Raw genomic sequence first — 60948 nt, 5'->3', positions numbered from 1 at the left:
AAGGTGACATGCTGTGCCACTGCCTTGTCTTTCAGAGCAGCATTGGTAAGAGGAACTGCTTGCTGGTATATTGCTCAATTTACACGTTATTTCTTCTCTCAGTCTCAGCACAATGATGAGGTCTGGTTCCCCGATAGTGGCAATCTTGAGAAATGAAAATAAGCTTTTTTTTCCCTGTAGTGTGGTAAGATTTGCCATCCCTCTAGGTAAGGGGGCACAAGGCCTCGAACCTCTCGTGTCTTTCCCCCCTGCACCATCCTCCCCGGGCATTAGCACAGGTGGGTGCGGGTGAGAAGAAATGGGGCAGAACAGGGGTGCGATGAAAGAGCTGGCAGAGAACAGGACTGCTCCTTCTGTCAACTGTCCACTGGTGCCAATTTAGTTCAGGATGAAAATACCAGCTTCTTCCTACCCTGGAATAAATTTCATCTCCAGAGATGAATAACATGCAAATCTCTTGCACTGTTGTTAGGACATAAACCGTTACATGTCTGTCCTCTGGCTGCATTCAGTCGGGTTTGCGGTGAGAGCACTGCACCTCGCAGGCATGCAAGCTGTACAATGCTGTAGAAGGAGCCGAGTGCCTTTGCCAGGTGCCCTTCTGGAAGGAAGGGAAGGATAGAGGCTGGAGCCCACCTGTCAGCGAGGGTTTGACAGTTCTGACTGCTTGAGGAGAACCAAGCGCCTTTTCCTTAGCTGAAATACAAGCTCAGCTGGTTTTGGTTGGGTTAAATTTAACTTTCTTCATAGCAGCCAGGATGGTGTAACGTTCTGCATTTGTTACCAAACCAGTTGATAACACACCCGTGTTTCAGCTGTTATGCAGTCTTTAGGCTTTCTCCATTTCTCCCAGCAAGGAGGACAGCAGCATGCAACAGGCAGGGGGGGAAAGCAGCCGGGACAGCTTACCCAGACTGACCAAAGGGGTATTCCCTACTGGGTAGCGGAGTGCTCAGCAGTAAAAACTGGGACATTGCAGGGGGTGGGAGGGAATTAGCCAGGGCTGCTGTATCCTGGGGTTTGGCCGGGCATCGTTTGACTGCTGGTGAGTGACTGCTTTTTGCAACGCTCGTTTTTCTTTGTTTCCTCTTTTACTTATTAAACTGTCTTTATCACATCCCAAGTTTTATCACTCTTACCCTTTCAATTCTCTTTCTCACCCGGCTAAGGTGAAGTACGCAAGGGGCCATGTGGTGCTTTGTTGCCTGCTGGTTAAGCCACAATGGTCCTTTTTTGGCACCTAAACAGGGACTCAGAGGGTTTGAGATAATGCCAGATTTGACCACAGTGTGTTAGATGGAACTTATTATATGTTTGACAGTTACTGGTCACAATGTTGACTTTTTTGTTCTCAACATTGTTTTATTTGTTCTCTTATCTGATCCATGCCATGCACCTTTTTTTTTTGTTGTTGTTGTTGTACATCACATTTGAGAGCTTTTTAAAGGTTTTTTTTTGCCTTTTTTTTTTTGGGGTGGGGTGGGGTGGGGGTGGAGTTGCTGTACTGTGTAGCACTTGGCTGTGTTTTGCCTGGGAGAACTATGAAAAAAGCACTGGCCTTGAGCCTGGGCTGGTATTTGGGCCCTCCCTTGCTGCTCTCCCTGTACTTTGGGAACCATCTCATGGCAACACTTAACAATAACATTTTTTCCCTTTTCTCCACCAAAAGCAAATCTGTGGAGAAAACAAAGGATGGCATCTCCCCCTTCTTCTCCTGTGGGACATACCGTACAATAACCCTTCACTATCTTGACCATCCTTGGGTAACCAAAACGATCCTATTGGTATGTCTCAAGAATCTGTGTCCAGATTTTCCTAAGATTAACCAACTATTTAGGGGTATCACACAGGGGTATGTCCTGAGTCAGAATAGCTACAGTTGGCAAGGTGTGGGGGGGAATATGGGCAGAGGTGTCTCGAATGTTTCTCGCCTCTGATGCTCTGGGACGTCACCCCCAAACACACGCAGAGTCCTGATGGAGTCGTAGAATGAGACATAGCTGCTCTGGCCCTGCTCCTGTGCCCAGGAGCTTGTGCGGTCCCTTGAGGCTGCCTAGGGGATGTGGCAGGAGCATGGACATGACTTGCACAGGGGTGGTGATGGGACTGGTGTCCAAGTGGCCCAGAGGATGTCAGCAGCCAGCTGCTTTGTGCAGGGGCTGTGAGGCCGCTGGTGCCCGAGTGCCTGTCAGGCAGGAGCAAGCACACGGCTCGTGCAGGAGGCTGTGGTTTCACTTGTGAGCCTACATTTAACGCTAACCTCATCCCTAACCTTAAGCCTAACCCTAACCCTAAGCCTAAACCTAACTCTAAACACAACCCTCACCCTAAACCTAATGCTGATGCCAAACCTAACCATAACCCCCAAGCCCTAACCCTACTGCTGGCCCCTAGCCCCTAACCCTAATCTTAGTGTTGTCACAACACTGGTGTTGTCACCTGAGGCGAGCAGCCTCTGGGGATGGGGCAGGCAGGTGGCTCGTGCAGGTTGTCCTGACATCCCTTGGTGCTGTGGAGCTGACAGGGCAGCAGCAACCACGGGTGCTTGTGGTTCCACTCGTGGCTGCCTACCTGATAGGGCAGCGCGTTCCTCATGAGGTAGGGCAGTGCCTACCTCACGAGCAGTGCATTTGCTGCTGACCTGTCACATCCTTTGCCAACAGCGACAGCACAAGCACCTGCACGATCTCTGCTGCCCAATCTGCTCAGCCACGAGTGGCATCACAAGGCCCCATGCAGAATGGGCTTGCTGCTGCCCGGTGTGCTACTACTCAGGCACGTAGGGCATCGCAAGCACTTCCAGCGATGTCCCTGCTCCCAGCCCTTCAGCTACGTAGGGATCAATGACCTAAGAACCACCCACCTTCATGTCCATTCTCCTGCCCCGTCAGCTGCACGGCAAGAAGCATGGGGTCATGGCTAGGGTTAGAGTTAGGGCTTAGTGGTAGGGTGAGGGTTTTGGTTAGTGTCTGTCTTCAAGTCAGGGTTTTGGGCATCAAGTAGGGATAGGGTTCAGGATCAGTGTTAGGGTTAGAGTAAGGGGTAGGTTTAGGGTTAGGCTTAGGGTGTTACACTTACAGTTAGGCTTAGGACTAGAGGCTAGCGTTGCATTTAAAATTCCCATTAGGGTTGGGGTTAGGAATAGGTTTAGGATTAGAATTAGGCATAAAGTTAGGGTTATAACGTAGTGCTAGGGTTATCTTTAGGATTAAGTATAGGCTTTGAGTTTAGGGTTATGGTGAGGTTTAGGGTTAGGCTTAGAGTTAGAGTTGTGGTTTGGTTTAGGATTAGCCAAGTGCAGCAGCCTGAAGCTACAGTCGGAGCAGTGAACCTGGTCCCTGTGCAGCAGTGGGTTTCAGTCGCCATCCCACAACAGTGTGCCCACCCTAGATTTGTTTCCATGCTGTGGCGAGGGTTTCTGAAGTCTGTTGATCCCCTGGCCTTCACTGCTCTGCTGTGTGTGAGGGCCACTCATCTGCACAGATATCGGGGCTGGAAAAGCTGCTGTGCATGAGTATCGACGAGGTCCAACAGCACTTTGTGGCTGGGTGCTGGGCTGCTGAGTGATGGGTGCTGATCCTCCCTCCTCCTGCCCGGGCACCGGATGCACTGCGGTGCATGAGGGTCACCAAGTCCCCCCCGTGTGCTGGGAATGGTTGTGCTGTTGTATGCAAAGGTTTCCAAATTCCACTAATGCAACAGATGGACAAATTCCCCTGATGGACAGAGTACACTGCTGTATGTGAGTATCCACGACTCCTGCCGGTAGCTGGAGAATCGGTTTCCTGCTACGCACAAGGGTTCTCATGACTTGCGGGCACCCAGGGGCTGAGCACACAGCTGGGTGTGAGGGATGCTGAGCCCTGCCACTGCACCACACCTGGGCTCACCAGCATGGGCGAGGGTTTCCAAGCTCTGCTGATGCACCAGCATTTGCTGCTCTGCTGTGTGCGAGGGTCAGCGAGGCCCATCGGTGTGTTGGGTCCGGGCAAACTGCTTCGCACAAGTGTTCGTGAGCCTTGATGGCAGCTGGAGCATCGACACCCTGTGGTGGGCTCCTGCCCATCTTCGTTTACTCGGACCTGGCCACAGTACTTTGTGTGAGGGATGCTGAGCCCTGCTGGTGCCGATGTAAGACTGGGTAGGCTGCTGTGTGCAGGGGTTGCCAAGTCCCTCCAGAGCTCCTGGAAAAACTGTGCTTGCCGAGAGCGAGGGTTTGAGACAACCCATTGCAGGGGCTGGGATAAGGGGCAATAGGCACAAGTTGCAAGATGAAAATTACAACTTGATTGAAGAAATATGCTTTTTTGTTGTTTCTTTGTTTGTTTTCCACGAGTGTGGTCAAATGCTGGAAGAAGGACCCAGACAGGTGAAGGGATTTCCACCCCTGGAGATAATACTCAACAGGCAAGGCTCTGAGCAAGCTGTTCTTAACCGGACCTGCTCTGATCGTGAGTTTGGAGTAGACTTGTGTTGTTCTCTAGTCTATGTAATTTTGTGGGTTTATGATTTCATAAACCAGTATCTTGGGAACTGCTGCATTGGTGGAGCAACGACTATTGATGAGATGAGGAATGGAGAAATAAAAAGGAAAGAAATTCCTTCACAGACGTCTATGGCAACTGGTCATTATGGTAATAATAGCAGAAACCTGCATACACCTGCTGAACTTTGATCATGTGAGTTTAGGTTGAAATGTGAGAAAGGACAGACAAATAGTAATAAAAATAATTAAATATAAAACCTGAAGCCTGTCAGCACACAATATATGATTGAGTAAATCTCTTGGAAATATGTTACATGTAGATACCTGGCCTCAGTGTTTCATGCTAAACTATCAACATCTGAGCTACAGAAGCAGAAAAGTTAAAGCAGTGCTTATGCTTGGGACTGTCAGCCTTCTCATACTGATCAGCCGTCTCAAGATTTTCTTCCTATGTTTATTTCATTACTTCCCTTGGTTATGAGACCTGACGTGGGCATTTTTTGCTGCTAAAGACGGGGCAAGCCGTTGCCCTGCCAGCACATTTTTAATGCATGCAAAAGTGTAAAAACAAGCAGCTTTTATTAGTATTTGCTTTCCAACTTTGAGTTAAGCTCTGTTCTCTGATATATTTTCAGTCGAGGAGGAGCGTTTCCCTTTATGCTGTCTACTCGGAAATAGCTGCTTACAGTCTCCTCGCCACTTCCCAGGGAATTAAGAGCAAATGTCCCGCAAATGAGGGGATAAGGTGCCCTCCCGTGGCTACACGAGAGATAGGTAGGCCAAAAAAAAAAATAAAAGCCAAGTTTGTCAAAAAGAGCTTACTCCTTATAGCCATTGCTTGTTCCTTCATCCTCTCAGCTCTTCCTAAAACTTGCAAAAAAAAAAAAAAAAAGGAGCTCATTCTAAAGCCTCTGTGCGCCCTTCAGCCTGCCTGGTGCTGCAACACACCACACGTGCAACACACGTGTAACACACCTCGACGTTGCTGCAGCTTGTGGGCTGCTGCTGTGAGCCTTCAGGTTCACAGCAGGACCGACGGTGGGACGAGAGCCAGCAGGAGGCCTGGAAACCCCTGGGGCCTCCATCAGCCAAATCCTCCTGGAGCCTCACCCCCAGAGGTGCACGTAGACTCCTGGCTCCCAAGCCTCCGAAGCTGCCCGTCAGCTAGGCTGGCTCGGTAACTCCACTGATCACACACTGGCTGCTGGCACATGGCCCCCAGTCCCAATCCAGCTGCTGGCACGGAGACCCCCATTCACACACATGCACACAGAATAAAAGGCTCCTGACACAGGAAAAGTAGTAGAGATGGAATTTAATGAGAAGACGAGACAGACCGTGCTGATCAGGGCACGGCACATACTGACTGGTAATCTGTTTACATATCTTTTTTTTTTTTTTTTTTCTTTCCCCAGGTTTATTCCTCCCCAAACCCCATTGATCCCCACTTTTCTCCACCTTTAGTTCCTCCCCTAAACATCCAATAGTAAGTTTAGTGAGATCCTGAAAGTCTCTTCCCTTGCATCCCATAATGTGCCCCATATGCCTAGACCCAGAGAGAGGAGAGGGCAGGGGAGGAGCTGGGGAGAGAAAGGGAATGAGAGGGAAAGGAGCAGGGGGAGAAACTCTCATTGACTCATCCTGACAGGTTTCACATCTGAAGCTCTCCTGGGCAGCCCTGGCAGTAGCAGGGCCTGGATATTATTCTGGTTTTCCCACTTGTTACTGTTCCTCTGTGCGATGTTGTGTGTGTGAAGACAAGCTTTTTAAACTTAAACTAACACTCTACTATTTCAGGGGTCACACATCCAGAAAAACGCATTAGGAATATGAATGTAGCATTTGCATTTCACTTCTCTCCAAATAAAAACTTTGTTCCTGAAATGTTGAAATTTGAAACAAGGATCTGCCTTTTGAGCTAGCTGTATGCCTGCGTTCTCCATCTCCCTGTAGCAAAGTGCTTTTGGCTATGTCAGGAATGTACACACAATTTTCTTGGTGCTACAGGCAAATATTAAAATAAATTTGCATCCAACAGTAACTCTCTCTCTTATGAGGTAGTCATTAGCTCATTCTCTTTACCAAGCCACTTGTCATGGGGTGCATACAATAAAGCACCATCTGTTAGAGTCACAGTATATTCATCCTACATTGTTATAAAACCAATCTCCCACACTGTTGTGCTCAGCCTTCCATTTTTACTATATTTGGTGCAAAATGCTATGATGTTGAGTCAAATATGTGAAAAAAATAAATATAAATGCATACCTTATTGCAGGGCCTGAGTGGGACTGCCAGTCATTGCACCTTGACTGTGACTTGTGGATGCATTCTTCCAAATAAGCATGTTTGGAGAATAAAGTCAGCTCAATATCTGGTCACATGCAGAGTCTCTGGGAGAGGAAGGAACGCAGCCTGAAGGGTGTGGTAGACACTGAGAGTTTCGTCAAAATATTATCTGAAAGTCAAGGTCATAATCAATGGCAGTCTTGGCTGCGGTGACCATGAAATGGTGGAGGTCAGAATCCTGTGGGCAGGGAGGAAGGTGAAAAGCAAGCACACAGCTCTGGGCTTCAGGGGAGCAGATTTTGGTGTTTTCAAGGATCTGCTTGGAAGCGCCCCAAGGGATAGGGTTCTGGAGGTAAGAGGGGCCCAACAGAGCTGGTTACAAGAAAGCTGCTTAATATGGAAGGATCACTTACTCCAAGGTCTAGAGCGATGCCTCCCAGCAAAGAGAAGTCAGCCAAAATTGCCAGGAGGCCTGCAGCAGATGAACAAGAAGCACCTGGTAAAACTCAAACACAAAAGGGAAGCCTACAAAGGGTGGAAGCAAGGACAAGTAACCTGGATGGAACACAAAAACATTGTCCGAGCATCCAGGGATGAAATCAGGAAAGCTAAAGCTCAGATGGAATTGAATCTGGCCAGGGATGTCAAAGACAAGAAGAAGGGCTTCCATGAGTACACTGGTGATAAAAGGAAGACTAGGGAAAATGTGGGCCCACTGCTGAACAAATGGAGTTACACAGGATGGAAAAGGCTGGAGACCAAATACCTGCTTTGTCTCAGTCTTTTCCAGCAGGGCTGGCCCTCAGGAGTCCTAGCTCCCAGAGACCAGGGGAGAAAGCTGGAGCAAGGAGGATGTGCCCTTGGCAGAAGAGGACCAAGTCAGGGAATACTTCAGCAAATTGGACATAGAAAAATCCATGTGGCCTGATGGGATGGCAAGGAGGAGAGGGAACTAAAGGCTGATCAGCCTCACCTCGATCCCTGCAGAAGGGATGGAGCAGCATATCCTGAAAACCATTTCTAGGAACATGAAGAGCCAGAAAACCATCAGCAGTAATCGGTATGTGTTCACCAAGGAGAAGTCACGCTTGATCAACTTGATAAGCTCCTACAATGAAAAGACCAGCCTGATGGATGAGGGGAGAGCAGTGGATATTGCTTTCCTGGACCTCAGGATGGCCTTTGATAGTGGCTCCCATAGGATTCTCGTAGGGAAGCTGCTGCCATATGGGCTGGATGGGCAGACGGTGAGGTGCGTTAAAAACTGTCTGGGTCCAGAGGGTGGTGATCAGTGGTGCAAAGTCGAGTTGGAGGGCCGTGGCAGATGGCACTGAGAGGCCACCCTTGATAATCCTTGATCAATCGGGGCAACTGGGAGGAGTGCCCAAAGCGTGGAGGAAAGCAAATGTCACTGCTGTCTTCAAAGAAAGGCAAGCAGGAGGGCAAAGTGGTGAAAAGTCTAGTTGGAGGCGAAGTAGCTAGAGGGTTACCCCATGGCTCTATACCGTGCCCAGTCCTGTTTAACGTCTTCATTAACGATCTGGACGGTGGGGCAGAGTTTGCAGATGACACAGAACCGGGGGGAGCAGCGGATACACCAGGAGGTGGTGCTGCCATCCAGAGGGACCTGGGCAGGCTGGAGAAATGGGCCGCAGGAACCTCCTGAAGTTCAACCAGGAGAAGCTCAAGGACCTGCATCTGGGAACAACCCCAGCACCGGGACATGCTGGGACGCATCCCAGTGGACGCATCCCAGTGTGTCCCAGTGGACGGCAGCTTGGCAGGGAAGGACCTGGTGGGCCTGAAGGGTGCACGGAGGACGGAGCCGGGCCCGGTTCAGCAGTGCCCGGTGCCAGGACAAGGGGCGACGGGACAAACCGGAGCCCGGGCAGTCCCAGCCGAGCACCGGGGAGCCCTCCCGTGCTGCGCGGGTGTCGCAGCCCTGGCACAGGCTGCCCAGAGGGGCCGTGGAGCCTTCTCCTTGGAGAGCTTCTGCAGCCACCTGGGCACGGGCCTGGGCACCCCGCGGCAGGTGGCCCTGCTGGGGCCAGGACGAGATGGAGCCGGGGCGTCCCCAGCCCCTCCGCGCTGGGGCCGTGACGGGGCGGCCGTGACGGGGCGGCGGTGAAGTCAGACCGTGCCGCGGCACTGTAACGAGGGGCTGCTACGTGATGCCGTGCCGTGTGCGGTGACGTTACGGTGGTGTGACGTGGTGCTGCGGTGCGGCCCCGTGACGTGGCTGTGACGTGTGGCTGTGACGTGTGCTGTGACGTGTGGCTGTGACGTGTGGCCGCCCCGTCCCGCCCCGTCCCGCCCGGCCGCCTGAGGGAGCGCGGCCCCGCCTCCCGCTGCCGCTTCCGGGCGCCATGGCGGTGCTGGCGGCCAACCCCAACAACCCCGTGGTCTTCTTCGATGTCACCATCGGCGGGCAGGTGGCGCCGGGCGGCGGCGGCGGCGGGCCTGGGGGCAGGGAAAGGGGCTCGGCGGGGCGCCGTGGGGGCATCGCGGGGCTTGTTAGGGCTCGGCGGGGCTCGGTGGGGGCTTCAGGCCCGCAGCAGGGCGCTGAGCTGGCTGCTCTCGCGCTCTCTCTCTGCAGGAGGTCGGCCGCATGAAGATCGAGCTGTTCGCCGACGTCGTGCCCAAAACCGCGGAGAACTTCAGGTGAGGAGCGGCCGGCGGTCCTGCAGGCTCAGCACGGGGCTGCCGGCCTGGAGCCGGGTTCCAGAGGCTTCGCGGTGCAGGGGTGTTGTGGTGGGAGCGACGGCTTGCCAGAGCCGCTGCACCCGCTTCGGTTCTCCGCCTGTTCCCACAGAGCTGCCCGTGACCATGCAGCATCCTAACCCCCGGTGGAGCCTGTCTGGCTTGAAGGTGAAGGGCTCTGGTCCCTCCCTGCTCCCTGTGTGGAGCTGCTGATACGCTCACTGTGTTTACAAAAGAGAGCGCCTTAACATCGTGGCAAAACCTCCTTGCCACCCCATTCTCTGTCGTTGACTGCAGGATGTACCACGTGGACTGCCCAGTGTCAGAGAAGCGAATATGCCCTGTCCCCTGTGAAACATGCTGCCCTGCTCCACATTCCCTGCCTCTTACAACCTCAGTGTTAAATACCTGAATTTCAATATCTCTGCAAAGCTCTGTTTAGATATGGAAGCGATGAGCAGTTACTGATGATTCCTGTTTCACTGGGGAATATCGCCAGTGTAATCAGAAAAATCCCGCACAACATTCAGTGTGTGTTTGGTGAATGCAGCCCTTTGTGTCCTCAGGATTCAAAAGTTGTTCATGCTCTGCTCTTCTGTATTTTTTTCTTTTCCAGGCAGTTTTGTACAGGTGAATTCAGGTATGTGGGTTTTATTCTTTTAAGTAGCATACTCAGAAAAACAGGGCTGGGTGATGAGAAAGAAGGCCCACTGGGAAGCTTTCTTTACTCTACTGCTATAAAATGAAAGATTTACAGAAATCTGCTGTGATGAAAGTGACTAGCTTGGCTGGTCACAGAGATGGTGCAATTTCCCCTTTGGGCATGACTTTGGTCATACTCCAGTTGCTCTAAAAATACATTGTCTGCAAATCCCACCTGTATGTGCTGCAAATTACAATGGTATCCTGTTAAGATTTTGAGATGGATGTCATAAGCAACCATGTCATTTAATGTGCAGAGCCGATTCAGGGTTTCCCTTGGTCTCTGATAGCATCAGTGCACGTTAGGACCCAGCAGGCACTGCCGGAGGTGGGTTGGCGGGTTGTATATCAAGGGAGTTCCTAATGTACAGGACAACCCTTCAGGACTCTAAACGCCTGGAAGGGTTTCGTGTTGGGATACCCAGTAAGTTGTAACAATTTTCCTTTTTATTTCCTTGCAGGAAAGATGGCGTTCCTATAGGTTATAAAGGAAGCACTTTCCACAGGTACTTCTGCTTTTGCTTAGAAATTTAAATAGAAGTATGAGTTAGGTGTGATTTTTAGACCTGTCCCAAGGGCATTATTGGTCTAGGAGGCATTTGTAGGTGGTCATGGCTAATACTGTTCCTCTGTCGCCTCCGCTGTCTCTATCCTCTGGGGGATTTGGGGGCGCTGTCAAATGGGTGCCGCGGGTCACTACAGAGGGTTTCTCCATTCCTGGTCTTCCAGCTCAGAGATCATTTCCTTGTATCTGTTACATATCTCTATCTGTTGTTGAACAGCAATGGTCCCTGTGGTGGGTTGACATTGGCTGGCTGCTGGGTGCCCACCAAGCTGCTCTCCCCCTCCTCAGCAAGATGGTGGGGAGAAAATGCAATAAAACAGCTCCCAATTGAGATAAGGACAGTGAGGTGGCTCACAATTAACGTCATGGGCAAAACAGACTTGGCTTGGGGAAGATTAATTTTTTTTTTTGCCGATTAAGATCGAAGTACAATAGTGAGAACTAAAAGCAAACTAAAAACACTTTCTCCCCACCCTTCTTCCCTGGTTCAACTTCAGTCTCTGTTCTACTTCCTCCTAAGCGGTGCAAGGAACAGGGAATGGGGGGTTGTGGTCAGTGGAGCACTTTGTGCTGCTCCTCCACAGTCACTCTCTGCCCTGACTCCAGTGTGGGGTCCCTCCCACACTATGCCGTCCTTCCCAAACTGATCCTGTGGGGGCTGCTCACAGGCAGCAGCTCTTCAAGAACTGCTCCAGTGTGGGTCCCCCACAGGCAGCAGCACCCCCCACATCCCCCTGCTCCACCGGGGGCTCCTCCACGGGCTGCAGCGTGGAGATCTGCTCCGTGTGGGACCCGTGGGCTGCAGGGGGACAGCCTGCTCCACCAGGGGCCTCTACACAGGCGAACTTGTGCTGCGTGCCTGGAGCACCTCCTGCCCTCCTGCACTGACCTTGGTGTCTGCAGCATTCCTTCTCTCACGTTTTCTGACTCTTCTCTCACAGGTGCCAATTAGTGTCTTTTATTTTCTTAAATCTGTTATTATGGAAGCACAAACAGCATTGCTCGTTGGGTTGGCTTTGACAAGTGACAAATCCCTTTTGGAGCCGTCTGGAACTGGCTTTATATGACATGGGGGGCAGCTTCCAGTCTCTTTTCACCAGGAGCTACCACCCCTGCACACCCGTCCCATTCCTCCAATACAGACCCAAATTACCTGATACCAACCAGTAATTAATATTCACTGTTGGTCATAGACTGTAACATTCATAGACCCTGATGACTTACTCTGTGTTGTAAGATGTAACTTCTTTTTATTGCATATTAAGCTGCTTGAGGCATTTTTCTAGTAAGTATCATTTTACTTTTCTAGGGTAATAAAGGATTTCATGATCCAAGGAGGTGACTTTGTAAACGTATGTATTGCTGTGTTGCTTTTGTATTTTTCCTGCATGGTGCATATGCAACTCTTTTCCAGGGTCCATGCTGATTCGTGGTGTCTCTGGCTCTGTTTTGAGGCATCCGGTAGTAACTGGAGGCTTCCTCACAGCATTGCTACCAACTTACTGCAACAGATAGTAATGTACTTGAAAACAACTCTGGAGTCTTGGGTGAAAATATCTTCTCCTTCCCCATAATATTTCTTCTGTAAAATGGAATGGCAATATAGCTAGAGGCTTTTTAAACTTGCAGAGATCTTTTTTTTTTTTTTTTTTTATCCTGCTGTCCTCCTTTCTCCTGTCTGCCCAGGAAGAGACCCTGTGGATTTCCAATGTCTTTGTGAAGAGAAGACCCTAGTACAGGAACAGAGTGTCTAATGCAAGAGAGAGTTAAAATCAAACCTAACTTTTTTGCTAGTGAATTGTCTAAAAATAGCAGAGAGTATTTGTGCCTGCAGTGTTACCATGGGGGAAAAGCAGGGTGTTTGGGCGAGGCTGTAAGACCACTGAGTCTTCACTGTCCTAGGACCCAGTAGAGTTATTTCATTTCTGGAACTATTTGAGATCTGAAGGGTGTGGTAAAAGAAAGTTGTGTTTTTTTTTTTTTTTTTTTTAATGCAAAACGTGGCTGTGTGAAAGTCACGGAGAGAACTAACTGTACAGGGGCAGCTTAGCCACACCAGGTGTTTAGGCAGTCCCCAGTTGTGATGCTGCAGGAAAACGAGCAAGGACTAGGCAGGCACATCAAAAGGTGTGGAGCTGTGCCTCTTATATTATTAGCACTCATTTTCCTATTAAGTCTGGCCTAATAAAGAAAGTATATGTTAGGTAGAAAGGCAATAAAGGGGGACAGACTGCAGCAAGCCAGAATAAATGGGGCTGAAGCAAACAGAATATCAATGCAGAAAGGGAAATTATGGTCAGAATAGTAAATTTAACTGACCACGCCAGAGGTATCTGGTTGTGTTGCTTTTACAGCTTTCTCTGGAGGGTTCCTCACTGCACCTTTTTAAGGCCATTTTACTGAAGAGTCTCTGGTGGCACTGTACAGGAATTTCTCTGTAGGGCTGGACCAGAAGTCAGGGTGGCCTTTCAGTGATCCCACAAGCTATATCTCTTACATGAGTCGTCTGTCAGGCTTGTGCAAAGTCATAACCTCATGAGCAGTCAAAGCTTGCAATCTGCAGCAGTTACAGGCCATGCTGCTTTGATTTATAAATGTGTTGACTGAGAGCAAGCGCTTGTAGTAAGTACAAGATGTCTCAGCTTGGTAGAAAGTACAGCAAAAATTAGAAGCTCTGTACTTCAGAAACTGTCCTTGCTTGTGACTTTGCAGACAGTAGCTGCTAAAAACTGAACAGAGGGGGCACTTCCCTGTTTTCAGCAGAGTCACAGAAAATAAGGTGAAATAAGCGTGACATCAGCCAATATCTTCCACACAACCACTTCTGCTTTCCTTGTCCTACCAGCCAATACTTCCTCCCCTCCCTTTTCCCTGGAGCGCCTGTTAAGACCAGGTGGTTCCATACCAAGCAATCTGTAACTTCTATTGCACTGAGACGCTTGGACTTAATCCTTACATCTCTTTGGGCTTCTGCCAGCATATTGATGACAAATGATGTACTGTGTAGTTAGAAACCAGTCACTGTTTCTCTTCAGAAATGAAACATCTGAACGTGTTCATCACTGTTGTATAGAAATGCCAGTGCAGCATCCATTTTGGGCTGAGTTTAACACTGCTTTTGCTTGGTTATTTGAAATTTGTGCTACAGAACAAATGCTGTAGCTGACTAATCCCCTCTCTGATGCAGGGAGATGGCACTGGAGTAGCCAGTATATATAGGGGTCCTTTTGCAGACGAAAACTTCAAGCTGAAACACTCTGCTCCTGGTCTGCTTTCTATGGTAAGTATAAAATTGAGATTAAAAAGCTTTTGTTACTTTCTCTCTGTCCTGTTCCTAAATGTATAAAATGTTTGACAGACAGCGGAAATCTCCACCATTGGATATAAGGTCTGAAAGACCAGCTTTGTAAGTACCAGTCAGGTTACTCATGGGTTAATGTGTCGAGTAACACCGAAGTCCTGATGCTGCAGCATCCTTTTTCCTTACCTGTTGGAGTTCAGGGGCAGGCTTTGTTTGATCAGCTTTCAGAGTAGCTTGATTATTGACGTTTTTGAACAGTGGCAAGTGGTGTTTTTTTTCTTCCCTGATACTTTTATTAAACACTGACCTTAGCAAGGATGAAACAGAGAGATTTGGGAGTTTCAAAGCCATAGCAGTGTTACCATGGTATCTTTCAGAACATTGGCTTCCTGTTCAACACTGTAGGAAAACTGCAAGCGTTGCATGTTGTCTGGTAGGAACAATACACTGTTTTTTGGGAATAGAAAGCAAGTGGGGCCAAAACCAAATGTTCCTGTCTACAACTGCTTTTCCCCTCACTCTTTTAGCTGTCTTCTCCTTAAAACTACTTGCTTTGGACATTTACCGTTTGGATTTGATGTTCACCCCGTTCAAAATACGGTCCAAAAAGATCTGTCATGACACAGCTAAGCAAGCAGTGTACCACAGTATGTGAGAAGGGATGCCATGCTGGTATTGCCAGCTTTGTGTTAAAAGAGCATGGCTCTGGAGTTTTTCTGCTTGGCCAAACCAAGGTCCATCTCAGCCAAAGGGATTAGCCTTAGATTGGCACTAAGGAAAAGATCCAGTGTGACCATGTCCTGTGTAGTCCTGCAGGTGTGGGACTTGCACAATTCACTCGTCAGCACAAAAACATGCCTTAGTGTCTCCCGACTGGCAAAAGAGCTGTGGAAAAATTGAGATGGACTTGAGTGTTGCAGAGATGTTTTCTTAGGAGAGACCAAATGCTCTGGGTGTTGCATTCAGCTCTGAATTGCTCAGTGCATCACATCATTCCTGTGAACCCTGTGCTAGCATGATCATTAGCTTTCTGATCCTGACCATCAGAACAGACACCTTTTTTATTCTTAGGCAAACTTCCAAATAGCAGAAATCAGCTTCTTTTTTTCTGTCCTGGTTTCTTGGCTTTCAGTTTTCCCCAGGATAATACTGCAGCCAGTAAGTACTCATCACCAAAAAGTTCAGCCTTTTTTCAGGAACATGCTCTGGAGCCCAGGTTTCAGCACAGTCTTGTGCTGAAGGTGCCTTTGTAGAATTATCATAAAAAGAAGTTGACGTGGCTCTTGCACACATTGGCAGGACTGACTTGGTAGTACACTGTGTCCAAGCACAGGGTGCTCTCCTGCAAATAAATGTCTTGTTTTCATTGGTTTGTATAGCAATAAACTTAAAAAAAAAATAAAAAATAAAAAAACTAGGCTAGTTCTTAAGCAACAGCTCTTTCTTATATGAGATGTCTCTGCCTTCAGCTTTGGGAAGTCCTAATTTTGTATTTTGACATTCTCAACCCCCAGGCAAACAGCGGTCCAAGTACTAACGGCTGTCAGTTTTTCATTACGTGCTCCAAATGTGACTGGTTGGATGGGAAACACGTTGTGTTCGGTGAGTATCTGTCACGCAGGCCTGGTGTACTGGCTCGTGGACGCGCTCCATGGCACGGCTGCTGAAATGAACAGCCGTGGACTGCTTGTTCCTTCCCCATCACTTGTGGCAGCAGAGGTATTTGTGCAGCCAGATACTGAGATGGACCACTAGTGAAATGAAACATTTTTTCACAGCTCTAATCCAGATCAGTTCTTTGATCAGCATATTATGTTACTACGTAAGTCCTCATGCCAGCGCAGATGGGACAGATGGGTGAAGGGATACCTTTCTTCTCCACTGTCAGAGAGTGGAACTGGCATCCAAGTGGAGCTTTGAGCTGAGTTTATAGAACAGATGTGGTTTTGGAGAGTTACATTTCCATGTACTGCCTCTTGAGCTGTAGGGTTTCAAGGCCAGATGTTAAGCTCTTGTCCTGTTTACTACTTCCTCTAATTCTCGAGTAACTCTTGAAATCATTCTCTGCCATTTTTGCATCGTTACACATACTGTGTTGACGGAGTTGGTATACGTGCTGATGGTGGTACAGCTCATGCTGTATTTTACCACAACTGGTGGAGGTAAGTCTCAAAACCTAGTTTTCTACACATGCCACCTGTGTGAGGGGAAAACACGCATAATGTGTTCTGAATGTGGCAAATGTTTTAAGAGGGATTGTTTCTTTTATCGGTTTAGAGATCAGTAGCAAACCCTGAAGTGCCCAATTACTATATGCTGCATGGTGCTTTTCAGAGGGAAAAAAAAATCATGTACATGTTGGGGAGGGCAGCAAAGGTGAAAACAGGCCATACTGAAGTGGATCCATTTTCTCATTCTAGGTAAAATCGTTGATGGGCTGTTGGTAATGAGAAAAATTGAAGTAAGTTGAATTTGCCTTTATTCTCTGTGAATGTCTGTGTTGGAAAGTCACGTGGGAGAGCAACAAGGGTTATTCTGTTCTCTCCTGCTGTCTGTTTAACGGATACCAGGGAATACCAGTGATGGTAACTGGTGTTACTGGTTGTCATCATTAATAAGATGATGGGAAACTGTTGTGACAAAGTCTGTCATTTAGATTGCCTTTAGAAATGCTGTGATCCTGTGGTTGCTGGTTAGCCTTTGAGCGGGGATTTTATTCTTGTGGCTGTATTTGCAGTGCTTTGCATTTGTGCAGGAAGCTGAACTGAAAAGCTGTTCCATCAGCAACTCAGACAAGAGAGTAAAGCAGATCACTTCTGTGCCATTGCCTAGGATTGTTCAGTGGATGCTAAATCATCAGTTCTGCTGATCTGTGATCAGCATATGTAATAAGAAAAGTTAAATCTTCCGATGGGCTTTCAGGAGCTGTAGATAAATATGTTCAGACGTGGTGGTTACCCTGTATGGAATGCACCACGACTGGGTATCATGGCAGGATGCTGAGTGGACTTAACAAACAGTGTGTTATACGATACATCTGGCAGTGACTTCATGGTACGCTCCTGCTTTGGGTGGGGAACTGTGTGCAAGGGCCATCAGAGAATCCAAAAAGTGGGGCAAACACAGAGCTGCCAGCTGTTAGGTATTGAGAAAAGGTCCCATGCAAGGAACTACGCAGCATGATACGGTTGCTAGCCCTTTGTTGCTAGCTGTCTTCACTAAAAGCACCTTCGTGAGCACTGATGGAAGAAGGGTTGTGGTCTGTGCTGTAGGATGTACATCACTGCAGGGAGTGGGAAACTAAAGGAATTAACTAAGAAGTTCATGAAAGAGCAGCCAAGTCCAGGAGAACAGGTTGTTCAGAATGGGGGATGCCTTGTGACTATCTGTTGTTTGGATTCTCCTTCTGTACAAATATCAATTTACTTTGCTTGCTGCAGCTCTAATTGGTAACTTTAAAGATATATAAACCAGAGCAGCCCCAAGTGATATCTTCTCTGTTGTATCTCACGAGGAGCTCCCCAGTTTTTGCTCTCTTACTTCCTTTCCGTTCAAAGGATCAGGGTCTGGTCTGGATGCCAAACCGTGGTGTACAGAGAATGTTCACTGGATTGTTCATTGCCAAGATGCGTGAAGGTGCTTATATGTTGCTCAGAGCTCTGTCTAAGTTTCCATGTTCCTGGTGTTGCACAGATGCCTCTTAGCCAGTCCTCAATTACCTGTCACTCACTGGGTTTGTTGTTTTCATAAGGTGTAACATTCTATGTTTGTTCCCAGAATGTGCCTACAGGTCCAAATAACAAACCCAAGCTGCCAGTTGTGATCTCCCAGTGTGGGGAAATGTAAAGCAAAGAAACAGAAATGTGGTAAGTCTGTCTTCTGAGGTACCCACTGCAATTGAACCGTGGGCTGCCATGCTTCTTAATTTTCTCTTGGCTTGTTTTCACGTTCATCTGAGTCTGCATAAAGTTGGCTCATCTCGCTGATACTGAAACCACCAGAAAACACATCTGAAATAGATTTTTTACTCTAATAGAATTCTCTAACAGAATTTTTACCAGCTCAACTCCCTGAAGCTGTTTCCCTTCAAGCTACATAAAGACCAAAGGCAGCATTAGAGGGACAGGATCTTGTGGCTGCAGTCTGAGGGAAGATGGGGTCATGGCAGCCCTGCTTTGGGTGGGGTTAGACTGCCTTGGAGCCTCAGCTTTAGAAACCAGTGGATGAAAAGAGACCTGCAACAGGAATCCAGCTGGTATTACCCAGGCAATCTGCAGGGATTAGGGGGTTCACTTTGACCTGCAGTTTGGTGAACTCTCCTAATACCACAGAAAGTAGAGTGTCCATATTTGGTGCAAGCAAAGATCAAGAAAAGAAGTGCTGGGGGAAGAGAGGACTTGAGCCTACTTGCTCACTACAGCCATAGGACAGTCACCACTGGAGGGCCAAGGAATTATCATGTTGCATCGCCTTACCTTAATTCAGGAAGATACCACTGTCATTACAAAGGGAGATGTTTCCAGCATTTTCTGTGACCCAGGCTTAATTTTGGTTAAATCAATAGGTACAAGACTGAGCTCAGTACAGTATTCTGTTTGCATTTGTTTGCCCACTTCACAGTTAAAAAAAACCCACTACCACCAACAAACACACACACACACAAAAAAAACCCTAAAAATAAAAAAACACATGAGCATTTAAGCAAGTCTGACCAGATTTCAATGTGTCAGGCTGCAGCTTGTCAAAAATCTGCTGCATTAGCCTTTTGGTTGCGGATTTTTCAAATTTCAGCAGGCAGGCGCTGACAAAAGTAACTCCGCACAATTTTTGACTTTTCGTTAAACGATTGCCAAAGATGTCTGGAGTTACCCGTGAGGACGCATCCCTGCTACTGTGGTTAAGTCTTTCAGATCTTTCAGAAGCTGCAGTGCTTCAGCTATTTCTCCTATTTGATGAAGTGACGATAGGGAATGTAATCATTCTTTCATTTTCCTGGTACTTCTGGTGGCATTTATAGGCTTTTGAAGGTAGGGACAACCTTGTTAAGTAGGCTTTCTTGCAGATGAAGAAACCTGTGCTCATGGGTGGGATCCTTAGACCCAGACCCGTTGATCATTTTTCTTTGGAGCCTTTGTACATGATCTGTGGTCAACATCCAGCTTGAGACTGGAAGGTCTTCATTTCTGGGTATGCGGCTGGTGCCACCTTGCTTACTTCCTAGCCAGGTCTTGGGAGCTGCCTTTGCGCACGCTGCTGCCTGTCAGCTGCCTCTGGACAAGAATGGGGTTTGTCTCCCCCAACTTCAGACAGCTAAATCAGTTATTTGTCAAGATCCTTTGAAATGAGCCCGGTGAAACAAACACCGCTGTTAACTGTAAGTGGACTGGAATGGAGACCCAGGAAAACTCCCTGGTTCCCTAGGTCTTGTAGGCAGGTTTGGCATGAGCTGGTGCATGCAGCAGGTAGCGCTCGCTTCAGTGCCACCGCGTGGTACCCAGTGACACTGTGCAGTCCTGCTGCTGTTGTAGGACATTACAGATGGCCATCAAGCATTCCTCATGGAAGGGGACTCTTTACTGGGGAGCGTAGCGATGGGACAAGAAGTAACGGCTTTAAACTACAAGAGGGTAGATTTAGATTAGCTATAAGGAAGAAATCCTCTCTGGGGGTGGTGAGGCACTGGAACAGGCTGCCTGGAGAAACTGTGGATGCCCCATCCCTGGAAGTGTTCAAGGCCAGGTTGGATGGGGCTTGGAGCAACCTAGTCTGGTGGGAAGTGTCCCAGCCCTCCCTGCCCATGGCAGGGGGTTGGAACTAGATGGTCTTTAAGGTCCCTTTCAACCCAAACTATTCTGTGGTTCTATGATTTGGACCTGTTTGTTCTCCTTTGTTTCAGTGCTCCTTCACTGGTGGTTAGGAGGCCTTTGCCGGCTCCATGCAGTTCCAGCTCCAGCCACTTCCCCCACTGTCCTTGTCCTCTTCACAGGCCAGACCTGCGCTCTTGACATTCTCCTGAAGTTATTTAATAATTGGCATCTATATTTTTTTAACACATTGAAATGTAAATAAAGGATTGTGGTAAATACCCACGTAGTGGACATCAGTTAACATGCTTGGGAATGGATTCTTTGGGTGAGAAGGGTCACCGGGTTTTTACTGTCTGTGTCTGCAGTGTGCGTTGCCCTTAGCTGGTCCAGTAGGGAACACCTTCTGTGCATGGTATTGAGAGGCATTGCTGCTGGAAAGAAGGGGTGAAAGGAACATGGCAGAGCTGTGCTACACCAGCTCTTTTCCTTGGCAGGTAAATAAGGCTGCCTGGCAGAGAGGTTCTTGGCATCTCGGGAATCTCTAGAACCTTTTTCCGTGCAGCTTTATTGAAGCACAGGAGATTGGTACAGCACAAAGGCTTTATCAGCGTGAGTTTGCTGGGCTCCGAGGTGAGTTATGCTGTAAACCCTCCCCTGGCACATCCCAGTGCTAGGGCTAGGCCATCGGGCTGCTTTGTGCCACAGGTGTTACAGGAATTTACCTGGGTGTTACGAGGATGTTACGGAAGGCCTTTGGGCTGGGAAGCAGAGAATGATTGTGCTGGAGGAGTAAAAATCAGGGCTCCTTTTTCTGCATGGTTGCAAAGAACACCGTCAAGGCTGCAGGTCTGTGGAAAAACTGCCAGTCTCAGAGTGGGTTTGCAAACTCACCTGCTGGAGGACTTGAGAGCACCCCTCATGGGGGCTGGGCTTCAAGGTGAGTTTTCTTGTGCAGCAGATTAAATATAAAAGAGGTTGGACAAAGTCTGTTCGGTCACGTGCAATTGCTTCATCCCATCCTGATACGCCCCGTGGCTCCTTGGGCGGCAAGAATGTTTTATGATCTTTGCCTATGGTGTGCTGTGTGGGGCTGTCTCAGGGAGGCACGGTCTGTGCAGGTAGCTTGGGCATTACTTGGTGCTGGAGAGCAAATGCTGATGTATTGGAGGAGAGATCCTGCAGGCAAGCTCTGGTGTCCTCTTTTATTTAACAGCTGTTTAAAATCTGTAAGGCAGGCTCTGGCAGTCAGGCCTTCCATGTCGCTATTCCTGCGGTTGCGCAGCTGCTGAGGACAGTCGCACTCGCTTCTTCGCAGCCCAAATCTTTTCTTGTAGCTGCAATATGTCAGGTGGTGAAGAAACAGAGCGTACCTTTCCTCTCCAGGCCCAGAAACTGCATGGGGCTCTCGTAGGAGATGAGGGTTGAGAATTCCTCCTATGGAGGAGAAAACTGGGCCCAAATAACAGCTGTGAGGTAGAGGCGACCAAAAAAATATCAGGTGTTCCTGCTCTGGAAATGTGTTCAGATGTCCTTTCCCTGTGGGGTTAGGCATGAGCTTAACTCCAGGTGGCTCAGGGGAGCGCTGTCTGCCTGCTGCAGTGCTGAGGTTCATGGTCTGGCTGTGGGTACCCAAATTCACTGTGCTTTTTCACCAGGGAACCTATTTCTAGGTCCAGGCTGAGGAGCACTTTCTCAGCCTGATGTATTTGTATCACTGTGATCAGCCAGTCTTTCTTCCTGCATAGCAGGGGCCCCACAGGTTCCCCAAATTAATTTCTAACAGTGGTAAATCCATTGTAACCTCTTGGAAGTTGAATGGTGAATTAGATCCCTGGTTACATTCGTCTCCCTTGGACACTGAACGTGTTGAGTTTCAGCTTTCCAACCTTTGCTGTTCCTTACTTGCTGGCTGAAAGTTCTCTCAACTACCGCATTTTTGGGTTTAATTCCCTGGGATGAAGTCACCCTTCAGTCATGTGTGAAGCAAATCCTGGAATCTGCTGTAGAGCAGATGATTGTTACTCTCTCCAAGCTCCAGCATCTTCCTCCAAGTGTGGACGTTCCTACTGGAGGTGGTACTTCAGTCTGCCTCTGGACACCTGAGGAGCACGTTAGCCTTTAGACCCTGCAGGTACCCTCCTCAAAAGACTCTCATGCCCTGCTCACTAGCCATCCGTGGCCCACACGTTCTGTAGGTGTGTGACCTGTAAATCCTTACTGGCATCATCACAGATTTGAAGATTTCTTGCCAAGTACTGATAAAACTGATAAATTGCTTTGACCCTCTATTTAATCTGACCCTATATGCCGTTATATTTTATGTCAATTTTCTCTATTTATTGAATGCCATTCAGGTTTGATGCCACTCTAGTTTCTTGATAAAGGTTGTGATACGGATGCAGACCCCCTGCAGGACTGTGTCGCTGGATTAAGCTCTTTCCTTCAGTGGCTGAGTTGGGGATCTTTTTCCATAAGATACCAAGTCAGCTTGACAAGACCTATGTCTGTAAACCCACAGGCAACTGTTGTTGGTTGGCAACAGTTATACGACTTGTTTTGGGTTGTCCATTAATCAAGCCCTGCGTTTTGTCAGGGATTTCCATCAGGTCTCTAATTATTTTGGTCACGGCATCACGTGCTCTCTCCCCCTCTTTGTCCGTAGATTGCCTGCCTTGCAGGGCTGGGCACCAGACAGCCTGAATCAGCAGAAGCAGTCAGCCTCCAAGAGAGCCGAGCAGTCTGTCAGACCCCAAGCAGATGTGTTTCGGACCGCGTAGGCTCTTTGCTAGAGCCTGGGGAGGTGAGGGGCACGGGGCTGAGCTGGGATGTACCTGCCGCTTGGCAACACAGCTCACCTGGAAGCTTCTCCATCCAGGATGAGCAGCGAGGCACCATCTCTTCCCACCCTGTGACTAAGCGCTGCCTTGGCAGGGCCCCGTCCGAGCCCTCATCCGGTCGGGACTCAGCGGTAATTGGTAAGGGTGCTGAAGGGCCGGCCCCAAGGGGACGCTTAGCACGCTGGTGGCAAAGATGGTGCAGCGACGGGCCCCCCAGAGACCTTGGCTCTGTTCTCGGTGGTTGCTGGTGACCTTTCCCTCCTCTAACGTGGAAGGAATCACGTGGCCAAGGGCAGGGCTGTCAGTCTGCGGCCAACAACTACAGTTTGCGTACATGAGGAAAACAACGTGGTGCGCAAGAACGTTTGTTTCCCTTGGACCTTGTAGAAAATCCAGCTGAGGTTTCTCTGAGCCGCTGTAAAGCGAAGCTGTAGGAGATGGAGGCAAAGAGGGGAGGAAAGGTGGTCACTGGAGAAAGGGCTCCCTCACAAGAAGGAACCCAGCACGGATGCTTTCCCCGCTGCCCCGGTGGGGAGAAGGGCTCAGGGGAAGGCGTTCCTGGGGCCAGCCCCATGCCTCCACACCCCGGCACTGCAGGGAAGTGTCACTGCAGGGAAGGACGGGATGCTCAGGAGAAGGCTAATTAAAGGCAAGACTTTTAAGAGACCTCTGACCCGGGGCTACAGCCTGGCTCTTAAATAGCTCAATTAGGAGACATTTATGTTGACTAACTGCCCAGAGAGGTGTAACCAGAGGAGTTCCTCGGGGAGCCGCAGGAACACGAGCAGATGGAGCCCGTGAGGCATCGCCCTGCCCGCCTGCAGCGCGGAGGTGAGGGCAGCCGCCAGCCAGGCCCCAAACCGGGGCGTGGGGGCCAACGAGCACCTGGCCCCAGGCTCAGGACCCGGGCTCAGGACCCTCTGAGGCACCTCGGCCGCCAGCCGCGGAGCGGTGCTGCGTCGGGCTGTTTCTCAGGTTGGTTATCGTGGTTCAACTGCGTGTAGCCGCGCACTGAGCGGGCTTCGTACCGGCTCCAGAGCCACTATTGGCCCCTCCTCATTAACAGCCGCAGCTTGCTCCCGTTTCCCTGGTTTTTTCCCCAAACGGGAGCTGTGAGCCCGGGGGGAAGCCTGGCGTGGAAAGGGCCCGGAGGCAGCCCCGAGGCCATCCCGGGGCTCACCGTCCCCGGGCTGGCTGCGGGCCGGGCCCCGGGCACAGGCGTTCCCCGCGCCCCCCTCCCGGGGCCGTTCCCGGTTCCCCACCGGGCCCTGGCCGCGGGCGCGTGCTCGGGGCGCTCCCGGCCGCGTGGCCGCGCGCGCGCTACCCCCGCCAGGTCCGCAGGGGCGGGGGCCAATCAGGGCGCGGGGGCGGAGCCTGCGGGTGGGCGGGGAAGGCAGAGGAGCCCGGCCGCCGCCGCCTGAGCGGCCAATGGGCGCGCGTGCCGTTGAGGAAAGGCAGGTGCTGCCGCTAACGGGCGTGCGGCGAGGGGGCTGCCGCCGGGACGAGAAGGGCCAATGGGGTCGGCGCGCCGCCTGACGGGCAGCCCGCTCGGCCAATGGCGGGGCGCGCGGGCGGGGCGCGCGGGGTGGCTAGCCGGTGCGGGCCGCCATTGTGGCCAGTTCGATCGGTATCGGGAGCGGAGAGCGGAGCTCAGCGAGCCCGGAGCAGGGAGCAGCCCCCCCACGGCCGGCCTCAGTCACCATCACACCGCGGGAGGCGGCGCAAACAGCCAGTCACCACCACCGCCCGCACCGAACAGCCGCCGCCATGAGCAGCGAGGCCGAGACCCAGCCGCCCGCCGCCCCCGTCCCCGCGGCGGCCCCTGCCGCCGCCCCCGCCGACTCCAAGCCCAACGGCGGCACCGGGAACGGGGGCAGCGGCCTGGCCTCGGCGGCGCCTCCCGCCGGCGGGGACAAGAAGGTCATCGGTGAGGGACGGAGGGGGCCGCGGTGGCGGGGAGGGGAACGGGAGGGGAGGGCCTCGGCGGTGCGCGCGCCCCCCACCCCCCCCCCCGCGGGGCCGCGCGCGCGTCTCCTCAGAGCGCCGCGCGCCCCCCTCCCCTCCGCCCCCCCCCCCCCCCCCCCTCGCGGCCGTTGGGCGCGCGCGCGCCGCCGGGCCCCGCGTGTCGGCGGGTGGGGGCGGGGCGGCGCGGCGCAAAATGTCCGCCACGCGGGGCCTTTGTGTGCGCCGCCCCGCCACGTGCCGCGCCTGACGCCCCGCAACCTCCCCCCACCCCCCTTTTCTCTTTTGTCGCTGCCTTTCCAGCAACGAAGGTTTTGGGAACAGTGAAATGGTTCAACGTACGGAACGGTTACGGCTTCATCAACAGGTGAGCGCGGCCCCGGGGCCTGCCCCGGGGCCTTCCCCGGGCTCCTCGGGGCGGGGGGGGAGTGGGAGGGGGTGGGAGGCCGGCTGCCGTCAGGAGCCGGGGGGGGGGCGGGTAGCTGGAGGGGCCTGGAAGCGTGCTGTCCTCGGCGAGCTGCGACCGTACGGGGAAACGTGCAAAGTTCAGGCCGCCTCTCCATCGCGAGGCTTGAGTGCACGGACAGGCCTCGAGAAACAAATGGCCCGGAGGTTCTGAAACGCCCGGGAGGTGCTGAAACGCCCAGGAGGTTCCCTTTCTGCCAGTAGGCGATTTAAAGAACAAACCTGAACGCTTATGGGTTTGTGCGCAGACTTCGGGTTAGCGTAGCAGTGAAGCTGCTGAGTGGCGCAGGAGTTCTGGAATTGCTCTGCCAGGCCCTTCTGGAAAGAAATGGAAATCCTGTCAGCCGGTGGTGGAGTGCCATCGGGTGGGTTATTTGCAGAGGCTGTGTTTGTAGGAGCTGTTCCCCCCCCTTAAGCACCTCTGGAGGAATGCATCTACCAGAAATGGGGAAAGACATAGGATAATTGTATTTCCTGCTGGAGGTTATTTTTGTCTCTTCTACGGCAGCATAAGGCTTTTTGGATCAGGAAAGTGTTGAGTGTAAGTTGAACAAGTGTGTTAAAGTCTGAAACAAGCTGAAGAAAGATGTATTGCAGCTGGGTGGCTTCAAACCCACTGTAACAGAATTTGACAGAAGGCTTGGGAACCCTTCTCTAGGAAAGCAAGTGTAGATACTGGTGTTGTTACTTAGGTTTGTTCTAAAGATTGCCTTTTTATCTACCTGGTACCTTCTGGCCCTGTCTTCTGGCCTGGTACCTGCTGAGCTCCTTAGCTGATTTTGTGTGTGGCTTCAAAGGTTTGGCTGGCTGAACCTGTCCAGTTCCCCGTGTAGCGTTTGAACGTTTGGTGCTGAATAGCTGTCTGCATTGTTAGCTTCAGCGTCTCTTGCTCTTCTTGTAAGTGCCTATAAAGTTACAGGCCACAAACTCTACCTCTAGGGAAGGCTTTTCTCGGCTCCGCTCAGTAGTGGAAACGCTTAGTTATGTGAGTCAAGCACGGAAGCAACAGCAGCTAGTTAAGACATCTGAATGGCTTCCCCGCTCATATTGTTTTGGCAGCTGTTTAATCCCCGAGGTTGCCATTTTTAATGAGAAACCCAGCATGATCTCATGTTATCAGGAGATTAGAGCTGCAGCCTGAGAACTGAACTGGAGGACATTTCCACAGCTCTGGAATATCTCCCGCTACAAGGGAAATTGCGAGAGCTTCTGCTCTTGCTTGTCTTTGCTTCGGTCGGGTATGCTTGCAGCTAAAACCAGCTTTGCAACTAAAATTCAGCTTTCTAGGTGCCTGTGAGCTTCAAGTATTTACTGTGTTATTTTAATGTTAAAGTGCATTTCTTTCCTGAAATAGTAGTTTAAATTCTATCTGTCAATGGTTTCTCCCAGTTGTCAAAGTAATAAATGAATATGCAGGCCACCGACTCGGTCCTGTTAACTAATTGGAACTGCACGTTGATGGCTGGCTTTGTATTTACAGCTTTGCTACATTTTCATACAGAGTTGGTCTGCTTGTCTAAGTGTTCTTTTAATGCAGTTAAAGATATTGATGGGAATATCATCTAGTACTAAGATGAGCTAACCAGGTCATTAGGGCTTCAGAACGGGGGTCTGCTGTGCCATTTCGTATTTTGGTTGAGAATGTGATAGCTGCTGTTATTCCTGCGCCATCTGAGTGGCAGTACGCTTACTGCTTCTAGATGTGGTTGCTGGAAAATGCCATCTTAGTATGGGAATCATGCACTGGGCTTTGAAATTAACCAGTAAACTTTCTCACTAATCAGGTATACACCATGAACTACTTGTGCGTACCTGAGTCATTCATGTATCTAAAACTTCAATATACTCTCAAATGAAACAGCCATTGAAAAAGGAAGGACCCTAGTGACAAACATCTGATGTGGCTGCCAAAAATCTAAGTTGGGCAAGAGTATAGAGCATCCACACTTGAAGAGCATAGGTGGTGAGCGCTTCTTGACGCTGCATTTCAGCTGAGAGTGCAGAAGGATAGCAAGTGTCTTTACTGAAACCTATCACTGGCTTTCCTGAAGGTTTTCAGCTATTGGTGCATCTCTTAAGAGATCTTGCATGGTGAACAAGCAAGTGTTTAGGCTCTGGCTTTCGAGGGCTTCTGGATGCTGCATCACGGGGGCTGGAGATAAGCTGCCTCCTGATGATCACGCTTGCTCTTCTGTAGTCCTTTCCGTTGTCTTTACTACAGTAAACTCGGAGGCCTGTAGTATTTTCAGGTATCAGCTGTGTGAGGAAACAGGGTGACTTTTAGTGGTGCTGTCCGGCAGAATAGCCAAAGCTTGGATTGAGTTTTGGAAAAGTCACGGTTGTCATTATCACGTTTTAAAGCCAATGGTGAGGAGTAACTGCCTTTATCTTATTTAAAAAAAAAAATAAAAATCAGTTATGAGCGCACTTTAACGCAAGCTTACTTTGCTGTGTCTTTAACCAGTCATTCTAGGAAATAAAAGGCACTTTGCTGTTGATTCATGAGTCTGTGGAATGACTTGAAACTAACACCACAGCGAGGTTCGGTTGGTGTGATGTGACCTTGAATGTGGGGCTCTGAGCTTGTTATGAGTGGTGGAAATGGTGAGTAGAGCTCTCAAACCATTGTGGAGGCCGTTTCAGCTGTGCCGCTTAATTGCAGAACAGAAACTTTCCTGACTTCACTTGGTGCTGATTGTGGTTGCCCGGCCTTGCTCAGCATGGCAGTTGTGGAAGCTATGGCGTGAGCACCATGAAAGATGCTTTTGGATTCTTGTTCAGGTTAGAGGTACAGATTCGTGCTGTTTTCTGTTTCTTGTGAGTAGAGAAGCCCAAGGCTGGCTCTCTCTGCGTTCACAAGTGGGACTTGAATAACCCCACTGCCTTTCTTCAGAGGAGTGCTGATCAGTTAATGCTGTTGCTCCGTAGCTGAAGGAAGCAGCACGGCTGAGAGGAGGTAACTGAAGTGGTCGCAGGTGGTTGTCAGCAGGAAGCCAGCGTGATGGGGCGCGCACAGGGTGCTTGCCTTGCTTCGCAGCAGGAATGTGTCCTGTGCCCTGGTCAGCAGCTGTCCTCACAAGGTCGCTGCAGCTCGCTGTTGCAGCCTGTAGGAAATGTGACTGGTGAAGCAAGACTCGGGTGGTTTTCATAGCCTGCGATGGCACATCTCCCACACGGTGTTACCAGAAATGATGGACCGGTCACTGTCAGGTGTTTTTCTTCTTCAAGCCTCTCTACTGGTGGGAGAGCAAGGATGGAGAGAGGAGAAACGCTTTCATGAGAGTCTTACAGGACTTCGGTGCGTACTCTAAACCTTGCATAGGCTACCTGATAAAATCTTTCCTTTAAGCAGTAAGCTAATAAGGGAACAGTTAAGAGCAGGTTGAAGAGTAGTGCTGATGCTGGAAGCTACTTGTCTTGACTGTTTGCTGTTTTGATCCCACTCCTAAACAACTGCGTTTTAAAACTGGGCCAACTCACTGCACTTCACATCTGAATTTCAATTTCATCTTGTCTTACAGGAATGACACCAAGGAAGATGTGTTTGTCCATCAGGTAAGATTTTCTGGAAACTGAAAAACATGTTATCTGTCTGAGACTTGCTCTGCACAACCTTACTTAAGTGGAACTGAGGGGGTGAAAGCACCTCAAGTTTCCAAGAACTGTTACTTGAACACAAGCGACTGTTTCTCAGGGATGGGATGCAAGTAGAGCTCGCTCATGGCTGGAGATTTTGCATATCCACATGCATCCATCATCAGGACTTTAGATACATAGGGTGGAGTAGGCTGATGCTATGTAGCGATGGAAACTATAGTACCCCAACTTGGGAATAGCTATCTGAAGTCCATTTAAGTTGTCTTGCGGGTTTACAGCATATAGAAATAAGGCTAAAAGAAAAACGTGCGGCAGGGAGAAAAAATGAATTGGGCTGTAATAGGAATGAACCAGTGAAGGTGTTTTTTTTTTTTCTGGCAAAACTTCTATGGATTTTTTTTACTCCAGGCTTTCAATGAAAGTTTATAAACATTTTAGTAGATGCGTTTTCAGTCAGACGTACCCATTTAAATATAATCTGTGGGTAGCACAAAGTGAGACTGCGATGCCTCTGTGGTTTATTTCATAGAGCAGATAGGCCTTCACTGAGTCTGTTGTGTCTGACTTGTAAGTCAGTGTGACCAGCTCAGTGTTTTTAAACATAATAAAACTGTGGAGGCATTTATTAATAAAACATTATTCTGTAATGGGCAGTGGAGAAAGTCTGAGAGACTCAACTGGTTTTCTGTGGACAGAGACAGGAATATATACCCTGAAGGAAAGCAAAGCGGTTGGACTTCATTACCTTGACTTACTGTCAGATTTCTGGGCTTGTCATGTAACTACTGTCGGTTTCTAACAGCACAGTTTGGCAGTGGCTTGTTTTAATGTAGCAGTTTTGGGGCTTAATCTGAAATAAATGATCATGTTCTAGGCTGTGTATGCTCCTTCCCATCCTCGTCACTAAGCTAGTTTCTCATGAAGGTGTGTTACACTCTGCTACTGTTGTAGTAAGGTTTCTCATCTCTCCCTAAAATCACTATATGCTGAAACTTCTGGACACGTTTTTCTGTAGATTTTGTTCCATTTAGGGAACAAGTCCAGCTGAATTCTATTGCTGGCATTTATTTGTAAAGTTGTTTCACTTGTCTTACTGTTCAGTTCAAGGATTGTCAAGTAGAATATGGCTGAGAATAGTGCACACAGAGCACTGTCACCTGTCAAAAAACGTAACCACTGCTGAACAACATAGAAAACTCAGCATTTTCTAGTAGTGTCATTTAACATGCAGACACTTAGACAAAAAGTTTTCTAGTATTGACACTGTGGAAAGTGTAATGATTGGTGTATAACATTCAGCTAGAGTAGATTTGCAGTTAACTGGTAAATAAAACACTGTGGCCGAAGTAAGAGTATCGGAAGCCTTGGAGAAGGAAGTCTCTTGATTTCTGGTTATTGATGTGTTTACGTAGTTTGGGACAGCCTCATTTGAATGTAGGCTGCTGCATATTCTTGTGGGAAGTAGAGGGATGGAAACCTGATTACATGATTGGAAAACCCAAAGCAAGCTTTTTGTATTGGTGTGCATATTTCATGGGAATGTACAGACACCATGGGGTGCTTAGTGATAAAATTCTGGTTCAGTTTGCATTGGTTTTGTGGTTTCTGTGTATCTCTTCAAACTGCTTTTTCAACTTCTCAACTAGCAGACAGCATATTGTCAGATATTTCTAGACAATAGTAGAGCTTCAGATAGGCCAAAATCGTAGTAAAACGTAAATTTGGCTTTGAGTTTTCACTGTGGTTTAATTCCTTGTTCAGGAGGATGTCATCTTAAGGAATAAATACAAGTCTTCAGACATGCTAAGTAGTATTTTAATGCTGTGCCTGTAAATGTAATTCTGCAATATTATGTTGTTAGACTGCCATAAAGAAGAATAACCCCAGGAAGTACCTCCGCAGCGTAGGAGATGGAGAGACTGTGGAGTTTGATGTGGTTGAAGGAGAAAAGGTAAACACATCTCGGGTGTTAGAGTATGCACAGAAAACTTGGTCTGCAGGCTTTGGTGTGGTGTCTGTGGTTTGAGTCGATGCCTGATGACATCCAGGGAGATGAATGGGGTTTCATTGCTTTACAAATGTGGATGTAAATTGTTGCTCAGTACTACATTATACTATGCTATAACTGATCTGGTGCTCACTGCTTACCTAACGCTCTCCCTGCTCTGTAGGGTGCGGAGGCAGCTAATGTTACAGGCCCTGGTGGAGTTCCAGTGCAAGGCAGTAAATACGCAGCAGACCGTAACCATTACAGACGATATCCACGTCGCAGGGGTCCTCCACGCAACTACCAGCAAAACTACCAGAACAGTGAGAGTGGGGAAAAGAACGAAGGAGCAGAGAACATCCCGGAAGGCCAAGCCCAACAACGTCGCCCCTACCGCAGGCGGCGGTACCCACCTTACTACATGCGTAGGCCCTACGGGCGTCGACCACAATATTCCAACCCTCCCGTGCAGGGAGAGATAGTGGAGGTAATGTTTGCGTAGAGCGTGGTGCTGTGCTGACTTGATTTCTTTGGAGCATGGCGATGGGGTGCAGCTCTTTGCCATTGTTTGTGGATGCTCAAGATCTGTTCCATAAGGCTTTAGCAGTAAGATAAAATGCTTGAGCAGATAGTAATATGCTGGAGGTCTTAGTCAATACTCTTGAAAAGCAGTGTGTTCATATTTGTGTTAACTTTCTGTATAATTAACTGGAAAAAGAATAAATTCTACATAGTACTAGGACCACTGTCCACCTTATTGTATGCTTCAGACTTCAGCCATCAGCCCGCCTGGCTTACAGCAGGCTCTCCATGGTTTGTCTAGTTGTGGTGGTAATGTTTTTGCATGTGGCTAAGATGGTTTGTTGCCTAATGTCTTCCAGGGTGCTGACAACCAGGGTGCAGGAGAACAAGGCAGACCAGTCAGGCAGAACATGTATCGAGGTTACAGACCACGATTTCGCAGGTATGCTGCAGATCAACTCTTTTTCTTTTACCTTGAGCTTTAGCAACACGGACAGAACATCGCGATGGTCAGATGCTGCATTGTTAAAGCCTAGCTTGACTTTCAGGGGTCCTCCTCGTCAAAGACAGCCTAGAGAGGATGGAAATGAGGAAGATAAAGAGAACCAAGGGGATGAGACCCAAAGTCAGCAGCCACCTCAACGTCGGTACCGTCGTAACTTCAACTACAGACGCAGACGCCCAGAGAACCCTAAACCACAAGATGGCAAAGAGACGAAGACAGCCGAACCACCAGCTGAGAACACGTCCGCTCCCGAGGCCGAGCAGGGCGGGGCTGAGTAAATACCGGCTTACCATCTCTACCATCATCCGGGTGCGTGCCTGGATGTTCTTGAGGATATGATCTGATGGTTGACCTTTTTCTTTGGACACTTTCCTCTTAATTTTTGCCTTAAGAGATTTGAACTATTTTTGCTAATGTGTATTGTAAGAGAGCTAGCCACACTTAGCAGTGCACTTACCAAGTTTTGCAGAACTGAGCTGTGAGATTTTCCTGTCCAAATGCTGGTTAATTGGGAGGACTCAGCAGGCTCTAATTTTCACTGCTGGAATCATTGCCTAGAGTACTGCTAATCTTAAAATCTTGGCTATAGTCGGTAACTCAGGCTTACGACAGTCTTCATTCACTCAGAAGTAGTAGTTCAAGTGATGCTGGTATAGTGAGCTGAAAGTATCCTGCTAGGAGAAACAGGTATGCAGAGATACTAGGATTTAGTTGAGTCTGTAAGCATGTTTGGCTTTTGCTGCTGTGTCCCAAAGGGGATTTGAATGGCATTAAGACCTCTAGGAATTCATTTCTAATAAGCTGATGTAGAATTTGCAGGAATAACTTGGTAGTGGCTTTTTATCTGAACAAAAATGCTGGCAGCAGTGGTTCTTAAGCAGCTCTGTTGCATCTGTGGTTGACGTTGCATTCAGCTGGAGGCCTCACTTTCCTAGACTGAAGTACTGGTGTGGCTTGTTGTTAAGGTCAATATTAAAAACGTTGCCTTCATTGCAAAGTAAGCGAGTTGTGATTTGATGCTAGCTTGGTGCTGTCTTCTGATAGATTCGCTTGCTAATTTGGGAATTTTCATTGCCAGAACAGTTTGTTACTTGTTCTATCTTCTGCTTTGTTTCTGGCACCTTCCCTGTCTGTTCTTCCTCTTCTGTATTTCCTCTCTTAAGCAGAGTTCATATCCCACTCCTGTTGTTTCACTCATTGCTCTTCTGCCTTCGAAGGCCAGCATTCAGACTTATTTAGATCCTGGTGAGAATGTTAATGAATGGTTACATTAATGGGAAGAATAGGGAATGCAGGAGTTAGGCAGGAGCAGTAGTTTGGTGTCATTAGTAGCTACAGACCTCTCCAACTATGAGGTCTTAGGGACTCTTACTTCAAGGGCTAGGATGCTGCTGAATTTGTTGTGCAGCAAGACTTGAAGAGGTATCAAGTCAGTTATTTGCACAACAATAAGTGTGCCTGATGTGAACCTTTGTATTATTCTGCTGTTAATCTTAATGGTTGAGACAAGCTGGATGAACTCCTTAACTAGCAGGCTTCAAAGAAAGAAATAACACAACATTTTATTTTGCTTTTTCTATCTATTTGGTAGTATTGAGGAATATAAATTGTGATTTCTGGTGCATAGTGAAGCTGTTCTACCTCTGTTAGGCACAGGTAGAGACTTGCTGTTCAGCCATTTTTTGCAGATCGTAAGCTGTCCTCCTGCCTTCCCAGGAGTTTCCTCGGAGTTTACCAGCTTTGTTTCCAGATGAGCGTATGGTGAAGTTGTGTGTGTCTGCGGTGCCTGATCTGAGGAGCTTTCTCCAAGAGGCTGTCATGAAAGAGTCTGAAGCAGGAGGCCAGTGAGGGGAGAGGTTTAGATAGAATTAGGTTCTGTTTAAAAACTCTTTTTTTTTTTTTTTCCCTCCTGGAATTCTTTGCACTTATTTTGCATAGAAGCTGGCAGTTTTGATCACTGGAAAGTGGGCTGATGTGCTGGACTAATTTAAGAGCTGTAGCTAATAAGATTTTTCTGTGTGTATGAAAGCTCAGTGTGAATTTAAATTGCAGGTGAGTCTTGGTAGACAAAACATTTATATCTGATGATATCTGTCCCTTTTTTCTTTCAGTTTAGTCATCAAAGAAAAGACCTAAGAAATGAAGAAGAAAAGAAAATGAAATTCCAGCAATAAGAAATGAACAAAAGAATTGGAACTGAAGACCTTAAGTGCTTGCTTTTTGCTGTTGACCAGATTACTAGAACTATCTGCATTATCTATGCAGCATGGGGTTTTTATTATTTTTACCTAAAGAAGTCTCCTTTTGGAAACGATAAACACGTTTTTTAAAAGTCTGTTTTTTCTCAATACACCTTTAAAGGTTTTTAAATTGTTTCATATCTGGTCAAGTTGAGATTTTTAAGAACCTCATTTTTAATTTGTATGAAATGTACACCTGATTTTTTCAAGTCAAACTGCAAGCATCTGTTAATAAAGGTCTTAAAGAATTACAGTGTGTGCTTGGTTGTTTCAAACCCACTTTTGTATGGAAAGCATGTAAGTTAAGCATTCGTAAGAGGCTTTGAAAAAGACTGCTTTATTTTTTTGAGCATTTTAGCATATTTAGATATCTATCAAAACTATGTTGAACTCGTACACTCTTCAATTTTAAGTGTCCTCAGCTCTGCTCAGTGAAACCTAAGGGAAATCTGTATGACCCTAAGGCACTTGCTTCCTGTGCTTGACTTCCTGGAGCCTGCTTCTGGCTGCCTGTCTGTTCCTTGCCTTAGTGCAAGGGAGTTTGGGTTTGTAACATGCTTCCTCATTCAGGCTGTTGCGGTAAAACAGACTGAGAGGTCTACAGAGCCTCTTGTTGCACGTGAGCTTAGCAGCTCTGTGAAAGTCACAGCCTGGGGCCAAGGGCTCAGAGAGATGACAGCTCTTGGTGCAGGGCTGGCTGCTCAGTGGGAGGCTGCTGTTGCCTCACACCCTTCCTGTAGGCTGCAGTGGGTGAAAGGGCCCCGGCTTGTGCTGGACCCCCCTGGGTGTTGTGCAAGTGGAGGGTTGTCAGTGCTGGTGCCCTGGCTTGCAGCGTAATGACTGGAGGGTTGCTGATACCTTAATGGCAGGTGTTATATGATGGGAGTTTCTCTGTAAAAACTCCAGTTTGTCAAACTGGTGAGTTAAATGCAGAGGCTGAAATCTGTTCTTCATGTTAAGTGAGACCTCTCTGAGCAGGGGCGTTTGCTGCCACCTCTCCAAGGCCGTGGGTGGCTGAGGGGTTTTTTCCTCCTGCTGAATTAAGTTTTGTCGTCATCTCCTTGAGGAAAGTAGTCTCGAATTGGACACTTGCCAGTTTTGTAAGGATGGTCAGTCACAAACTTCTGAAAATGGTGTAATTAAATCCTGATACAACTTGGTGGAAAGGCCGGAGGATGATGAGGGGAGGTGCTTGGTGTCATCCAAGTGTGTTTCCAAAAGCTGTTTGCTGGAGCAGCTCAGCTGTGTCCTCACTGGAATATGAACACTGCAGAAACAGAGGTGATGTGGGAGCCCTTTTGGGAAGGGGGGGCACCCGTCATCTGGGATGATGCAAAGCGCTGCTGCTCCTGACTTACTAGGATGTGGATGTGATGTTTTCACAGGTGAGTCACTGCAAAAGTTGCTGCCCCCTTAACTGCTGCGTGGGGAGGGATCCTAGGGCAAACCAGGGGAAAACACAGGTCTCCAGCTGGGTTTGAAGCTGAGCTCCGAAAAAAGGAGAGCAATCTTAAATGTGCATGGGCTTGGTTTAACTCGTGCTCTGCTCGGTGTGGGCTCCTGGCAAGCAGATGTCGGAGCTCCCAGGCTGTGCTGCCCGCAGGCAGGTTCAGGTGGTGACATGCTTCTCTGCTGTGACTGAGCTGCTCTCATGCTGGGGTTCAGTGAGCATGGAAACTCGAGCTGTGTTTTGCAGAGAAGCTGCCTCCTCTGTGATTAAACCTCGCAGTGAGCCAGGTGTGTGTGTGTGTGTGTGTGTCAGGGCTGCTCGGGGCCTGCTGGAAATCCAGAGCTGTTTCTTAGCCCAGGTGTGGCTCACTCGGTCCTGCCCAGCCTCGCGGAGCAGCGTGCTGTGCGCTTGTAATAAATTTACTGGTGACGAATGCAAAGCTGTTAGCGAGGAGCACCCAGTGAGGTCGGAGTAGTCTGACAGCTTTGAATGGGAACTGTAGCGTTTTCCTTTCTATGCACTAATGAGCTCTCTGCTTTTATCATGCAAATGCTTGTTCTTTTTAATTGCTTTCCTCTGTGCTCAAATGCCAACCATTAACAGCCCAATGCTGCATCTCTAAATGCCTTTTTAACGTGCTGCTGGCTGCCTTAGAGCAGTGGAGGTGTCTCCTGTAAGCTGTCAGTTGTTCGGACCACAGACCTGGTATCACAGTATCACAGATTTCTAGGTTGGAAGAGACCTCAAGATCATCGAGTCCAACCTCTGACCTAACACTAAGTACTCCACTAAACCATATCGCTAAGCTCTACATCTAAACCTCTTTTAAAGACCTCCAGGGATGGTGACTCCACCACCTCCCTGGGCAGCCCATTCCAATGCTTAATAACCCTTTCGGTAAAGAAGTACTTCCTAACATCCAACCTAAACCTCCCCTGTCGCAACTTTAGCCCATTCCCCCTCGTCCTGTCACCAGGCACGTAGGAGAACAGACCAACCCCCACCTCTTTACAGACTCCTTTAAGGTAACTGTAGAGAGCGATAAGGTCGCCCCTGAGCCTCCTCTTCTCGAGGCTGAACAAGCCCAGCTCCCTCAGCTGCTCCTCGTAAGACTTGTTCTCCAGACCCCTCACCAGCTTGGTCGCCCTTCTCTGGACTCGCTCGAGCACGTCCATGTCCTTCCTGTAGCGAGGGGCCCAAAACTGAACACAGTACTCGAGGTGCGGCCTCACCAGAGCCGAGTACAGGGGCACAATCACTTCCCTCGACCTGCTGGCCACACTGCTTCTTATACAGGCCAGGATGCTGTTGGCCTTCTTGGCCACCTGAGCACACTGCTGGCTCATATTCAGCCGACTATCAACCAGTACTCCCAGGTCCTTCTCTGCCAGGCAGCTTTCCAACCACTCATCTCCCAGCCTGTAGCTCTGCTTGGGGTTGTTACGCCCCAGGTGCAGGACCCGGCACTTGGCCTTGTTGAACTTCATGCAGTTGACCTCAGCCCATCGCTCCAGCCTATCCAGATCCTCCTGCAGAGCCTTCCTGCCCTCGAGCAGATCGACACACGCACTTAGCTTGGTGTCATCTGCAAACTTACTGAGGGTGCACTGGACGCCCTCATCCAGATCATCGATAAAGATATTAAAGAGGGCCGGCCCCAGTACCGAGCCCTGGGGGAAACCAGGTCCAACCTCCTTTCACTGCCATGGTTTCTGTCTGCTAATCTTTGGCTAAGAAGTAAGGGATAGGACAAAGACTGAGCAGAGCAGGGAGGAGTGACTTTTCTCTCCAGGCTCACCTTTGCAGTTAGATGAACTTTCCCCAAGGAGCGTGGCAGAGGGCCCCAGCATCCTCAGAGAGGAAGGAGCAGGTGGTGTGGTGCTGTCATGCAGGCGGGAAGTGAGGCTTTTCCTGGATTGCACGTCGCTTTTGGCCGTTGAGCACAGGAGCTGAGCTTGAAATCGGGAGATTTTAATCTCAGCCAATGGGGGAGAGGGTGGTTTGGGGGTTCTGGCTTGTTTTCAAAGTGTTTTGTGAGTCAAAAAGGGTAATAATTCATTTGGAAAACAGAATTCCTTTTGCATGGACTTCAGTACCCAGCTCTGCACGAAGAGCACCTCCATTAGTTTTTCAAACTGCCTCTGTATGTGGTTACGGAGTTACTCTAATGATAACCCCGTGAGAACATTATCGAATGCTCCAGGCTACTAGCGTTACCCAGTTTTTAAATGGCATGTATGCTGCCAAATTTCTGAGTTGCAGGGGCTGCTTCCAGCAGGCTGCTGCATCGTCAGGGCCAGCAGCCACGAGGGGTCAGTGTTGCTCCATGCAGACGAGGCTTTTTGCTCACCTCCTCCAAAGCAGTAGTGGGGCAGTGACCAGGAGCTGCTTCGCTGCTGTCACCCTCAGTGCAGCGAGAGCTCCCCAAGGGGCTTTGGGGCAGCAGGAGCAACCTAGGATGGTACAGCTGGGGAGCTGTTGCATGCAGGGGGAAGCAGGAGCTTAGGACCCCAGGTTTCATACAGGGTCATATGAGGTACTGAATTGAGCTGTGCGATCTAGAAAGGTCCTGAACTGCTCCACTGATGTTATGATGGAGAAATAGGGAATTAAATTGGGAAGCGTGGTGTTAAGCTTTCCCCCACCCCTGCAGAGACCTCCTTCTCTCTCTTCTGGCATCAATGAGGAGCCTCTTTTCATAAACCACCACTTTTCTAGGTTTTATTTTTGAATAAACCTGGCTGGAATTGGCAATAAAGCCTCTCTGTGCGTGACTTGCTTCTGCAGCATGCCCGCTTTTTGGAGCTGCTGATACCATAGCTTGTGCAGGCCCCGCCTGGAGCCCTGAAATTGGAGTCCTAGAGCAGTTGCAGAGATGTCCTGGAGTAGATGATGGTGCTTTAATGGGGTCAGACTTGGGGTGAGCATCATGCAATGGGCTGGGTGCAGGAGGTGCTGCTGCCCATTACACACGGGAGTCCATGGTGTACATCTTGCTGGTGACAATTCGGCGCTGGGGGAGCCTCGGGGGCTGCTGATGGATGCTGGGGCCTTGCAGGAGAGAGTCAGGGATGTGACAGGGGCCGTGCAGGACAAGAAGCCCCCTGCTGTGGGATGGGGCAGCCCAGGGCAATGTGGACTGACCTGAACAAGCGGAGAGGCAGCAGGTCAGCAGGATGAATGCCATGAAGCAGCCTGTTGAGCCAGCCATCCCCAGCCAGCAAGACCACCCGAAGTCATAGTGGACTCCCAGGAATATGTTGTGTGACACCAGCATGGCCCTCTCCACGTAGACATCCACTGCATACCACACGGAGCCCACCAGGCCCAGGATGCCTATGAAGAATGGGGCCAGTTAAGGGAGAGCCATACAACCCCAGGGCCCCTCTGAGGTTGCCCTTAGCTCCCCATGGGCCACGAGGTCCAGCTGCCCCCCGAGCACTCCCAGCCACGCACTCCCGATGCCAAGGATGACACCAGCCCCGTAGCACATCCTCAGTTTTGCACGAGGATCTTCCTTGAGGAACTTGATGCAGTTGAGCCCAAGGGGCGAAATTGCCAAGGCCAGGCCCACCAGGAGGTCTGCTGTGATCAGCAGCGTCCGTGTCACCACAATCTTCACTGGGGAAAAAACAAAACAAAACAAAAAAAAAACAGGGGACTGAGGAATGGTCAGAGGATCTGCCTCCCCCCCTCCCCAACTGCTGCTTGTGTCCCTGCTAGACTCACCCAGCTCGCTGCTGGGCATATCTGTAGGAGATGTTGACACTAGGACATCCCCCCAGCCCTATGTGCCGCTCACCATGTACTATAGCCAGGGTGCTCATCAGAAACCCTGCAACAGGACTTAATCAGCCAGTTATCAGCTCAGCTCAAGAAACCAAACAACTTAAGGCACACCAGTCAGCATCTGGGATGTGGTCGTTTCCTTGAGAGCTTCACATCACTGTGTGTGAGTGATGTGACTTCTCCCTGCAAAGCTTTTTCCCCAGAGCAGCACAAAATCCCCATGTAGTCTATGCTAACTTCTCATTCCCTTCTCCTCTGTCCAAATCTGTGCTGTCCCACACCATCACCCTTTACAGGACAAGGGCTCTCCTGTGCGGGGCCTGATGTGTCCCGTGCAAGCCTTACCACGCTGTGTCTGTCCATGAGCTGAGGACACAAGGTCTTGGCCAGTGGGCATGGCCCTCACCACACTCCCTCGAACACCTGCATCCACTCAGTACAACTGCTTTGACTCATGTCAGGCTCCCCTTTCCTGACGAAATTCCTTCTCCTGAGGTGAGAGGGGGTTGCAAATCCCATCAGGAAATGGTGGAGCAGGATGGAGCTGGGCCGAACCACCTCTGTGGTGTGTTGGCCTCTCAGCACAGCTTCGTGCCCTCACTCAGCAGATGCAGCAGGTCCCTGGGCTACTGTCCTGGCCATGCTGGTGGGGCAAGAGGCCTCCGATGCTCAACCACAAAGGTCAGCTCTTCGCAGTGAGGGTCATCTTCTCAAAGAGAGAATACTTTTGGCTGTGTACTGAAAAGTGCCTTTGTGGCTGTTCGTGGGAGATTAAAGGGATTTGGTGGAATAGGCAAAGCATTTGCCTCATGCTAGAAAAGGGTTAGTGCTGTATAGTAATGCCTCCACCTCCAGACCCTGCTCACTTACCTGGATGGTCTGCCAAAATGGAGTCATATTGGTCACAGGTCCTGACCCCATCCTGCATGTTGGTGACACATTCTCTCCAAAGCCCCCGGCATTTGTGGCTCACCTGGAAGCAGGAGAAAGATGCAGAAAGCACCCAAAAGCCCCCCTGCTCCTCAGGGATATCCCAACCCAGCAAGGCAGATCTTCGGGCTCTCACCACCATATCCCGTTCTTTGTCTCTCCCTTCCTTCTGCTCTAGCATTTTCCTGGTCCTCCAGCTCACGCAGAAAGTGGTGGGTTTATCCCACCATGTTCCTCCTCCAGGCCCGTGGAGACCTGATCCAACCTCTCGGATATCAAGGCACCTACCTGGCTCTCAGCCATGAACACAGCTGCTCTACTCACCTCCAAGCTGTCATCGGCATTCACCATCCAGCAGTCAGTGCATGTGGCCAGGAGCAGTCAATGCATGAGCAGACCCAGCAAACGTACAGCTGGTGCTCGGAAGTAGTTAACTTTTATTTTGTTGCTGTTAATTTTGTATCATGACAACAGATGCAAATATGTATCTTGAGTTGAGGGCAAAGGTGACCTTGGATCTGAAGCACACAGGCGTTCACTAATGTCCCCCCCATCCTGAGTGAATCCAGAACGACTCGGAAGGAAAAATGAAGTACAAAGCAGTGCGTTGTGATAAAGAGAGTTTAATAGGGTAGAAAAGGAGGAGGACCTAAAAAAAATGCCATCCTGTACAACACAGTCAATAAAGTAAATTTAATAAATAAAATTAATAAATATAATAAATAAAATAAATATTACAATTAATAAAATAATAAATAAAAATGAAACCAATTTTTCCTATTCTAATGAATTCCTATCCCCATTGTGACTTCCCATCCCACTGGTCATTTCCTATCCCAACAACCTCCCGTGTCTGATCCCAAGGCTGAATTCCCAACTCCCATCACCCTCCCATCCACCCAGCCGTCCACCCATTTTCTCCCGTCCGTGCTGGCCGTGCCCACATCCATGCACGGACTGAGCATGGGCAGCGGGAGCGGGCTGCATGAAATCCCCTCGGCATCCCAGTGCCAGAACAGCTGCAGGCAGAGGCCTTGCTGAGTGAACACCTACACTAGAGGAATTTAATAAGGAAGGCACTAAATAAGAGAAATGACCCGAAAGAAGAAAGAAGTTTGGGATCTCAGCCATTTGGTGTCCCAACAAGCAGTTCCCACGCCCAACCTTTCCCACCCCAGCTATTGCCAACATCCCAACAGCTTCCCATTGCAACGTTCATTCGTGACACGCGCATTTCCCATTGCCCCAGTTGCCCATCCCTGACAGTGGCAAACACTGCCTAGCTCCAGCACTGGAGAAGGGAGAGGGCAAGCGAGAGGGGCAAGGGCTGAGGAGCGTGGCTGAAGCTGGAGCAGGCGCCTGCAGAGGTCTCTGTGCCTGCATGCTGAGCGGGCCCGGGTGCTGCGGGGGCCGTCGAGGAGCGCAGGGTCACGGGTAGCCGTAATACTTGGCTATGGCGTGGTCCTTCTGCCGCTGCACGAAGAATTGCACGGGGCCGATCTTCATCTGGTGGGCCGCCCGCTGCCGCTCCTCCTGGGCCAGCTTCTTCAGGCGCTCCCGCTCGGGACGCTGCTGCGGCGTGATGGGCACCGACGCCTCCTGCTCCTCCAGCGGCGTGGGCGCCGCGTCGCCGCCCGCCCAGGGCCCCACGCAGGGCACGTAGTCCACGCGGGGCTGCGCCGGACGCTGCAGCGTGCGCGGCTGCGTGGGCAGAGGCTCCCGCTGCGCTTGGCCCCCCGCGGCTGGCAGGCACGGCGCTCTGGGCGCCTGCTGCAGGGGAGCTCTCCACGCTCGCGCCGTGCTGCCTGGTGGTGCCGGCACCGCCTGGGCCTTGTCGCCAGCTGGGGGCCGGGGGGCAGCGGGCACAGCGCTGGAGCCTGGCACCGTCGGCGGGGCCCTGGGCATGCTGCTGGGGCCGCTGGAGGTGGGCTGCGGCTGCACACAGGGCGGCTGGCGCACTGGCCCCAGCGCCTTCGCCCTGGCCCCCAGCGGCTGCAAAGTCTCGCTGGGGGTCTTTGTCCCCGGGTGCTGGCGCTGCAGCGTCTTGTCCCCGATGGCTTGGGGACGGAGCCTGTCCTGGGCCCGCACGGCACGGGCACGGGCACGGGGCTTAATGGGGGGGGGCTCCAGCAGCAGCAGCGCTCTCCGGGGAGGCGGTGCCGCTGCTCCTTGCCCCCCAGCAGCCCCCGGGCTTCGGGCCCTCTTGCTGGGCGCCCTGGTGCTGTCGCTCGCCGGCTGCTGCCTGCCGCCGCCCGCTTGGCCGCTGCTGCCAGCCACCGCGCTGTGGCCACCCGTCTTCCCCTGGCACAGCGTCTTGGGGCCTTGGCCACCCTGGCCCAGCAGCGTCGTCTTCTCCTTGCCGGGGGTTTTCTCCGTCGCCGGCCTCCTGTGCTGGGAGCTCTGCGCTGTGCTGGGGGTGCTGGTGGGCGCGGGGCGCTTGGCCCCCCACTTGGTGCCGGTGGGCGCAGGGGCAGGCGGGGGGCTCTTGAGGGGACTCAGAGGGGGATTGGGCAGGGGCCTCCTAAGGGCACTAATAAATTCAGGGCCGGGGGGGCTCTTGAGGGGACCCAGAGGGGGATTGGGCAGGGGTCTCCTAAGGGCACTAATAAATTCAGGGTCGGGGGGGCTCTTGAGGGGACTCAGGCGAGGCTTGGGCAGGGGTCTCCTAAGGGAATTAAGGAATTCAGGGTCGGGGGGTCTCTTGAGGGGACGCGAGGGAGGGTTGGGCAGGGGTCTGCTAAGGGCAGTGAGGAATTCAGGGTGGGGGGGCCTTTTGGGGAGAGTGAAGGGAGGGTTGGGCAGGGGTCTCCTGAGGGCACTGAGCTGGGGACTGGCTGCAGGCTTGAGGGGGGAGCTCGCTGCCGGCACAGCAGGGGGCTGCACCGCCCGCCCACCCTGCACCTTCTCGGGGTGCACCCCAGGGGTTGAGGGTACCTCACCCAGCGCTCTGGTGGCTGCCAGTCCCTGTGTGCTCGGCTCCTCGATGTCCTCGCAGAGGTCGGGCAGCTCAGACAGGAAGCGGCTGAGCACAGGACTGCTGGGGACACCGGGGAAGGCGTCCTGGGGCTCCACGGCATCGAGCCAGCTGAGCAGCTCCTCCAAGCCGGAGATGTCCAGGTCGGCCGGGAGCTGGTCCTGCAGGTGCTGCAGCTGCTGGCTGTCCCCTGCCAGGTGGGGAAAGGCCTCGGCGAAGGCATCGGGGCCCAGCTCAAGCAGCTCCAGGGGCTCCTCAGGCACCTCTGCAACTGTCGCCGCTGAGGAAAAAGCAAGCAAATCCCCCAGGATGGGCGATGCCAGCTTTCCCATGGCTCCTGGGTGTGGGGCGCCCAGCGGCCGGCTGTGCCAGCCCCAAACTCACCGTCGGGCGTCACCGTCTGGGTGCTGGCGGTCGTTGGAGCCTGGGCAGGCTCGGGGGGAGTGGGGCCGGGCAGCGGGGGCCCCTGGTCCTCGCTGAGCCCCACGGCGTGGTTGCAGGGCTCCGGCAGCTGCCCCCAGCTGCTGGTCAGGGTGCGGGGCGCGGGGAGCGCCTGCCCCCGCAGCGGAGGCCCCGGGACGAGGAGTGGTGGGGGGCCGGGGTGGGCAGGGGCCTGCAGCAGGCAGGTGCCTGCGGGGTGCAGGAGCTCCCCATGGAGCACGGCCCCGGGCCCCAGCCAGAGGGGATCCTGGGGCAGCACCGTCCCCGTCCCCACGGGCTGTCCCCACTGGTAGACGGGGGCCCAGGGAGGAGCGGTGTGGGGGAGCTGCCCCACAGCAGGGAGCTGCCCCACGGCGGGGAGCTGCCCAAGCTGCAGGTGGTGCCCCTCGGGTGGGAGGTGCCCCCCAGGTGCCAGCTGCACCCCGGCGGGGAGCTGCAGCACCTGCCCCTGGACCCCCGGCACCACGTGCCAGACGGTGGCCTGGGGCAGTGCGTAGGGGAGGGTGGGTACCTGGGGGGGCTGCAAGGGCAGCGCCATCGCTCCGGGGAGGGAGGGCAGCAGCCAGGCAGCCACCGTTGGCGGCACGGCTGGGACGACGAAGGGGGAGTTTTGCGTCTGCGGAAGCCGCGGAAGCCGTCTGGGGAAACCCTCTGTGGGAAAAAGGGCGCTGGGGTGAGATCTGGGGCGCTGGGCTCGCCAGCAGGGCCGCAGCCCCGGGAGGAGCGGGAGCCGGCTGCTGTACCTGCCATGGTGGCTGGAGAGTGGGGCGGTCGGTTGGGGAACGCGGGCAACGGCCGTTCCGTCCCAACGGCTGACCAGCCCCTCGCCGCCATCTTGGTGAGGACTGCAGGTTTTGGACCCAAGCAGGCTTCCCATCGCAAGACTTTTCCATCCCCATCAGGCTTTCCCTCCCACGCATCATTTGCCATGCCCAGGACGGTTTCACACCAACACTTCCCCGTCCCAAGCATTTCCCGTCCCAGTACCAGCTTTGCATCCTAACAGTCATTTCCCATCCTTACAATTTCACATGATAACAGATTCCCATACGAGATATTTCCCATCGACACGAAGCCTTTCTTAATCCAAAGAGATCTCATCCCAAAGAATTCCCATCTCTCTGATTACTTTTCCAAGTACTTCCTTCCCCAGTGAATGTTACCCACCCCATTAAAGACTTCCCATCCCAATACTTCCCCATCCCCGGAGTGATTTCCCATCCCAATGCTTTTGCTTCCCAATGATTTCAAACCCAGGGAAGATTTCCCATCTCTTTGAGTTCCTAGCCCAATGGCTTTCCACCCCAAGGAAGTCTTCCCATCCCAGCAATGATTTCTCAGCCCACTCATCATTTCCCATCCCAATCATTTCCCATTTTCACCATCCAACAGACAGCTTAGCCAGCCCACAGCTAGAGAGAGATCACAACAGGGATTTGGACGATTCTGTTAGATGCAAGGTCACGGAGACTTGGTGTGCTACCAATTGCTCTTTATTACAGATCAACACAGATCGCCAGTACCAAGGGCGCTGGGATGAATCTGGTGAATATGCAGATACAAGGCTCTTACATTTCTTACCAGGAAATAAACAGATATGGGCATTTCTCTCTACCCACCTTAGTAAAAAGATAGGAAGGGTAGAGCACTAATTAAGAGCAGCATGCTCAGCCACCGGCACGGAGGCTGCCCGCTCCTCAGCACCTCTAAGCAGCAGCACCTTCACGTCTCCTCCTGCACCAGCAGCACATCAGCGCCTCTTGTTCCAGCAGCAGGACATCGGCGTCTCCCATTGCACCATGCAGACCTCCACACCTCGAGTGCCACCAGCAGTACTCAATGCGAGCTGGACGCTCAGGGCACTTATGGCCACCCACCTTTGTGAGGTCAAAGGCTGACAGTGACTCTCTGCTGACCTCACACGGCTCTCGGGCGCCCCGATGGCAGAGGTTACGGCGCTAAGCTGACTGCCAGGAGAAAAGGCTGACATGAAATGGCTGCTCCACAATGCCAGGAGCAAGGTCTGCTGGAATGGGGGTTCGGAGGGGAGCTCGGCCTTGGGCCTGGGAACTGTGCCTGGGAGCCAGGGACGTCCTTGGTGTGCAGCTGGACACCTGGGCCTGAGAAAGCAAGGTTTCTTTAGAGAGAATTGGAAGCATCATCACCTAGTGGCTGTGTCAGGGGGACGAGAGAAATGTGCACGTGTCCTACGCCCTTGGATGTCTCCATGATAGAAAAAGGGACTGATTTTTACCCAAAACAGAGCTCCTTTCTCTCGGGAGCTTCTCATGCTGCGTGTCCTCCTCTCTTTCTTGTATTTGGCTATGACTTTAGGCTTGTTCTTGCTACTCCTTAGGCAGACTGAAGCTTCCCCGGAACATCACATTAACTGCTTTTCACTACCTCTAAGTGCCTTTCCTCCACTTCTCATCTAATTAATTAGTGCTATCCTCTTCACGCCTGCTACAGAGGTATCTTTCCTACCTGGTACAAGCTAGAAGAGCTTAGCAGCATCCATACGTCTCTTTCCTTTAGTCCTCACAGTAGACTTGCTCGAGGTAATTTGTGTTGAGCAGTAATCAAGAGAAAGTGTCACCAAGCCAAGGCTGCATTTGCTTGTGTCTTATGGAATCCCTGCAGCTGTGTCCCCTCCCAGCTTCCTGTGTGCCCCAAGCATCCTCGCTTGCAGGGCAGTAGAAGATGCAGAAAAGTCCTGGCCTTAGTGGAAGCACGGCCCTGCAAGAGCTAAGACATCCCTCTTAGCAGCTCACTGTAGCCCCGAAATCCCAAAAAACGGCACGTGCCAGCTACTGGGAAGGAAATGAACTCTGTCATTGTGATATACCTGCTCAAGGCCCTGCACTTTGGCCCAGGTGTCTGTGAGACGGTTTTGGAAATGAATCCTGTTGTGTGACTCCGTTCTTTCTGGGTGCTACGTCCCCATAAAGCTTGCTTTTCAAGGCCCAGGAGGGTCTGCCGGGCACTGGCCTGGGTTCCCAGCCTGACCCACCTGCTGGGAATCAGGGAGGCTCGGTCGGTGTCTTGTGTTGGGTTTACGAGGACAGGTTCTGGTAGCGGGGGGCTGCAGGGGTGTCCTCTGTGAGGAGAATGCAGCAGCTGCCCCATGTTAGATAAGGGCCGGTTCCAGGAGGCTCCAGAGGGACCCGCTGCTGCCCAGAACTGAGACAAAACGGATGATGTTTGCGCCTGTGTGAGAGCCCATCTAAGAAAGGGAAAGAAACCTGCTGCACAGCAGCGTCTGGGTCAGGGAGGAGTGAGAAACCTCTCTGCAGCCCCCAAGGTGAGTGCAGCAGGAGGCAGGAGGTGCTCCAGGCTCACAGCAGCAGTTCCCCTGCGGCCTGTGGAGAGGCCCCTGGTGGAGCAGGCTGTCCCCCTGCAGCCCACGGGTCCCACACGGAGCAGATCTCCACGCTGCAGCCCGTGGAGGAGCCCCCGGTGGAGCAGGTGGATGTGGCCTGGAGGAGGCCGCGGCCTGTGGAGAGCCCCCGCAGGAGCAGGCCCGGGCTGGACTGGAACAGGCTCTGCTGAGCCTCATTTGCCCGTGACGATCATTGTGGAGTGATCTCCCTGTCCTTCTCTCAGCCAGCCCTTGAGCCCTTTCCATGCTATTTTCTCCCCTTTCCGTTTGAGGAGGGGCAGGGAGAGAGCGGTTGAGGTGGAGCTCAGCTGCCCAGCTGAGGAAAACCACCACGTCTCTCCCTTGCCGCTGCTGCAGCACGGTGGGAGCAGCCAACACCTGCTGTTCTTCGACCCTCAGCAACCCCACAGCATCTTCCTGGAAGGGATCCCTTTCCTTCACGCCTGACAGGCGCCGCCTCCAGAGGCTTGTGCCCCGTTTCCGATCGTTTTCTCAGTGCCCCCTTCCCCAGAGAAGGATCCCAGCTGCTTGGCTTCCCTGCCCTCCGATTCCAGGCTCCCGGAGCTGTTATCCCAGCATCGCAGCAGCCAGGTGACAATGTGCTCGCCTGCATGACAGCTGAAATCTTGTCCCATGTCTCGCAGCTCGCCCAGGGATGGGGATCACCTGCTTACTGCTGCTTTTCTCTCTTTTCTATTTTATAACAGCCTCCTCTTCCCTGGGATGGCCCTACATTGGGGTCGCCTGCCTCGCCTTCCTGTTGCTCCTTCCCCTTCTTCGGAGGACTTTCTTCCCTGCCTAAACGAGATGACTTCTGCATCCATTCCTTCATCTTGTGTGTGTATTGGCGACTGATACGGCAACGGGGTAGTCCCCGGAGCCAGCTGTAGGGCCTATCACAGGGTTGGAGTGGCTGCAGGGAACATCACAGGGCTTGGAGGGGCTGCAGGTAAAATCACATTTCTTGGAGGGGCTGCAGGTAACCTCACAGCGGTTGCAGGGGCTGCAGGTAAAATCACAGGGGTTGCAGGGGCTGCAGGTAAAATCACAGGGGTTGCAGGGGCTGCAGGGTGCGTCGCAGGTTTGCATCAGATCAAGATGCATTTCCCTAGAACCACACATTTCCCCCTGAAGGTGCTGAATAGTATTGAATGGTCTTCAAAATGCATAGAGCAGACCCAGCAAACGTACAGCTGGTGCTCGGAAGTAGTTAACTTTTATTTTGTTGTTGTTAATTTTGTATCATGACAACAGATGCAAATATGTATCTTGAGTTGAGGGCAAAGGTGACCTTGGATCTGAAGCACACAGGCGTTCACTAATGTCCCCCCCATCCTGAGTGAATCCAGAACGACTCGGAAGGAAAAATGAAGTACAAAGCAGTGCGTTGTGATAAAGAGAGTTTAATAGGGTAGAAAAGGAGGAGGACCTAAAAAAAATGCCATCCTGTACAACACAGTCAATAAAGTAAATTTAATAAATAAAATTAATAAATATAATAAATAAAATAAATATTAAAATTAATAAAATAATAAATAAAAATGAAACCAATTTTTCCTATTCTAATGAATTCCTATCCCCATCGTGACTTCCCATCCCACTGGTCATTTCCTATCCCAACAACCTCCCGTGTCTGATCCCAAGGCTGAATTCCCAACTCCCATCACCCTCCCATCCACCCAGCCGTCCACCCATTTTCTCCCGTCCGTGCTGGCCGTGCCCACATCCATGCACGGACTGAGCATGGGCAGCGGGAGCGGGCTGCATGAAATCCCCTCGGCATCCCAGTGCCAGAACAGCTGCAGGCAGAGGCCTTGCTGAGTGAACACCTACACTAGAGGAATTTAATAAGGAAGGCACTAAATAAGAGAAATGACCCGAAAGAAGAAAGAAGTTTGGGATCTCAGCCATTTGGTGTCCCAACAAGCAGTTCCCACGCCCAACCTTTCCCACCCCAGCTATTGCCAACATCCCAACAGCTTCCCATTGCAACGTTCATTCGTGACGCGCGCATTTCCCATTGCCCCAGTTGCCCATCCCTGACATTGGCAAACACTGCCTAGCTCCAGCACTGGAGAAGGGAGAGGGCAAGCGAGAGGGGCAAGGGCTGAGGAGCGTGGCTGAAGCTGGAGCAGGCGCCTGCAGAGGTCTCTGTGCCTGCATGCTGAGCGGGCCCGGGTGCTGCGGGGGCCGTCGAGGAGCGCAGGGTCACGGGTAGCCGTAATACTTGGCTATGGCGTGGTCCTTCTGCCGCTGCACGAAGAATTGCACGGGGCCGATCTTCATCTGGTGGGCCGCCCGCTGCCGCTCCTCCTGGGCCAGCTTCTTCAGGCGCTCCCGCTCGGGACGCTGCTGCGGCGTGATGGGCACCGACGCCTCCTGCTCCTCCAGCGGCGTGGGCGCCGCGTCGCCGCCCGCCCAGGGCCCCACGCAGGGCACGTAGTCCACGCGGGGCTGCGCCGGACGCTGCAGCGTGCGCGGCTGCGTGGGCAGAGGCTCCCGCTGCGCTTGGCCCCCCGCGGCTGGCAGGCACGGCGCTCTGGGCGCCTGCTGCAGGGGAGCTCTCCACGCTCGCGCCGTGCTGCCTGGTGGTGCCGGCACCGCCTGGGCCTTGTCGCCAGCTGGGGGCCGGGGGGCAGCGGGCACAGCGCTGGAGCCTGGCACCGTCGGCGGGGCCCTGGGCATGCTGCTGGGGCCGCTGGAGGTGGGCTGCGGCTGCACACAGGGCGGCTGGCGCACTGGCCCCAGCGCCTTCGCCCTGGCCCCCAGCGGCTGCAAAGTCTCGCTGGGGGTCTTTGTCCCCGGGTGCTGGCGCTGCAGCGTCTTGTCCCCGATGGCTTGGGGACGGAGCCTGTCCTGGGCCCGCACGGCACGGGCACGGGCACGGGGCTTAATGGGGGGGGGCTCCAGCAGCAGCAGCGCTCTCCGGGGAGGCGGTGCCGCTGCTCCTTGCCCCCCAGCAGCCCCCGGGCTTCGGGCCCTCTTGCTGGGCGCCCTGGTGCTGTCGCTCGCCGGCTGCTGCCTGCCGCCGCCCGCTTGGCCGCTGCTGCCAGCCACCGCGCTGTGGCCACCCGTCTTCCCCTGGCACAGCGTCTTGGGGCCTTGGCCACCCTGGCCCAGCAGCGTCGTCTTCTCCTTGCCGGGGGTTTTCTCCGTCGCCGGCCTCCTGTGCTGGGAGCTCTGCGCTGTGCTGGGGGTGCTGGTGGGCGCGGGGCGCTTGGCCCCCCACTTGGTGCCGGTGGGCGCAGGGGCAGGCGGGGGGCTCTTGAGGGGACTCAGAGGGGGATTGGGCAGGGGCCTCCTAAGGGCACTAATAAATTCAGGGCCGGGGGGGCTCTTGAGGGGACCCAGAGGGGGATTGGGCAGGGGTCTCCTAAGGGCACTAATAAATTCAGGGTCGGGGGGGCTCTTGAGGGGACTCAGGCGAGGCTTGGGCAGGGGTCTCCTAAGGGAATTAAGGAATTCAGGGTCGGGGGGTCTCTTGAGGGGACGCGAGGGAGGGTTGGGCAGGGGTCTGCTAAGGGCAGTGAGGAATTCAGGGTGGGGGGGCCTTTTGGGGAGAGTGAAGGGAGGGTTGGGCAGGGGTCTCCTGAGGGCACTGAGCTGGGGACTGGCTGCAGGCTTGAGGGGGGAGCTCGCTGCCGGCACAGCAGGGGGCTGCACCGCCCGCCCACCCTGCACCTTCTCGGGGTGCACCCCAGGGGTTGAGGGTACCTCACCCAGCGCTCTGGTGGCTGCCAGTCCCTGTGTGCTCGGCTCCTCGATGTCCTCGCAGAGGTCGGGCAGCTCAGACAGGAAGCGGCTGAGCACAGGACTGCTGGGGACACCGGGGAAGGCGTCCTGGGGCTCCACGGCATCGAGCCAGCTGAGCAGCTCCTCCAAGCCGGAGATGTCCAGGTCGGCCGGGAGCTGGTCCTGCAGGTGCTGCAGCTGCTGGCTGTCCCCTGCCAGGTGGGGAAAGGCCTCGGCGAAGGCATCGGGGCCCAGCTCAAGCAGCTCCAGGGGCTCCTCAGGCACCTCTGCAACTGTCGCCGCTGAGGAAAAAGCAAGCAAATCCCCCAGGATGGGCGATGCCAGCTTTCCCATGGCTCCTGGGTGTGGGGCGCCCAGCGGCCGGCTGTGCCAGCCCCAAACTCACCGTCGGGCGTCACCGTCTGGGTGCTGGCGGTCGTTGGAGCCTGGGCAGGCTCGGGGGGAGTGGGGCCGGGCAGCGGGGGCCCCTGGTCCTCGCTGAGCCCCACGGCGTGGTCGCAGGGCTCCGGCAGCTGCCCCCGGCTGCTGGTCAGGGTGCGGGGCGCGGGGAGCGCCTGCCCCCGCAGCGGAGGCCCCGGGACGAGGAGTGGTGGGGGGCCGGGGTGGGCAGGGGCCTGCAGCAGGCAGGTGCCTGCGGGGTGCAGGAGCTCCCCATGGAGCACGGCCCCGGGCCCCAGCCAGAGGGGATCCTGGGGCAGCACCGTCCCCGTCCCCACGGGCTGTCCCCACTGGTAGACGGGGGCCCAGGGAGGAGCGGTGTGGGGGAGCTGCCCCACAGCAGGGAGCTGCCCCACGGCGGGGAGCTGCCCAAGCTGCAGGTGGTGCCCCTCGGGTGGGAGGTGCCCCCCAGGTGCCAGCTGCACCCCGGCGGGGAGCTGCAGCACCTGCCCCTGGACCCCCGGCACCACGTGCCAGACGGTGGCCTGGGGCAGCGCGTAGGGGAGGGTGGGTACCTGGGGGGGCTGCAAGGGCAGCGCCATCGCTCCGGGGAGGGAGGGCAGCAGCCAGGCAGCCACCGTTGGCGGCACGGCTGGGACGACGAAGGGGGAGTTTTGCGTCTGCGGAAGCCGCGGAAGCCGTCTGGGGAAACCCTCTGTGGGAAAAAGGGCGCTGGGGTGAGATCTGGGGCGCTGGGCTCGCCAGCAGGGCCGCAGCCCCGGGAGGAGCGGGAGCCGGCTGCTGTACCTGCCATGGTGGCTGGAGAGTGGGGCGGTCGGTTGGGGAACGCGGGCAACGGCCGTTCCGTCCCAACGGCTGACCAGCCCCTCGCCGCCATCTTGGTGAGGACTGCAGGTTTTGGACCCAAGCAGGCTTCCCATCGCAAGACTTTTCCATCCCCATCGGGCTTTCCCTCCCACGCATCATTTGCCATGCCCAGGACGGTTTCACACCAACACTTCCCCGTCCCAAGCATTTCCCGTCCCAGTACCAGCTTTGCATCCTAACGGTCATTTCCCATCCTTACAATTTCACATGATAACAGATTCCCATACGAGATATTTCCCATCGACACGAAGCCTTTCTTAATCCAAAGAGATCTCATCCCAAAGAATTCCCATCTCTCTGATTACTTTTCCAAGTACTTCCTTCCCCAGTGAATGTTACCCACCCCATTAAAGACTTCCCATCCCAATACTTCCCCATCCCCGGAGTGATTTCCCATCCCAACGCTTTTGCTTCCCAATGATTTCAAACCCAGGGAAGATTTCCCATCTCTTTGAGTTCCTAGCCCAATGGCTTTCCACCCCAAGGAAGTCTTCCCATCCCAGCAATGATTTCTCAGCCCACTCATCATTTCCCATCCCAATCATTTCCCATTTTCACCATCCAACAGACAGCTTAGCCAGCCCACAGCTAGAGAGAGATCACAACAGGGATTTGGACGATTCTGTTAGATGCAAGGTCACGGAGACTTGGTGTGCTACCAATTGCTCTTTATTACAGATCAACACAGATCGCCAGTACCAAGGGCGCTGGGATGAATCTGGTGAATATGCAGATACAAGGCTCTTACATTTCTTACCAGGAAATAAACAGATATGGGCATTTCTCTCTACCCACCTTAGTAAAAAGATAGGAAGGGTAGAGCACTAATTAAGAGCAGCATGCTCAGCCACCGGCACGGAGGCTGCCCGCTCCTCAGCACCTCTAAGCAGCAGCACCTTCACATCTCCTCCTGCACCAGCAGCACATCAGCGCCTCTTGTTCCAGCAGCAGGACATCGGCGTCTCCCATTGCACCATGCAGACCTCCACGCCTCGAGTGCCACCAGCAGTACTCAATGCGAGCTGGACGCTCAGGGCACTTATGGCCACCCACCTTTGTGAGGTCAAAGGCTGACAGTGACTCTCTGCTGACCTCACACGGCTCTCGGGCGCCCCGATGGCAGAGGTTACGGCGCTAAGCTGACTGCCAGGAGAAAAGGCTGACATGAAATGGCTGCTCCACAATGCCAGGAGCAAGGTCTGCTGGAATGGGGGTTCGGAGGGGAGCTCGGCCTTGGGCCTGGGAACTGTGCCTGGGAGCCAGGGACGTCCTTGGTGTGCAGCTGGACACCTGGGCCTGAGAAAGCAAGGTTTCTTTAGAGAGAATTGGAAGCATCGTCACCTAGTGGCTGTGTCAGGGGGACGAGAGAAATGCACAGCATCTCTTGGTTCCCTGAAGTGCACGTGTCCTACGCCCTTGGATGTCTCCATGATAGAAAAAGGGACTGATTTTTACCCAAAACAGAGCTCCTTTCTCTCGGGAGCTTCTCATGCTGCGTGTCCTCCTCTCTTTCTTGTATTTGGCTATGACTTTAGGCTTGTTCTTGCTACTCCTTAAGCAGACTGAAGCTTCCCCGGAACATCACATTAACTGCTTTTCACTACCTCTAAGTGCCTTTCCTCCACTTCTCATCTAATTAATTAGTGCTATCCTCTTCACGCCTGCTACAGAGGTATCTTTCCTACCTGGTACAAGCTAGAAGAGCTTAGCAGCATCCATACGTCTCTTTCCTTTAGTCCTCACAGTAGACTTGCTCGAGGTAATTTGTGTTGAGCAGTAATCAAGAGAAAGTGTCACCAAGCCAAGGCTGCATTTGCTTGTGTCTTATGGAATCCCTGCAGCTGTGTCCGCTCCCAGCTTCCTGTGTGCCCCAAGCATCCTCGCTTGCAGGGCAGTAGAAGATGCAGAAAAGTCCTGGCCTTAGTGGAAGCACGGCCCTGCAAGAGCTAAGACATCCCTCTTAGCAGCTCACTGTAGCCCCGAAATCCCAAAAAACGGCACGTGCCAGCTACTGGGAAGGAAATGAACTCTGTCATTGTGATATACCTGCTCAAGGCCCTGCACTTTGGCCCAGGTGTCTGTGAGACGGTTTTGGAAATGAATCCTGTTGTGTGACTCCGTTCTTTCTGGGTGCTACGTCCCCATAAAGCTTGCTTTTCAAGGCCCAGGAGAGTCTGCCAGGCACTGGCCTGGGTTCCCAGCCTGACCCACCTGCTGGGAATCAGGGAGGCTCGGTCGGTGTCTTGTGTTGCGTTTACGAGGACAGGTTCTGGTAGCGGGGGGCTGCAGGGGTGTCCTCTGTGAGGAGAATGCAGCAGCTGCCCCATGTTAGATAAGGGCCGGTTCCAGGAGGCTCCGGAGGGACCCGCTGCTGCCCAGAACTGAGACAAAACGGATGATGTTTGCGCCTGTGTGAGAGCCCATCTAAGAAAGGGAAAGAAACCTGCTGCACAGCAGCGTCTGGGTCAGGGAGGAGTGAGAAACCTCTCTGCAGCCCCCAAGGTGAGTGCAGCACGAGGCAGGAGGTGCTCCAGGCTCACAGCAGCAGTTCCCCTGCGGCCTGGGGAGAGGCCCCTGGTGGAGCAGGCTGTCCCCCTGCAGCCCACGGGTCCCACACGGAGCAGATCTCCACGCTGCAGCCCGTGGAGGAGCCCCCGGTGGAGCAGGTGGATGTGGCCTGGAGGAGGCCGCGGCCTGTGGAGAGCCCCCGCAGGAGCAGGCCCGGGCTGGACTGGAACAGGCTCTGCTGAGCCTCTTTTGCCCGTGACGATCATTGTGGAGTGATCTCCCTGTCCTTCTCTCAGCCCTTGAGCCCTTTCCATGCTATTTTCTCCCCTTTCCCTTTGAGGAGGGGCAGGGAGAGAGCGGTTGAGGTGGAGCTCAGCTGCCCAGCTGAGGAAAACCACCACGTCTCTCCCTTGCCGCTGCTGCAGCACGGTGGGTGCAGGCAACACCTGCTCTTCTTCGACCCTCAGCAACCCCACAGCATCTTCCTGGAAGGGATCCCTTTCCTTCACGCCTGACAGGCGCCGCCTCCAGAGGCTTGTGCCCCGTTTCCGATCGCTTTCTCAGTGCCCCCTTCCCCAGAGAAGGATCCCAGCTGCTTGGCTTCCCTGCCCTCCGATTCCAGGCTCCCGGAGCTGTTATCCCAGCATCGCAGCAGCCAGGTGACAATGTGCTCGCCTGCATGACAGCTGAAATCTTGTCCCATGTCTCGCAGCTCGCCCAGGGATGGGGATCACCTGCTTACTGCTGCTTTTCTCTCTTTTCTATTTTATAACAGCCTCCTCTTCCCTGGGATGGCCCTACATTGGGGTCGCCTGCCTCGCCTTCCTATTGCTCCTTCCCCTTCTTCGGAGGACTTTCTTCCCTGCCTAAACGAGATGACTTCTGCATCCATTCCTTCATCTTGTGTGTATTGGCGACTGATACGGCAACGGGGTAGTCCCTGGAGCAAGCTGTAGGGCCTGTCACAGGGTTGGAGTGGCTGCAGGGAACATCACAGGGGTTGCAGGGGCTGCAGGTAACGTCACAGGGGTTGGAGGGGCTGCAGGTAAAATCACATTTCTTGGAGGGGCTGCAGGTAACCTCACAGCGGTTGCAGGGGCTGCAGGTAAAATCACAGGGGTTGCAGGGTCTGCAGGTAAAATCACAAGGGTTGCAGGGGCTGCAGGTAAAATCACAGGGGTTGCAGGGCCTGCTGGGTGCGTCACAGGTTTGCATCAGATCAACCAAAAGAAATTACGTCAGCTAGGGTCAACGTTTTACACATTCTTCCAGTTATATCTGCCTGGCCCTTTTGGAAGGAGCCCAGATCAGAGCATTTCTCGTTGTGGACTTCAGGCTCCTGTCCAGGTTAAGCTGTGCAGGTCGTTATTCATGCAAGGACATAGAGAGGTGGAGGATGGACGGGAGTCGTGGAGGTGGGAGCCCCTTTCTTGGAGATGATATGTGCCCATCCATGTGGGGAGGAATTACCTTGGCCTAATAAGTACAAGGTGTTTTCACACTTTGTGTGTTCCTTCAAGGCCTCCACCAAAGGTGTCAAGGTGAATATCAAACAGACCTGAAGAGGCCCAGGAACTGGGCTAAGGAGGCAGTTGCTATAGGAACAGAGTGGCTTATGGTGGATAATATTGAATGATATGTCACATTCACAAACTCACTGCGCTGAGGCAGTGTCTCAAAGGAGGCATTAAAGCAAACCCAAGGAACAGAGAGTGAGCTGAGGCTGGGAGCTGACCTCCTGCTGCCAGCTGGTGTCAGGGCACGTGCACAGAAATGCACGTTGCATCTGTGAATTCTGGGGATCATGCACAGATTTCCTGTGTGTTAGCATGGTTGTGCTTGTGGCTGTGCTTACAGCTGTGAGGGGCACACAGGGCCGTATTAGTGCTTTTCCTGGCTTTGCTTCCCTGACAGGTGATATGCTAGAAAGCACGTGGCCCAATATTATGTACTTTAGCAGGGAAGTGTGATTTTCACACACAAACATAAGTAATGTCCTCAGCTGCAACCAGCTCTCTGCCACCAAAGCACAGTGTTCCTGGGGTAGCTCTTTTCCATTTGATGCATACAAAGCAGAACAAAAACTCCGATGAAGTCACCAAAGCATAGTGACTAGATTTCCAGGGGCAGTGATTTCCTTCGTATCAGGGCAGACACAGATCCCTTTTGCTCATTTTGGAAATTATGTCCAAATCTCGGGGGTCAGAGTGATGGAGGATGTCGACTTCTAATAATTCCTACAGGCTTTGTCTTCCGCCATGGAAAACCGTCTTTATGTGATGCAAGTTCCCACTGAAGGGGAATTCCTGCAGATTGTAAGGGTCTAGTCCATATGAGCTGGCCCCAGATACCACGGGTAGGTCCACATCCCAGACAGAGCAGAGCAGCATACATAGCTGCAACAGGCTTGAATAAGGATGCTGGTCGGTGGATAGTAGGACTGTTGCTTGGTAGTTTTAAGCTGCTGGGCAGCTGAACTCCACCATAGCCACTCTCTCACTCCCCCTCCTCAAAGGAAAAGGGGAAAAAAATATGATGAAAAGGCCTCAAGGAATTGTGATAAGGACAGGGAGATCACTCAACAATTATCGTCCTGGACAAAACAGATGCAGCACAGGGAGATTAATATAATTTGTTGCCTACCACTAGCAGACTACAATAGTGAAAAATTAAAAGCAAACTTAAAACCCCTTTTACCTCCTATCCACCCTGCTCTACCTCCTCCTGCCGAGTGTTGCAGGGGAATGGGGAATGTGGGCTGTGGTCAGTCCCTAACACTTCATCACCTGCTGCTCCTCCACGGTCCCTCTCTGCCCCTGTTCCACGTGGGCTCCTCTCCATGGCTGCAGCTCTGGCCTGGGGCCTGCTCCTGCGGGGGCTCTCCATGGGCCGCAGCCTCCTCCAGGCCACATCCACCTGCTCCACCGGGGGCTCCTCCACGGGCTGCAGCGTGGAGATCTGCTCCGTGTGGGACCCGTGGGCTGCAGGGGGACAGCCTGCTCCACCAGGGGCCTCTCCCCAGGCCGCAGGGGAACTGCTGCTGTGAGCCTGGAGCACCTCCTGCCTCCTGCTGCACTCACCTTGGGGGCTGCAGGGCTGGTTCTCTCTCCTTGCTCTTCCAGCTTCTGTTGCACAGCAGTATTTCCCCCTTCTTAAATCTGCTCTCCCGCAGGTGCAAACAACATCGCTTATAGGCTCAGCTCTGGCAAGCGTCGTGGCCCTTCTGGAGTTGGCTGGAGCTGGCTCTGATCTGACACGGGCAGCTTCCGCACTGTTCTCACAGAGGCCACGCCTGCAGCCCCCTGCTACCAATCCCCATGTAGTAATTCCAAAGCCTCTGTGCTTTGGGCTGTCATGATCCTTCTGCAAGTGCAGGGTAGGCGCAAGGTTGCTTTGCGTTTCCAAAAGGAGTAAGAAAGCCTCCAACCCCACTGGACCTCAGCCACTTGCAGGTTTCAAGCAACACTCCCCACTTTCAGTTATCTCCCTCCCATGCACACAGTGGAAGCAAGGTTGAGCAAACACCTGGTTTGAAAATGTTTATATTAATGAAGAATAAAAGAATTCTACTACCCCCAATCTCTCTGTGCATCCAAGGCAAAAATCGTGGATTGTTCTGCCTCAACACTGTTTTCAGACCAAATTTGTCAAGTCATCTAGCAGAGGATTTCTCTCTTGTTCACTCACTAGCTTATTAGAGCACCAGTTCTCATAGGCGATAGAGCAAATTCCTCAACTGTCTGAAGGGACTTGATCCCAGAAAACTTCAAAACTGCAGATGACTCATGATTTTCTGGTGAAGCATCTATTAAATTAGAGCTGTTCCCCTTAGGGCACAGTGAGACAATGTGAGAAGAACCCTGTATCGCACTGATTGAGGCTTTGTAACTCTACAGAATTGTCAGCCAACAATAAATGGAAAGTGCAGGAGAAATGTTCTTTCTTCCTCCTTGCCCTGCCATACGTTAGCGGACAGCTTGTGGTGGGGTATAGGTTCAGAGCCTCGCAGAAGAAGGATTTGAACTCAGGCTCTCCACAGTCTGCACCACCGCCTTCCTGAGGGCTTTTGACTGTTTTTTGTTTGTTTGTTTGTTTGTTTTGTTTTGTTTTTGCTTTTGTGGATGGTGTCTAAGTCTGGGGGAAAAAGAACCAACCGTGGGAGGAGGGAATGCTACTAGTGTCTGTGATAGTGATGATTTCTGGACAGTGGTAGCAACAGAGCTTCTGCAGAGAAGAGAAAATTAGAGGCAGTCTCTGTTGTTATTCCATGTACTGTGAGTAGTGTGTGCAGTTTTGGGCACCACAGTATAAGAAAAAGATATAAAACTGTTCGAGAGTGTCCAAAGAAGGGCAACAAACAGGAGGGTCTCTTTTAACAGGTGTATTGAGATTTGTGGCAAGGTTTTGGTAGCAAGGTCAGGGGCTGCACTGTGCTGGACACAGCAACAGATGCACCATAGGCCAAACTCAGACAATAAGCCAAGGTGTGTTGCCTCTAAGAATGCACAGAAAATATTGGATGGAGAGAGCTGGAGAGAACAAAAAGAATGAGGAACAACAGAGGGAACATCAAGGTCATAGGAGGAGGAGAAGTAGATGCTCCATGGTGGAGCAGATATTCTTTGAAACCTGTGGAGGATCCATGCCAGAACAGATGAATATTCCTGACAGGGACTGCAGCCTGTGGAGGACCCACACTGGAGCAAAGTAGAAACGAGAAGAAAGGATAGGCAGAGAAGAACTGCTGCACATTAACCACAGCCTCCTCCTGTGCTGCCCATTTCCCCAGTGAATGGACTGAGCGAGATCAGCAGGTGGAAAACAGGTGCTGGGAGTGAAGTTGAGCCCAGAAGAGGAGGAAAAGTGTTACCCCTATGTGGTTTGATGTTTGTCCTTTTGCTTCCCAACACCTGAACTAGTAATTAAATTTATACAAATTAATTGGCATGAAATTAATTTCCTCAAGTTAAGAGAGATTTTTCCACAACAATCATTGATAAGCAATATCCCTGCCTTTATCAAAGCCCATGAGCTTTCTCGTTCCTTTTTTTTCCCCGATTTTATCCCCTGTCCTGCTGAGGTGGGCAGGAAGCGAGCAGGCTACATTACATCCAACAGAAGCTCTAACACATTTTTCATTGGAGAAGTAGACTTTGAAATGCCAAACACCTTTACATCTCTAAATATTATTTAGATACCACATGTTGTTAATTTTTACAAGTAATATTGCATGTTGTTAACTTTTCTAACATCTAGGCTATACATTCAAAATCAGTTATCTAATAAAGTCTATTTATTAAAACATATATAAAAAAATATAACACATATTGTGTTATAAAGCACACAATTCCCTACCAACGACAACAAAAAAATCATCTAATTGAGCATGCAGTTTTCATTAACCTGTTTTTTTTCCAAATACACAACAACACATACACATGTACGTGTTGTTGGTGGTTTTTTTTTTTCATCGTTTCTCACTGAAGCAATACCCATCCTGTAATGGATCTGTGTCATTACTCTAATTTTTGTTTCTAATGTACTTGAAAAACTTCTTAACTCTATTGATTGCAACAGCGGATTTTTTCCTACTGATCTTAACTCCATTTATCAATTACTTATTCCCTTAAATTCCTGCTTTTAAGAGATCGTTAGGTATTCACCATCTCTCACTATAATTTATAGCTTTTCTTTTCTTTTTCAATAGTTCAGCCCTAGTCAACTCGGAGTTGGGGAGCAGCAGCTTCTATGGAGATAGTATGCTGAAAAAAAAAAAAAAAAAAAGATTGGCCCTGAGTGAAAAGGAATGTGGGACAGACAGTTGGGCAAGGGGGGTGGTTTGACCAGGATACCTTGAGGGTCTGGGAAGAGAAGAAATGGATGGGTGCTTAAGAGGTGAGATCGCTCTTGGCAGCATCACAGCCTACATACTGAAGAATTGTGACAAGCAGTTTAGAAATGTGAGTTATTGGTGGTCTTCTGTTGATCTGCAGCTGTGCTCCATGGCTATAGCTGTAATTTCAGCAGTTTACTGTGTAAGCCGCATGTTGCCACTTCATTGATCAAGGCAATGCTGTTCAGTTGCAGGAAAGAGGGGCAAGACACAGGGAAGAAACAGAGGGAATGGAGAAAACTGTACAGTCTGGATATGCACAAGTAGCAATAAAATCAGTGCTGGACAGAAAGAGAGAAGAGAGAAAGACAGACAGGAAGAAAGAAAGAGAAAGAAAGAGAAAGAAAGAGAAAGAAAGAAAGAAAGGAAAGAAAGAAAGAAAGAAAGAAAGAAAGAAAGAAAGAAAGAAAGAAAGAAAGAAAGAAAGAAAAAGAAAATCCCACACTCATAAAAATGAGAAACATCAAACAGCTCTCCCTTGCCGCTGCTGCAACACGGTGGGAGCAGCCAACACCTGCTGTTCTTCGACCCTCAGCAACCCCACAGCATCTTCCTGGAAGGGATCCCTTTCCTTCACGCCTGACAGGCGCCGCCTCCAGA

General features: G+C 51.8%; 3 protein-coding genes and 1 long non-coding RNA gene across 7 annotated transcripts; 3 read left to right on the top strand and 1 right to left on the bottom strand.

Moving 5' to 3' along the window:
- The first annotated feature begins 1024 nt into the window (after positions 1 to 1024).
- Positions 1025 to 6606, top strand: LOC308181286. The gene is made up of 3 exons (XR_013941393.1): positions 1025 to 1045; positions 1670 to 1784; positions 4337 to 6606. It is a non-coding gene; the product is annotated as an uncharacterized lncRNA (long non-coding RNA).
- A 2449-nt stretch (positions 6607 to 9055) lies between these two features.
- PPIH (peptidylprolyl isomerase H) lies at positions 9056 to 20128 on the top strand. 3 transcript variants are annotated; one of them, XM_080564304.1, is made up of 10 exons: positions 9057 to 9207; positions 9372 to 9436; positions 10092 to 10115; positions 10639 to 10683; positions 12052 to 12094; positions 13930 to 14022; positions 15558 to 15645; positions 16464 to 16504; positions 17821 to 17909; positions 19940 to 20128. In XM_080564304.1, the coding sequence occupies exons 1-9, from the start codon at positions 9142 to 9144 to the stop codon at positions 17887 to 17889; spliced, it is 534 nt and encodes a 177-aa protein (XP_080420430.1). In that variant the 5' UTR covers positions 9057 to 9141; the 3' UTR covers positions 17890 to 17909; positions 19940 to 20128. The 3 variants fall into 3 exon arrangements, with proteins under 3 accessions (XP_080420431.1, XP_080420430.1, XP_080420432.1); XM_080564306.1 differs by having other exon boundaries at positions 9117 to 9203; XM_080564305.1 differs by lacking the exon at positions 17821 to 17909 and having other exon boundaries at positions 9056 to 9207.
- Positions 20129 to 24204: 4076 nt separating this feature from the next.
- On the top strand, positions 24205 to 34216 carry YBX1 (Y-box binding protein 1). Of its 2 annotated transcripts, none has more exons than XM_080564300.1 (8): positions 24205 to 24614; positions 24953 to 25016; positions 28636 to 28669; positions 30573 to 30662; positions 30883 to 31185; positions 31580 to 31662; positions 31769 to 32034; positions 33837 to 34216. In XM_080564300.1, the coding sequence occupies exons 1-7, from the start codon at positions 24455 to 24457 to the stop codon at positions 32001 to 32003; spliced, it is 969 nt and encodes a 322-aa protein (XP_080420426.1). In that variant the 5' UTR covers positions 24205 to 24454; the 3' UTR covers positions 32004 to 32034; positions 33837 to 34216. The 2 variants fall into 2 exon arrangements, with proteins under 2 accessions (XP_080420426.1, XP_080420425.1); XM_080564299.1 differs by having other exon boundaries at positions 24245 to 24614; positions 31757 to 32034.
- A 2862-nt stretch (positions 34217 to 37078) lies between these two features.
- Positions 37079 to 40512, bottom strand: LOC308181039 (claudin-16-like; the record flags this gene model as incomplete). Its single annotated transcript, XM_080563616.1, has 4 exons — positions 37079 to 38751; positions 38872 to 39036; positions 40075 to 40177; positions 40459 to 40512. Coding segments are annotated over 4 exons (693 nt in total), but the record flags the coding sequence as incomplete, so codon positions are not given.
- Between the last annotated feature and the right edge of the window lie 20436 nt (positions 40513 to 60948).

This window comes from Anser brachyrhynchus, assembly GCF_964034855.1.
Source record: "Anser brachyrhynchus genome assembly, chromosome: 21".
Lineage (NCBI taxonomy): Eukaryota > Metazoa > Chordata > Aves > Anseriformes > Anatidae > Anser > Anser brachyrhynchus.
This window is presented reverse-complemented; position numbering and strand designations above follow the sequence as displayed.

What these genes read in the sequence shown, in the direction of transcription:
- PPIH (XM_080564304.1), top strand. Translation starts at nt 9,142, where the DNA reads ATGGCGGTGCTGGCGGCCAACCCCAACAACCCCGTGGTCTTCTTCGAT. An exon ending in ATGTCACCATCGGCGGGCAG is followed by an intron (nt 9,208 to 9,371) that starts GTGGCGCCGGGC and finishes CTCTCTCTGCAG; the next exon opens with GAGGTCGGCCGCATGAAGAT. An exon ending in AAGGAGGTGACTTTGTAAAC is followed by an intron (nt 12,095 to 13,929) that starts GTATGTATTGCT and finishes TCTCTGATGCAG; the next exon opens with GGAGATGGCACTGGAGTAGC.
- YBX1 (XM_080564299.1), top strand. Translation starts at nt 24,455, where the DNA reads ATGAGCAGCGAGGCCGAGACCCAGCCGCCCGCCGCCCCCGTCCCCGCG. An exon ending in TGCAGGGAGAGATAGTGGAG is followed by an intron (nt 31,186 to 31,579) that starts GTAATGTTTGCG and finishes AATGTCTTCCAG; the next exon opens with GGTGCTGACAACCAGGGTGC. An exon ending in TACAGACCACGATTTCGCAG is followed by an intron (nt 31,663 to 31,756) that starts GTATGCTGCAGA and finishes GTTAAAGCCTAG; the next exon opens with CTTGACTTTCAGGGGTCCTC.